Genomic DNA, 68,434 nt, shown 5'->3' on the forward strand with positions numbered 1-68,434 from the left:
GGATGAAAATAATAAGCTCATATTAAAATGAAAGATTATAAAGGCATCTGTGTGTTATATACATGCAAGCCAAGCACAAAGCAATATATCAATAAATGCAAACAACTCTAGCAAAGAACACTTTCAAGGTTCAGTTCCTAGACAGGAAATTATCAGAGGTATATCATACAAACTAAGGCAGGTTTGTCTCTTAGACTTGTCATTCTCACATATAGATTATCCACATGTCTGCTAGTGTGAAAATGAAGAGGAAGCAGGATTAACAGCTGTCCTCTTCTACATGCCTAGCTTCTTACAGCAGGCTGGTAAGTTTCTGCCATCACATGGTTGAAAGTCTCCATGGTATTCAATGAACATTCTTCCATGAAAGGATAGACCATCAAATGTAGCATGACTTCTTACACAATAGAGTTGTGTCGTCACATACCATCAACGTCAAACAGCTTGGCTGACAAGCAGTAATGTCTTGGGCCTTGCAAAATTCCTTGCTAGCTCTCACACACTGAAATAAAGAGAGTGATGAAGGCAGCCTTCATAACTTGATCACAGGAGTGAAGACACTGAATCTCACTTCTACCACATGAGCAGCAGCTGAATACAACCATCTACACCAGGTCAAAAGGTCAGATGTCCAGGTCAAAAGGTCAGATGTCGAGGTCAAATGTCAAAGGACGTCATCCTCTGAAGCATCGAGGGGTTTCTTCCTATAGGTCCCAGGGGCTGGCTTCGTCTCCTGAGGGTAAAATATGATAGAGAACGCTGTGATACTTTTTTTCAAACAGAATCATGGCATTAACACAACCAGATAGCTTCCTCACCACACTAGGCTCTTCTCTCAAAACACAAATCTTCCCATTTTCAAGAGGAACTCTTCGTTCAATACAACACAGACATCTACGAATACACTGTCATAATCCATACTTCTTGACATTTAGAAATAAAGATCCAATTGCTGCATAATATTCAAAGCAAATTAAAAAAATGCAACCAGACTTCTTTTTTCCCACACTGTGACAGCAAATCACATGATTCAGTCACTATCATGCTGTCTCATATAGTACACTTGCAGAAAAAAAAAGTTACTCCAGTGCTACATCACTTCATTGGAACAACTATGCAAGCTGTGACTTAAACCTAACGAGTCAATGACTTTAACACTCACTTCATAGCATCAGTGGTTCAACATACATTGTACTTTTGATTAGGGATTAAATCTACTCATGAAAAACTTCATATCGTACCTTGATAAAATGTGACATCAAATCTATCTTGAATATAAAAACATAATCTTCTCATCATAGCAGAATGTCAAAGTCAAAGACGTCATTCTTTCCTTTGTCGTAAAGTTATCATTGTATCAGACCATACCAGGACAATCGACGGCAATCATCCCTAGCTAAATACTGGTTAGTGATATGGTTAGAGTAAAAATCAGGATTAGGGTTAGGTTTAGGGTTACAGTTTGGGTAAGGGTTAAGATTATGTTCAGGATTAGAATTAAGGTTAGGGTGAGGGGAAGGGTCTGGGGTAATTGCATCAGGGGTACTTGCCCTAGACCTGTATCAGACAGCCCTCAAGCCACAAACAGGATTAACATTGTTTATGATGTAGCAGACCTATACCCAGTCTTCCTTTGTAAGATAATGTTCAACTGATTAGACTGCTGGTTTACCTGGCGTGGGGAGCCATGTTGTAGTACCCACTCTCTGCTAACACACTCTCTATAAAGTTCTGCATCTGTTCGTATGTTATTCCAATGTCTGTGTCGTGAGGGTCAACTGGTAGGTAGACACTTGCTGGAGAGTGAAGAGAAAAAGATGTTGTTGATTAACAAAAAAACCCCCAAAAAACACCTAAATGAAACATTAATCTTTAAGTCTGCCACCTTTTAAATTCACTTTAAGTACAAAACACTTTAAAAAATATGATCTCAAGGTAATACTGCACAACAACATTAAAAGAAAATCTGATTTACATTGTATGATACAAATCAGACTATGGAATTGCACAGAAACTGACTATATTTGACTTAATTCCTCAAGTTCAGATTACTTGATTTTTTCAAATGTAAAATTCACATCCTATTCTTTGAAAAAAGAACAAAACAAAACAAACTTCATGTAAACAGTCACTGGCCAACAATAAACCACTTTGATGTCTCACTGTAGGGACTTTTCACGTCATGTGAAGTTTTCTATGATATATTGCTACAAATCATAGAGCTGAGATTTGTTTTGTGTTTCATGTCACAGACCTGGCTTCTCCCCCGTGACCTGATAGAGGGCCTCCTCTTGTGTGGCTTGTCTCAAGAGATGTGAAGCTTCTCCTACCCCAAGGTTGATATCAATCAGCTCTCTGGAACCTAGAATCACCTGCAAAGATGAAGGCAAAGGTAGGCTACTTCACACTTATGAATGAGTCATATATTTTGTAGATACTGGAAGTGTTTCTCAAAAGCTATCAGCACATATTGTTTTAATTAGTGCATGAATAACAAACAGTAGTGCAGTCAATCATTAACCTACCACAAAATATTTACAACAACACACACCTGCATTCTGATAACCAATGTAGTACAAGAAATATTGTTTCAGAATACAAGAGACCCGCGGGTCTAGCGCTCACCTGAGTATCGCAAGTTCACCTTTCACGCAATCACTAATCTAAATTATTCACAGCTCTACCAAAATTTGACCAGGCATTCTCAAGTAGAAGATGAAAATGTACAATAAGGGCCCAAATTTTTACAGATTCCTTAATTTGGGGGGATTGGAGCCCCCTGGGGCCCTCTGGGTGGGGCATGGTGCTCATTTTGATAAATTGAGATCCTGACCCCCTCGGGATGCTACCTGCCAAGTTTGATGAAAATCCATCACGAGGTGTTCAGGAAGAGAAGATGAAAATGTACAATTCAGGCCCCCATTTGGACCTTCCCAACCACCCCCCCCCTACCCCTGCCCCCAAGAGGGGCACCCCTGGATCTCCTATGAACAAACTTGAAACTACAGTCATTAATGTACTCACTCGTAGTATTATCTTAGCTCTATAACTTCTGATTCTAGAGAAGATTTTAAAAGATTCCTTCATTTTGGGGGTGTGGGCCCCCCTGGGGCCCCCTGGGTGGGGCATGGTGCCCATTTTAACAAATTGAGATCCTAACCCCTTAGGGATGCTACCTGCCAAGTTTGGTGAAAATGGGTCATGGGGTTCTCAAGAAGAAGATAAAAATGTACAATTTAGGCCCCATTAGGACCCCTCCTCACCCCCCTCCCCTGGGTCCCAGGGGGGGGGGGGGGTGCACCCCTGATTCTGCCATAAACAAACTTGAAACTACAGTCATTAATGTACTCACTCATAGTATTAACTTAGCTCTATCACTTCTGGTTCTAGAGAAGAAGATTTTTACAGATTCCTTAATTTTGGGGGGTTTGGGCCCCATGGGGGCCCCCTGGGTGGGGCATGGTGCCCATTTTAAGAAATTTGAGTTCCTAACCCCCTACAGATGCTACCTGCCAAGTTTGGTGAAAATGGGTCATGGGGTTCTTAAGAAGAAGATGAAAATGTACAATTTAGGCCCCATTAGAACCCCTCCCCACCCCCCTCCCCTGGGTCCCAAGGGGGGCACCCCTGATTCTGCCATGAACAAACTTGAAACTACAGTCATCAATGTACTAACCCATAGTATTAACTTAGCTCTATCACTTCTGGTTCTAGAGAAGAAGATTTTTACAGATTCCTTAATTTTGGGGGGTTTGGGCCCCATGGGGGCCCCCTGGGTGGGGCATGGTGCCCATTTTAACAAATTGAGATCCTAACCCCTTAAGGGGGTTTCACACCAAGCTTTGCGTAGAGTTACGTAGTGTTGCGTAGGGTTGCGTAGTGACTACGCAACACTACGCAACTATGCGCTGTGAGCACGCAACTCTGCGTAACAGTACGCCGAGGGACGCAAAATTTGTACGCGAGATGTACGCAGAAAATTAAACATGTTTAATTTTTTCGCGTACCGTCCGCGTACCGCACTGGTACGCAAACTGTACGCAAATGTACGCAACACTACGCAACTCTGCGCCATTTAAACGCAACAGTACGCCACCAAACCGTTTTCACACGAAAGGACTTTTGGGGCTCGCGTATGACATGGCGTAGTGTTGCGTACTGTTACGTAGACATTTGTGTACACTTGCGTAGACCTGTCGTACATTTGCGTAGAGTTGCTTACAGTTGCGTAGCCTTTATTACTGTACATCCAAATTTGGCATTCCCACGCATGATCCGTGTTGGAAAACTGCTTGGTCTCATTCATCCCACTGGACTCTGCACATCGCTGGTGAATGATTCTACCTGTGCTCTTCGAGACTATCCTTCTTGTGTAGGCCTAATAACTGCACAATGCCGAAAAGGAAGAGCAAAGGGTGTAATACGGGCAAGAGTTCTTCTCCTACTCATCAAGATGCAGACAATTCGCCAGCACTATCTGAACCTAGTGATGAATCTGGCAATGAAGATGCCCGGGAAGTTTCAAAACCACTGAAGAAGAGGAGACAAACCAAGCTTCCACCCTTTTCAGTTTCAAGTGACCAACAGAGGGTGGCTATTATGGAGTGGGTGCAACAACACCCGATGCTCTATGATAAGGCTTGTGAAGACTATAGTAATAAGGAGGCAAAGAAGCAGCTGTATCAGGAAAAGGCCTTGGAGATTGGGGTGGAAGGTACAGGTGACCAGCCAGGACAGCGCTTGCAGACATGGGTGAAAACTCAACGAGATAAAGTTGGTAGGCTTATGAAGATCTCTAGAGGAGCATCAGGGAGTGGATCTATCAACATGACAGCAGAAAACAGTCGCTTCCTGAAACGATTTGGTTGGATCCATCAGTACCGAAACGTGAAGAACACTGGAACCCCAAGTGTTGCTGGATTGGTAAGTATAGGTTCCTTACACGACAACCTCCCACTTTTATCAGGGTATCGCTGGTTCTACTCCCTGTTTCATTTAATGTAGAAATAAATGTTTCTTGAATGGAATTGGAATGAATGCCTTTGTCCCAATTGCGCACTATATTCAATTGTATTTCCTGACAAGGCTTATTTATATTCCAAGGTCCTGTGAGACATTTGTTCAAGGAGTCGCACTTCTCGTTAATGCATGTCCATAATTATTCATCAGAAATGAATATATTAACTTCAAGGGACACAAAAATCAACAGTGAACAAGTCAATATTAATGAAAATGTCACGTTTTGCTTTTTTAACTTGGTGTAGAAAGGAACAGTAGGCCTATGTGCATCATCAGAAGGGAAAAGAGAATCCGAGGACGACGATGAGGGGGCTGATGAAGAAGAGAACGATGAAGACGAAACCATAGACCTCAGTGTCAACAGCTCGATAGACAGTAGGCCTCCCAGCCGGGCATCTTCCAGCAAGGCTTCACGAAGCAAAGGAGGGCCATGCAAGAAGAGAGATATCTCCCCTGCATCAGATTTTGCTCAGGTAAAGTGTTTCTAGATTTTATCATGCTTATGGAACGAATGCAGTAAACGCGTCACAGCGGCAATTACAGAGAATTTATAGAAAGAAAGAAAAAAGAGAAGATTAAAAGGGGAATAAACCGAAACAGTAAGATGAAAGGAAGAAAAAAAGAAAGTATATATGTATAAATAATGCAATTGATAATGAAAAAAAAAAGAGGAAACGAGAAAGTGAGAGAAGGATGAAGCAGCTGAGAAAGGCCATACATGTTACAGCAAGGCCAATAGAAGGAGGAAGACAGAAATAATGATCAGAAAAATACACAGAAATGGGAAATGCGTGAGCAAAAGAGAAAAATTAAGAGAGGACAGATTTTGTCTGTATTTCACTCATTATTTCTATTTGTATGTCTTTTTAGCTGTCAAAACAGGTCAGTTCCACCAGGGCTGCCATTATTGAAGCTATGAATGCGGAAAAGGGTTTCGAGAGTCAAAGGATGTTTGCAGAACTGGTGTTTCATGAAACAAGCAAGATGGATGAGGAGACATGGAATGAATATTATATCGATGCGACAAAACAGCTTCATCAATACAGAAGACAGCAAATCCAGAAGAACCGAGAATCACAACAAGCCCAGCAGCCATTTCAGCCTCTTGCACAGCCCTCCAAGGCTCCTCCACAATTCCGACCTCCAATACAAACTTTCCAGTCCCATCCACAACCTTTCCTGTCTCCTGCACAACCCTTTCGGAATCAACAATTTTTTGAGCCTTCGATTTACCATGGTCAGTCACTGGGCCACCAAGACATCTCGCCACAGGGCCACCCGTTCCGAGGTCATCGATACAGTTCGTCACAGAGTCAACAGCCGCATGGCCAGCAGACGACATCGCAAGACTTTCAGGCCCATCATAATCTCCCTGTATGGTCTCCGCCTCAAGAGCGAAGCTCATCATCCGCTGGACCTGCCAAAAAGCCCTTGTCCTACTCTGACCCGGGTGCTAGTACCAGCAGCTATGATACTGCCTCACAGATGTTTACCTTCCAGTGTCCAGATCCCCTGATGAACGCGTCCAGTGAGAACAACACTCAGGAAGAGACCGATAGCGAATAACTGTTGTGTTCACAAGCTGCCAGGATTAAACTGTGTCTGGCAAGTGTTACAGACGGTTGATCTTGACTTTTTATTTTTTTCATTTCTTAGATTTTTTGTTTTCATTTTTGATCTCTTTGATTTTAAAGTATAGGCATTTAGAACTACACCGCGTTTTAGACTTCATCAGGATTTACATGTAAGTTTGGGACAGTGGTCTCCATGGTAATCATTATTTCGTGTTCAAGTTTGTATTTGAAGTTGCTCTCCTCCTGTAAGTTTACAGTTCACATTTTAAAGTGTTAGCAGGGTTTTCATTCTTGTTTTCTGTTGTTTGTTGGTACCGTGGTAATCAGTAGGCCTACTTGATGATCAAGATACAGTCATGTCAGTTGTACTTGTCATGTAACTTTACAAATTACATTTCAGAGTGTATAAACAAGGATTTATGCTTGTTTTATGCTGTTGTTCGTATAAGATTATAGTGATCATAAGGCTAATTATCAAGTTAAAGTTGTGTAAAACTATTGTTGTTTAAGGTCACATAAATTCTGATTGACGTTAATGTTACTCTTCTCGGACGCCATAAAGTTGATTGGTATGGTTATTTGTTGAAGGGAATCTCTTTTGTTGACATTTTCAGAGTAAACAGTAATCAAACACCAATTTTTTGTCTTTAAAAGACCAAATATACAAGTCTCAAAGTCGAAATGGTCTGGAATTAGAATCAAACACATTTTTGCAAAACATTGTGCAGTCTGCAAGACAGGCTTTTATGTCAGCCTTTTATTAAATCAACCGTGGCACCACATCAGACATGTCAGATATGTAATAGTTTGAGCAACGCACGAATACAGAAATGACTACTCTAGTTTGTAGTTTTGAGATGAATTTCATATTTCTCTCCTCCCCCCTCCCCCAACAAAAAATTAAAAATATTCAACGCGTGGACTTTTAAGATACACTATATATAGGATTTCGAAGAGTCAGCATCTGCACGACCGCAAAAATAAAATCATGACACATTTATCAATGACAATTTCTTCCTACATGACTATCATGAGAAAATTCTTGTTTCCGTATAAGAATGAAACTGACCACAATCAAACGGAACCCCTTTGTATGCTGTTGTTGTGTAGTTATCATATCTTCTTCAAGAAAAACTGAAATACTTGTATAACTTGTAAGGTTCTCTGTAACCTGCACAGTTTGTTTGCTTCTTAATAAATTTTGTCTCTTAAACAAACTGAATTCGATCCACATGTATTAATTCATAGTGATACAAATCTACACACTTCAACAGAACTGCAATGACTACTTTGTAAATTTTTCAATGAAGTATCGAATCAAACAAGGTCGGTGAAGACGTATTGTCTCCCAAATGTTATTGTGGCGTCGATGTCCAAGAAAGAGGAATGTCATTCAGTCACAATGATATAATTATTGATGATCAGTATCTCATCTAGCCATTGCACACTGCCTACACGCGATCGAGTTGAAATACTCCACGAGGTTGTTTCTTTACTCCTTTGCCGCTCTTCTATAGAGAAATTATTGCTTCAGTAATAACGAAACTGACTACAATCAAACGAAACCCCTTTGCATGCTGCTATTGTTATCAGTATGTATTTCAAGCAAAGCGAAATATTCATATAACTTGTAAGATTCTCTGTAAGTAGCACAGCTTGTTTGTACAAATTATTGTCTTTGAACAACTGAATTCGATCCGTTTGCATTTATTCACAATGATTGTGCTTTATAAATGTGGAGTGAGCTTTGACTGAAATGCAACAACTTCTCTGTAAATTTTCAAATAAAATGGCGCATCAAACAAGGTTGCTAAAATACATATTGTTTCCAAAATGTTATGGTGGCTTCGATGCCCAAGGTAGAGGAATGTTCAGTCATCGTAACGTAATTATTTATAATCAGCACATGTCATCGTGTAATGGCACACTGCCTACGAGCGAGTTGAAAGACTCGACGAGGTAGTTCATTTCCTCCTTTTCTGTTCCATTATATATCTTGCTTCAGTTATCATGAAACTGTTTACAATCAAACGGACCCCTTTGCATGCTGTTACTTTTTCACATGTACTTCAAGAAAAAGGGAAATAATAATATAACTTGCAAGATTCTCTGTAAGTAGCAGAGTTTGCTACAAAGTAAAGTCGAAACAAACTAAATTCAGTCCTTTTGCATTTATTCACAATGAAGGAAGTGTGCTTTAACGGAAATGCAACAACTACTTTCAGATGAAATAGCACGTACACATCAAACAAGGTCGGTAAAGTCATATTGTCTCCAAATTGTGGCTTCGATGTCAAAGGTAGAGGAAGCTACTGCAATGTCATTCAGTCACACTGATCTAATTATTGATTATCAGGATCTCATCTTGCCATGGTACACTGCCTACTGGCGAGTTGAAATACTCCACGAGGTAGTTCCTTTGCTCCTTTGCTGCTCTGCTTGTGTTGCCACGATACAGTTGTTCCATGTCTGGCAGATGGGCATCCTGTCTCCATGAACCAGGAATTACTTCATGGTTGTGCTGCTGGTCCTCTTGATCAAGTGTAGCTACATCAGCTGTAGGGTTTCTGAACAGAAGAAAGTTGTGCAGGACACAGCATGCATGGGTAATCTTGATGACTCTCTCTGGAGTTAGAGGCAAAGTGACCAGAAGGCAGCGGAACCTTGCTGCCAGCAGACCAAACGCATTCTCTACAACCCGTCTGGCTCGTGAAAGCCTGTAGTTGTAGACTCGCTGCTGGTGAGTCATGTTGCGAAGTGGCAGAGGCTTCATCAGCCAAGTCCTCAGCGCAAAAGCGTCGTCTCCAACAAGGAAGTATTCAAGTGGCTGGTCATCATGGGGCAGAGGGTCTGCTGCAGGCAGGTTCAGCTTCCCGCTCTCAATGGCTGTCTTGAAAGGGCTCTGATTGAACACCCCAGCATCAGAGCCAGAACCTGTCTGTCCAATGTCCACATACATGAACCTGTAGTTAGCGTCTACAATTGCCAGCAGGACAATGGAGAAAAAACCTTTGTAGTTGTAGAACAAACTTCCGGTCTTTGCAGGTTTCTTAATGGCAACATGTTTGCCATCTATTGCTCCAACGCAGTGAGGAAAGTTCCAATGGTTGTAGAAATCTTCAGCCACTTGTTTCCATCCCTCTGGGGTATCTGGGCACATGAGAACTTCATCAGATAATTCTTTAATTATTGCCTGGCACACTTGGGGGATAAACTCACAAATAGTATTATGAGCAACTCGAAATCCATATTGTAGGGTCTTGTAGCTATTGCCAGTGGCTAGAAACCTCAAAGTTATGGCAAGTTTCAAACCAGGTTCCAAAGAATGTCTGAAGTTGGTATCCTGTTTTGTGATTCTCGGTGCAATTCGTGTCAGGAGTTCATTGAATACCTGTGGCTCCATCCGCATGAAATTGGTAAATGAAGAAACATCTTCGGCATGCAGTTCTTTCATCAGTTGTTCATACTGCCCGTGGAGGGGTCGACGCTGGATCCAAGGCTTGACCCACACCCTTCTTCTTATTCTTGCAACAGCCCGTTTTCTTTCCTTTTCTCGTTGAAAACGTTCGCATTCTGTGAATACTGTCTCTAGGGCATCCAAATGGTGAAGAATTGTAGACACTAGCAATGGATTCAACCTCCCCATGACGTTTAGCTACCTGTTCGAACAGCAGACAAGAGTGAACTGAGAAGCACAAAGCTCTGGTGAAGTAGCTCTATGCAGTCTCATTATTTTATGAATACGCCCGCGGAACGCAACTTTACGCAACTGTGAGCAACTCTACGCGGTCTCTACGCTCAACCTACGTATGTGTAAGCAACTCTACGCCCGCTATACGCGAAACACGCTGCATATCTACGCGCTACTACGCAGCCGATTTCGGCGTAGTCGCTACGCAACTCTACGCAACTCTACGCTACTCTACGCAAAGCTTGGTGTGAAACCCCCTTTAGGGATGCTACCTGCCAAGTTTGATGAAAATCGGTCTTGGGGTTTTCAAGAAGAAGATGAAAATGTAAAAAGTTTACGCACGACGGACGACGGACGACGGACGACGCACGACGGACGCCGGACGAAGGGCGATCGCAATAGCTCACTTGAGCCTTTGGCTCAGGTGAGCTAAAAATGGCTATATCCATTGACAAGACAAATATATGCATACAGTTTATCTAAACAGCAAGATGGTAACAGATACAAAGAGATGATTATAGGTATGATATAAATTTCTTGCCATAAAGTGTTGAATTGCATAATATCACCCAGATCAGTATAGCATTCCCAGCAATCTATAAACAATGCTTTCCTCCAGCACATCACGCTTACCTTTTTGAGTTCACTTTTGAGATTGACGGAGCTGCTCTGAGGTGCAAACAACGCCCTCTTGAAGCGTTCAATCACCTTACGGCGAGGGTTTGGTGAAAGAGTTGGTGGCAGCTGACAGATGAAAATCAGTTTGTGTATGAGGTGTAGGATCTTGAGGACTGGGTCACTGATTTGACGCACCTTGCGAGGTGAGATCGTCAGAGTAGCAGCTGCTGATGCTACACAACAGACATAAGAAAAGAGATGTAAGAAAACCAGGGAAAGGAGAAAAAAAAAGAGATGGGGAACACACACACACACACACACACAACTCATGCAGAAAATAACAAATTGCACACAAAAGGAAATACAAAAACTAAGAAATCATATACTTAAAATTAATACCCATACGAAAACATACACATATTTTCTCCCAAACCCCATTACTTCATTCTTTTACTTGTTATAAATCAACTCTTGAAGTATTAGATCATGCTTGTATAACTCACTTTAAAACGTTTTATAATACTATGTGCTTTCTTACATCTGCAAAAGGAGGTCTTAGGTTCTACTCCTGCCCCAGTATGTATGTCCATGATTTCTTTTGTAATGGCTACTACTAAAACACTGATCAATTCAGTGCTTGTTCACATCAAAGTACGACAATTTGTCAATCAATTGCAATAAAAAGAACTCTATGCAAGAATTTTATGAATTTGAACAAGAACTATTGTCTTCTTAACCAGCATCTAGTGATAGAATTGAAGAGCATGCACTTTACACCCCAGGTATTTGGGAATGGTCATCACGAATGGGTAGGAGCTAGTTGTTGATGATGCTACTCACGGGGCCGAATTCTCTGGTTGGCTGAAGTCTGTCTTCGCAGTGTTTCTAAGGATGACCCACTGAAGGCTCGATGTAATGTTGTGGCTGAAGGTCGATGTGTGAGGGCGCCAGACGGAATGTCTGCTGGAGAGAGAAGTCCCTTGGTGGCTGGCACACAAAGGAAGAAGACAGCCATTTGACATCAACACAAACACTCTGGAGCTTAGACCAGTATGAATTAGATTCAGTGTTCTGAAGTTTACATATCATTTCTATCACTGTACATTGATTACATCTACACAAATTATCTTTTGTGAAACCAGGGTGAGAGCCACACACAAATAGCATGCTGTATGTCAATGACAATCACACACACACTTAAATGTTACCATGCAATGGGTGAGATATAATCAGTCACACCACACGTCATATCCTATTTACTTCTGACACAGTAATGGTTCAACACTTTAAAAGCATGCTTCTACTATGTTACAACTATGGTTATAGAAATCTCACAGAGTTTTAGTTAATTTCACTCATTGGTTCATAAAGACTGGGGGCAAAGTAAATGATCATGTTCAGTCTTTTTTCTCCACAATGCACTTTTAATCCTTGTGGTTTGTGACAAATGGATGTCAGAGTTTTCCTGGTTTGCTATGATGAATGTATTCGATATTACATCCACTTAAAACTCGACAACACTAGGCATGCTTGCATTCAACCAGTGCTGTGTCATGTAGAGTGAGTGAGAGGTATAACACACCTGGTGACTCAGCAGTGAAGGGTCTCCTGATTGTGGATTTGGGGCGAGGGGAGTTTGGGGGGCGAGGTACTGTGCGAGTTCCCTCACTGTGACTTGATGTGGAATTCAGACTCGAGCCTAATGGGGGTCGATGGTGGAATAGTGATGAAACACACAACACATACAGGGAGAAAAGGTTGATGTGGGAAAACCCACATTAGAAAAGAAGAGGAAGAGAATGAAAGAAAAGAAAGGTACAGTTTACAATATAAAGAAATGGGAGATGGAGGGAGTACTCTGTTACAAACACTGCAATCATAGTAGACACAGAGTTTTATCTTGAGGAATGATTAATCGCACACTGCACAGCAGGTTAAAACACACAATGCAATACATTCATGAAGACCATGCTGTCTGAGGGATGTTTTGTGTGAATGAGAAACAAATTTTACTGTCCTAAAAATTTTAATCCTCTATTTCTACTATAACATTCCATCTAATCTGTTTCTCTTGCATTTTAATTCCTGGCACTAGTGTTATGGTTGAACAGGGTAATGAGGCCTCTTATACAATGAAATCATTTCAAAATGCAGCGTATGAGTGTACACTTATGTATGAAATTATCAAAATTACATAACCGCTTTCGAAGTATTGTTACAATATCAATTTGACAAACTAGTTTCATTTTCTCTCCCTCTCTATTAAATCACAGGCCAAAGAAGTACATGTACCAGTAAACTTTAACATTCCAGTTATAAGCACTCAGTTTTCAAGAAAATCTTCATACAGTTTAACTTCATATGTGACCGTGCACCTCAAAACGAACATAAAGTCGCACACACTGATTTTGCGGGAGGACTGAAAATAAGTGAAATGGGTCAACCTAGCCGAACTTGATTTTTTCATATTTTCTGAAAGAGCGGGTCTTCTTTTACATTATGCTAAAATTTGGTATCATAAAATGGGCAGGAAAGTGTGTTTTTTTTAAGCAGTTTATCTCAAACATTTTTGGTAGAATAGTGTGATTAGGTGTGTCTTTAGAATCCCTTTTTCATTTCTGAAAAACCTTGTCCACACTCTTCACTTTCAACTCTAATAACTTTTGAAAGGATAGTGCTACTGCTTTGAAAGTTGGCATTAATTATGGACAGAATGTGTTAAAGAGGCATGCTTAATTTCAGTTTAATCTTATAATCCCTTCATTGTTGTTACTCTGGTGGTTTACTACCTGTTTTTTGTCCCATTCATCGCACAGCCAGCACGGTTTGGTAAAGATTAAACGCTTGAATAGACACTGTATTTCAGAGCCTCTTTTCTCAGTTCACACTTTTCCTGAGTTTGTGCTTTCTTTCCAATATTTAGATAGGTTAGGAGAGTCCATTTGATTTGAGTTATACATCATTTTAAAGCTTAAAGTCTGCTCTTTCAGAATATGGTCTTAACTAAAAATTCATGTCTGGCAACTTTTTGTTTGTTTTGAGGTGCAGGGTCACATATGCTCCGTGAGTCCTTGACTAATTTGACTTGCACATTTGTTTTGCCACTGACCAAAATTAGTATTATGATACTTTTCAGAGAGTAAGGCACTTGAGCTGCCGATTTTCATAACATTCAGTCATTTTTTGGATGTGTCTCAATAGTTTTAAGTACTGGTTAACTACTGGTTATCTTATAAACCATCACATGATATGAAGTCACCTGTGGTAGTCATGCTATGATGGGAAAGAGTCTTTGAGTGTACTCACCGAGAGAGGAGCTGCCTGAACTACTATCCAAACTATCACAGCCAGTAGGGTCATCTTCCTCTATACCACTCTCTAAAGGAGATACATACATCGAAAACAAGCCCACAGATATCAACAGAAATATACTGCTGTATGGTATCATAACATTCTTATCATGTTACACAGGTGTTAAAGGGTAATTATAAACTCCAGTGTAGCCAAAATATTTTGGAATAATGAAACTAGATAGAAGCATTGAGGCAATGACAGTGGCACAAGTTTCGAGTGTACCTGGTGTCACACAGGACACTCAACTAACCTGTCAAATTGATTTAGTGTGTAAATATTGGTGTAAATTGTAAATCATAAACATAGAATATGTATCTATGTACAACATAAAACATAGAATATATATCTATGTACAACATATTACAGTCATATACAATATGGTATTTGTGCGCAGTTTTAATAAATAGGGCTAAATCATTTTCAAGTGCAAAACAAGATAAAAGGTAATTTCTATAGAAAGCAATTTTGCTACTTTTGATGCCACAGTACTCACTAAAGACTTCATTCTGCAAAAAGTAAAGAACAGAAAACAAAACAAACACCAAAAGTAGAAGCAAGTATAGAACTTAATTCGATAAAGCAGTAAGAATGACACCAGCCTTGCATCTCTCTCACCTGCACTCTTGTCAGTGTCTACTGCTAAGTGCTTGTTATTTAGAGGACCATCTGACAGTGGTTTGATGTCTGGTTGACTCCCCAGAGTACTGGATAACTCATCAGCTGATTCAAACACATCACTGTCAAGAGAAAACAAAGATAGAGGATTGCTAACAGGGAATCTTGCTCCTAGAAATGTATGACAAAATAGGACAAAAAAAGTGAGATGTTAGAATAAGTTTTAAGATTTTAAAAAAAAATCACTCACTTTACACAAAGTTCTGCTTCAGCAGAGATATAAGCAGATGGGATTTATACTTAATTTAACTAAAACAAACAAACAAACAAACAAATCAAAAAAAGAGAGAAGGAAGCTGCAAAGACAACCTGTTCCCTTGTGGTATATCTCAGCAGTAGCCAATTTGAGAAGTGTTTGCAAAAGTATGTGAATACCACCAATATGGACAATCAAAATGGATCCTTGTGTCGCTATCAACTTTGGTGTTGCACAAGTCAAAATATAGCATCTCAGGTCTATGAACTGAATTGGTTTGTAATAGAAAACTCACAATAATTGGCAGTAAAAGCCCTGGACCAGTCCTAAACTGAAGGTAATGATATGTTTGTGTGATTTGTTTGTAGATGTAGCAGATTAGAGTTAGGGTTAGGGTTGTCCACTTAATGTGTTGATATGTAAGGTTTCTGTGCAATCTGTTTGTGTAGATTGTTATGAGAGGACCCCGGGATGAGATAGTGAGTAGTACACCGATGTGATGAGGTATGGGTTGTTTTCCATACTTGACATCCGAGTCACTCTTGAGGCTGGCTGCACCACCACTCCCTGACAGATTCACCAGTCTGTCAATCTTCTCCTGAGAGGCAAGGAACAGGCGATGGTAGTTCTGCATATTGCGTGTGGCTTCATGGTAATGCCTTTGGAAATAAGCAAAGAATAAAAACAATCAAATATCTTCTTTGTTATCAAGGATAGCTTGGGAAGGGAGAAATATTTTCCATCTTTCCACACTGAGAGATGGTGAGTAGGTGACATAATTTTTACCTCCTACCTTTTCTTTGAAGTTTATGATAACCCCTTCCATATTCTATTTGTTAATTTCATTCCATAAACTCTTGAAGTATTTGCAAGAAATGGTAGAAATAAAGCTATTACAGCTATCCTTATACACTAGGGGGGGGGGGGGGGGGGGACTGATTCTTCTTCTCCCATCTCCTGCACAGATACACTTATATCAACATACATTTACATATTATGACGGAATCTTTCAAAGAAACCCATTAAAAAAATTGGTACATTCACAAAATCATTCAATACTTTTTTTTTCGATGAAATTCTTTCCTTAGGAGGTGGTTATACAATTCTTAGAGTTTCATGACACGTTGCCCAAGAATGCATACTTCTGAGTTCTCTTGCGTTCTCTCTCTAGCCTCTTCTCAAGGCTGATCTGGCTTGCTCTCAGACTGTCCATCTGTAGCATCATCTTGTCTGCAATGTGAGCCGCCACGCCTACAATGTCTGGTCGACCTTCAGGTTTTGGGTTCAAGCACCTTCAAGCAAAGTATGAAAGTCACATGTTATGTATTTTCTCTAACATCTGCAATATAATCTTGTCTGCAATATGAATTGCTACTTCCACAATGTCTTGCTGGCCTTTAGGCTTACACACCTTCAGGCAAAGTACAAGGTCAAATGTCATATTGCCTCTAACTGAATTCTGTCTATGAGCAGTGGTCATTTTTATGTTTAGCTTTATTATGGAAATCTTGAAAAAGAATAAATATATGATCGCATGCTAACTGAAGCAAAGCCTTAACTGTTCTATTATGGTGCATCTAAGCTATTCAATTATCTAGTTACCTCGAAACATTTGAATCATAATATAATCTGTTTTACAATCTTTTTGAAGTGTTGAAATAAATCACATCAAATCAAAATCAAATCAAACTAACAGTGTCAGGATTCTATTACAATTGATGACAGAAGGAAATAGCTGATAAAATCTTGACACACTGGTACTCATAACGATGTTCAGTGTGTTGTAGAAGATGAGGAGTGTACTGAGATTGCATATAACAGCACCTATCTAGTTCTCACCAAAAAGTGTTCAAACTAGTCCAATATGTCAGGCTGAGATGCAGAATGAAAATATAGCACATCAAGGTAGAGAAAGAGTAAAGAAGAGAATGGAGTGTAAATTTCTGATATTTTGTCTGATGAGGCTGAAGAGAGAGTGAGAGACAGAGGTGACTGACCTGTCAATGGTGCTGACCACCAGCTCAGAATATTGACCTTCAGGTATGGGAGCATACTCAGCCTCTACAATCTGTGGTAGAAGGAAACACCATACAACAAAATGATTACTCATACAGCACTATACCCACAAAAGTATTTGAAGTGCTTAAGAGAAGTGAAAATTAAAATAGTACGAATACAGGACAATGCATATCAAACAAACAATATAGAACGCGCGCCGCACCGGCATCACCGGAGGGAGGCGCTGGTGGTGGTAACTCTTGACTTCGTGGCACAGACCTCCTGTCCACGTGTAGCACGTAAAGCGAAGGATGGATCGTGCTGCTCTTTTGAGCTCACGTTTATTGAACCACCGTAAAGTTTAGGCTCGAAAGATGCGTCAAAACACTTCTCAGTTGGTTCCGGATGACCGGCGAAGCAAAATTTCCTCACGAGAAGGAAAATTCCGGCGATGAATTTATGGAAAGAAATCAAACCGCGGAGCTATGCAGGAGAACCTCCTGTCATCTGGAACGAACGCGAACGTATTGCTGGATGCGCGTGCGGGCTCTCCTATTATTACTCTTTATGCATCGTAGTCTCTTTCGAGACTTCCGAAATAAAATATATTAATTTAAATATAATCATGAGACATTGGCTTCTATTCTCATCAACAATTACATCACACTGATAACATGTATACCTTCTTTAAACATTGAAGTTGACAGGAAAAAACATTCAAGTGTGAGAAAACTGGTTTAAAACATCATCAGACAAACCATACAAGTTATCTCACTCAATATCCTATATTAGGCTTTAATATCCATTAAAGATATTGGTGCAATAAAGTTGAGCTGCCTACCTTGCTTGCCAAAGCCAGCATGTTGGAGGAATAGAATGGGGGCTGTAAGGTTGACATCTGGTACAAAATACAACCTGCTGCCCACACATCAGCCTTCTCCCCGTAGGGTAATGATTGCACAATCTCCGGACTGTTGACATAAAGTACAAACACAGCTGAGTTAAGAAGACAGGCGCATACACATCTTAACTAGTTCTGTGGCAAAGTCTGTGACATTCTGATCGCCCAATTGTAAAAATTGTGCCTTAAACATGAAGAGCCTTGAAATCACAGGTGGTAGTTTTGTATTTACCATGAAAACAACTTTGGAGCTAAAAATTGAATGGTTGTTGCCTAGGAGCTGCTCAAGCTACAGAAATGAAGTGCAGTGCCTAATAAAGCCCGTGGGTGAGGTAAGAAGGGAATGTGACACCCATTATTATAGGAGACATTCAAGAAAACCTTGTATCTTGCTATACTTGACATACCTTCCCAACATTTGATAGCTGATGCCCATTTTAAACTCACACAACTTTAGTTCTGTCCATTCCAATGATATAATTACAAGTGGATAAATGGATTGCATAACTGATGAATAACACATACATTGTACATGTAGAAGGTACAATAACACTAGAGCCATGTTATGGGTGGTCGAATAACCATGCTTTAGTACTTGCTGTACAGGGCCTCTTGTTAGGCCCCTCAAACACTCTCATGTTCAAATGCAATCAAACAGTCAAGACGCCTATTCTACTATCTGCCAATCATGTGTATGGTGAAACTTTATTTAATGAGCATCAATTCCAAACTAGAAAAACAAATGTATTGATTCATGTTAGAGAAGTACTGACCAGCTGTAGAGGATAGTTCCAACGACAGATGTCATCTTACTAGCATCAGGCTGCCTCTGTCTAGCCAGCCCAAAGTCGGCTGGAAGGGTTGGAATCAAAATATTTCATTCTGTTTACATCTAATCTCACTAACTATTTCAGGCACACTACCAGGACATTGTTTAACAGGATTTAGTACAAAACTAACATAGAACTTTACTTTTAATAAAACATTATCAGTAATTCACTTTCAATTCACAGCAGAATATCATAATACTTATGACTCAGGTACACATTTTTGACATGCATAAAAAAGAAGGAAAGAAAATTAAATTCAGCTATCATACAGGTTTGAAGTATCATAAACGTGTCAGCTATGATGAAATGACATCAATGAAAAGACAGACAAACTCACTGATGGTTACTATGATGACATCAATAAACAGATTAACAAACTCACTGATGGTTACTATGATGACATCAATAAACGGACTAACAAACTCACTGATGGTTACTCTGTCCTTCTCTCCCAGCATGATGTTATTCGGCGTCAGATCTCTGTGAACTATTTTCTTCTCCTTGTGTAGATATCGCAATGCTAACACAATCTAGAGAGGAGAGAGCACTCATGAAATAAGACACATTCCTCAACATGCCTCTCAAGTTTATTTGCAGGATTTAGCTGATGTTCTTGGAAGGAAGTCACTAGATATTATCTTGTTTGAGACACCTGTGATAGATTTTAAAATGACTGATTTCAATCCACTATGATACCTATTATTATTCTTTCCTTTCTCACATGAAAAAATTACTTTTTAAAATTTGCAATACAAAGAAGTTTTATATTTTTCAGTTTCTGCATATAACAATGCCACAAAATGTCAGGATAATTACAGTAAGAACTCAAGCCTGTAGACTACGTTTAAGACAATGCGTGAAGACATAGCAAACAGTGTAATATTTACTTTCCACTTTATATCTCATACAGCGTATGACGAAAAGAAAATACATCTCAGTCCCATATAGCAATGGATGATTGATAGGCAAACATTACCTGAACAAATATATGCCATATCCTGTCCTCAGAGAAATGCTCTGCCTTCTCTTTCAGTGAGTTGAAGTGTTCATAGAGTGGGGCGCCCTCTATCAGCTCCATGACTATGTACAGTTTCTCAGCTTGTGCTGTATGTGGAGATAAACCAATTTACCTTGGCATGTTATGCACATCACTCATCATACAAAATCACACGAACCTGAAGTGATACCAAATATTAACAATTCTTTGATCATTTTACATGAAATCCATCATAAAAATGTACCATGTAAACTGAAAATAAATTCATGTAAATAACCAAGATTTTTCAAAGGACGGGAATCACTAACAATTGTGCGGAGGGTGTAATGTATAACCCAATTTGCCATGTTTAATTGTTTAGATAGATACAGCGTGTACAATGGTGCAATAGAATGCTGAAAAACAAGGAAAAGTAGAAATTACGCGGTGCGTAATATATGTCCCCGCCGGAAGTAGCATTTAGTAGCAATATGCACAATATAGGTAAAAAGATGAAGGTCAAAGGTCAAAGAAGTCAAAGGTCAAAATTCTATGTAGAAGTTTTGAAGCCCTCACCTAGTGCCATCACATAAAGCAAACGGAATCGAAATCGGGTTAGAAATGGCGAAGGAGTAGCATTTTGTAGGCAATGTGCAATATAGGTCAAAAATCAAGGTCAAAGGTCAAAGAAGTCAAAGGTCAAAATTCTGTGTCGAAGTTTTGAAGCCCTCACCTAGTGCCATCACTTAAAGCAAACGGAATTGAAATCGGGTTACAAATGGCGAAGGAGTAGCATTTTGTAGCAAAATGTACAATATAGGTCAAAAATCAAGGTCAAAGGTCAAAGAAGTCAAAGGTCAAAATTCTGTGTAGAAGTTTTGAAGCCCTCACCTAGTGCCATCACATAAAGCAAACGGAATCGAAATCGGGTTAGAAATGGCGAAGGAGTAGCATTTTGTAGGCAATGTGCAATATAGGTCAAAAATCAAGGTCAAAGGTCAAAGAAGTCAAAGGTCAAAATTCTGTGTCGAAGTTTTGAAGCCCTCACCTAGTGCCATCACTTAAAGCAAACGGAATTGAAATCGGGTTACAAATGGCAAAGGAGTAGCATTTTGTAGCAAAATGTACAATATAGGTCAAAAATCAAGGTCAAAGGTCAAAGAAGTCAAAGGTCAAAATTCTGTGTAGAAGTTTTGAAGCCCTCACCTAGTGCCATCACATAAAGCAAACGGAATCAAAATCGGGTTAGAAATGGCGAAGGAGTAGCATTTTGTAGGCAATGTGCAATATAGGTCAAAAATCAAGGTTAAAGGTCAAAGAAGTCAAAGGTCAAAATTCTGTGTAGAAGTTTTGAAGCCCTCACCTAGTGCCATCACTTAAAGCAAACGGAATTGAAATCGGGTTACAAATGGCGAAGGAGTAGCATTTTGTAACAAAATGTACAATATAGGTCAAAAATCAAGGTCAAAGGTCAAAGAAGTCAAAGGTCAAAATTCTGTGTAGAAGTTTTGAAGCCCTCACCTAGTGCCATCATATAAAGCAAACGGAATCAAAATCGGGTTAGAAATGGCGAAGGAGTAGCATTTTGAAGCAAAATGTACAATATAGGTCAAAGGTCAAGGTCAAAGGTCACAATTGAAATTCTGTATAGAAGTTTCAAAGCTCCCATGTAGTGCTATCATATAAAGCAAACAGAATCAAAATTGGGTTAGAAATGGCGAAGGAGTAGCATTTTGAACGTTTTGATCACACACGGACGCACACACGGACGCACACACGGACGGACGGACGGACGGACACACGGACACACGGACACACGGACACACACACGTACGGAGCCCGTTTCATAGTCCCCTGCTCGAACTCGTTCGGCGGGGACAAAAAAATAATTGTCAATGTGATCATCTGATGGCTTGCACAAGTAACCATGCAAATTCCAACACACTCTCTGTCATACAGAAGGGTGTTGAGGAATTAGGCCTACATGAATATGTACACAAGTATCCTATGTGAGATACAGCTAGTTATTATCATTATTTCTTTTTTCCATCCTATGTTTACCTTGTCAGTATATACTGCTTTAAACATCTTTGTCACTCATACCTACAATCTAAATACATAGTCTTTGGCTATAGAGCAGATCATAAACTGTACGTGTCTGCAATGTACCCAATATGAAAGCAAAAAGAATATTAAGCAGAAGGGTGAAGAAAATTCACACCTCAATGTACCTAGTATGTTGGAAAAAAAAAAGAAAAGAAAAGGGCAAATTGAATATTTAACACATAACACGTAAGAAAATACTACCAAATAACACTTATGCTGATCAAATGAAAATCAAGGTTAAAAAATAATTCTATACTTAAGTAAAGACATTTTGACCCAGACCAAACCAGAACAAGGAAAAGTAGAAATTACGCGGTGCGTAATATATGTCCCCGCCGGAAGTAGCATTTAGTAGCAATATGCACAATATAGGTAAAAAGATGAAGGTCAAAGGTCAAAGAAGTCAAAGGTCAAAATTCTATGTAGAAGTTTTGAAGCCCTCACCTAGTGCCATCACATAAAGCAAACGGAATCGAAATCGGGTTAGAAATGGCGAAGGAGTAGCATTTTGTAGGCAATGTGCAATATAGGTCAAAAATCAAGGTCAAAGGTCAAAGAAGTCAAAGGTCAAAATTCTGTGTCGAAGTTTTGAAGCCCTCACCTAGTGCCATCACTTAAAGCAAACGGAATTGAAATCGGGTTACAAATGGCAAAGGAGTAGCATTTTGTAGCAAAATGTACAATATAGGTCAAAAATCAAGGTCAAAGGTCAAAGAAGTCAAAGGTCAAAATTCTGTGTAGAAGTTTTGAAGCCCTCACCTAGTGCCATCACATAAAGCAAACGGAATCAAAATCGGGTTAGAAATGGCGAAGGAGTAGCATTTTGTAGGCAATGTGCAATATAGGTCAAAAATCAAGGTCAAAGGTCAAAGAAGTCAAAGGTCAAAATCCTGTGTAGAAGTTTTGAAGCCCTCACCTAGTGCCATCACTTAAAGCAAACGGAATTGAAATCAGGTTACAAATGGCGAAGGAGTAGCATTTTGTAGCAAAATGTACAATATAGGTCAAAAATCAAGGTCAAAGGTCAAAGAAGTCAAAGGTCAAAATTCTGTGTAGAAGTTTTGAAGCCCTCACCTAGTGCCATCACATAAAGCAAACGGAATCAAAATCGGGTTAGAAATGGCGAAGGAGTAGCATTTTGAAGCAAAATGTACAATATAGGTCAAAGGTCAAGGTCAAAGGTCACAATTGAAATTCTGTATAGAAGTTTCAAAGCTCCCATGTAGTGCTATCATATAAAGCAAACAGAATCAAAATTGGGTTAGAAATGGCGAAGGAGTAGCATTTTGAACGTTTTGATCACACACGGACGGACGGACGGACACACGGACACACGGACACACACACGTACGGAGCCCGTTTCATAGTCCCCTGCTCGAACTCGTTCGGCGGGGACAATAAAATGGAGATAGCAAAGATGACTCACGTTCTGTGAAGGTGCGGTAGTAGCGGACAACATTAGGATGTCTAAGGTGCTCCTTGACGATGGTTAGTTCACTGATGATACTTTCTATACTCTTCTCTTTCTCCTTGGCAGTCTTGCCTACAGCTGGGTTGTTGTAAGAAATCTCCTTCAGAGCTAGGAAGTTACCACCAGCATTCTTCTTCACCTGAAAACATTAAGTAGTGAGATAGTACAGAGTTTAGGTAACACAAATATTACTAAGATCTATGCTTTGATGTTATATCAATTCAAATCATTTTGGCTTTGTTGTCTTATGAAAAACTAGTGAGAGCAGAAAAACACTAACTAAACATCTTAAATGCTTTATCATTTAGAGTTGATAACATTTTTGGCAAGAATAATTCTGACAACATGCCTGAGCAAACATGAATCTATGATATGCAGCAAATACAACGAGCTCCCTAAAATTAAATGTGTGGCATAAAGGTCTGCGACAACAATGAATTATTTTGTTTATCACCATACTCCACCCAGGTTGACCTATAGTCACCAAACAATAACACACTGCTCTAAGTCCTTCAACCTTACCTTGTAGACACTGCCAAAGGCTCCTGTGCCAAGATGTTCATACACCAGATAGCCTGAGATAGACTGACTTGGTTCTTTGTTCTGATTTGTCTCCTGGAAATTCACCTTGATAGCATCCAGCTGTTCTGACTGAAATGAGCAACAAGTATTCATTTGCATGTTACAATTCACCTAAATTGTTACCATATTAATAGTATCACTATCATTATTACAAATAGAAACTCAGCAGTGACATTCTTTTTTTTTTCACATTGTTTAGTCTGATCATAGTAGAGTACTATGTATGAGGGGCATGGAAGTAGATTGTTCTGATATGGAGAGATTCCTGCACAAATTGAAGATATTACGTTTTAGGATATATCGTCACATGCCACTCTACTGAGCTGAATTAATCAACTAAGCAATGATACTACACACATATGATGTGAACAATAGTTTTATTAAACTCATTCTAAAATACAATATCTCATGGTTTATTGAGAAACCTTACATGTATGGCTTCAGTGCAAAATTTTAATATGGTAATATGTTTTGTGATACAGTTGAACTACTGTAAAACACGGTATATTCGCGGCATGAAATTTTCGCGAATCGGAGCCTACGGCCTTTTCCGCAGCATGGAATTTTTTGCAAATTGCTGCTGGCATTCAATTCATATGGTGTAGGCAAGAACTTTCACTGTATGCATTTTCATTTCGCGAATCTTAGCTCTCGCGAAATTAAAATGCACATATGTACCTAATGTGATAACTCAAACATTTTTTTTTAATCATTATTCCTAATGGTTAACTGTGGATTTAAATCATGTCTATACTCTATATGCCAAAGATGATCATCCACAGGAAGGACTAGGAAGGCAGAACACATACTTACAGGCAAGCCAGAGAGTTTTTCCACAAGAGGCTTGTATGCATTGATATCCCTCTGATAATGGCCAACATCAATGAAGCACTCAAAGAGATCAGGAGGAAAAAGACGCTTAAAGAGTCGTCTATTTCGCTCCATACTGAACAGGAACCTCAGGGTCCGGAAGGAGTTTTTCTGCACAAATACAAACATTGGCAGCAAAATGGACATTCTTAAACCAACTACAATAGCAATCTAAAGAGGGTCAGATTTTGACAATAATAAATTATTACAGCAAGCTGTTACAAATTTCCACATACTGTAACAGTGAGAATTTTACATAAATGATTTTTATTTATTATTTTTTTTTATTCAGTGATCTTGTAAGATGGAGTATGCATGTTTTAATTCCACAGAATCAAAATATGTAGTATTACATAATAGCAAGCAAAAAAACTTTGCATGCTCTTATTGTCACACTAGTTTGACATTGCGAGAAATGTACAATAGTTTCCACACTGCAGATAATTCCACTTTTACAGCAGACCTTTGCTGAGCAGTAATTGTATAAAGACAAAATATCTCTGCAGTCAGGATAGACCTTTGTTGGGCAGTAATGATCCAAAGACAGAATATCTCTCCAGAGAGGACATGGAGACAGGCAGTAGAGAGGGGAGAGAGTCAAATTGTCTCACCTGAAGTGTTTGTGCTGCTTCTTTCTCTGCCTTAGTTGAAGCCTTATGAGGGAAGATCAGCATACCAACAATGTATGTCCCATTGTCCTGCATGAAAACACAAAATTGGATTTATAATATCTTCCCCTTGTGATTGTTTGTCTTCAATCTAATTCCTCTACTCTGAATACACGACATCAAGTTTTGACTTTCTATCAGGGTGTGTCTGCCTTGAAACAAGGCTGTCAAGTCAAACCCTTGCCACACTCATAGAGTAATCATCCCTGTTGGTGAAAGGGTGCGCATTTGCGGGCCATCAGGGGCATTTCATTTGTTGATAAAAACGTGCAACCGGATGCGAGAGTATTCTAACTTCCCAAAACACTTGCAAGTAACTCCCACTTTTGTTTCAGCTGCAATGGGACTAAGCACACTTCACACTCTTTAAATCTTAATGTGCCACGTTCGCACGTCCGACTCAGTCAACGGCGTGCCAACTTCGCATATTCTGCTCAACAAACAAAGCCGCCAAAACCGATCGATAAATCGCTAATCACTGCTAATCCCGCGGCACAATGAAAGCGTTTCTCGTGCTTTTGTTCCTCTCATATACGGCTTGCATTCTATGTGGTGATTGACTATCAAGCGGTGTTCCCAACTAGATTTGCTCAAACATTCTAAGTTTCTGTCACTGTTTTATGTGCAAAAGTCATGTCTTTACAGTAATGTAGCAACTGATCATTCAAAAGAAAAATTGAACATAGATTCGTCATACAATCTATATCGAAACAAAGCTTGGCATTCCTCTTTAACTTTGACTACTATTATGCTCATCTTAACAGAAATTTGTAGTAGTTATACAAATTGGAAAAACAGAATTCTTTCTCAAAGCATGACTACGTTCCTGTCTCAGAATAACGTGGCACACAGGGGGTTTCCACCATGGCACATAAAGAGTTAACTGTTTTGTTGACGAATGAATCTGCCCTTGCTGCAAATAAGCACCCTGTCGCAAACTGGGATTACTCTAGTCATACTGATTTTTATATTGAAGAAAGATATTACATCATAGTGACATGAAAATACAGTCAAACTCGCATAAGTCGACCTCGCACAAGTTGTAAACCCGGCTAAGTCAAGGATAAATTCTACACTGTTTAAATACCCTGCATGGATATAAGCATGTGCTATGTCTAAAATATATTTAAGGTTGAAATTCATGTAAATTGAAGGATTTTCTCTCATCCCTTTGGATTTAACTATGATGAGGATGACTGAATATCACTATCTCCTTGTCTCTATCATAGACTTCATCCATCATTTCATGATGTACAGTCCTCCGGAGGACCATGCCTGCAATGTAAAATACTGGGTGAAAAGGTAGTAGGGGGGTGGTACAGAGGGCGGGCTACTTACTTGCACAATCTGCTGAGCATTGGTGTCATTGTGAACCAGTTCAGTCAAGGCTGCACAACAAGCTGTCAGACAGAATATACAACAATGACAGTTATGCTTAAAGACATGAGACATGCCTATATCACATGACAATACAACATTAATTTCTCCCAGAATGGTGATTCCTCAATAGCTTGCAGATAACTGGGGAGTGCTTAATTTTGTCATGTCGTATTACGTCACTGGTCAAAGAGAAAATTAGCATGTGTATCACGAGGTAACACTCTGAGTCACAATATGAGGAAACCAAAAATATTTCAACTTTTTTTTTTCTGATATACAGAAGCACCACCTTGCCTTCCACACCTCAACTTATAAGCATCTCTTTGCTTAGACATTTGCTTTTCTGTGGCAGAATGAACCTGATCAGTTGTGCACCCAGTGCCCACTGTGCAGCGGGACCCTGACCAGTGCCCACTGTGCAGCGGGACCCTGACCAGTGCCCACTGTGCAGCAGGACCCTGACCAGTGCCCACTGTGCAGCAGGACCCTGACCAGTGCCCACTGTGCAGCGGGACCCTGACCAGTGCCCACTGTGCAGCAGGACCCTGACCAGTGCCCACTGTGCAGCGGGACCCTGACCAGTGCCCACTGTGCAGCGGGACCCTGACCAGTGCCCACTGTGCAGCAGGACCCTGACCAGTGCCCACTGTGCAGCGGGACCCTGACCAGTGCCCACTGTGCAGCAGGACCCTGACCAGTGCCCACTGTGCAGCGGGACCCTGACCAGTGCCCACTGTGCAGCGGGACCCTGACCAGTGCCCACTGTGCAGCGGGACGTTCAAATCGTTAAACTCACCTGACTTCAGAGAGAGGACATGTTCTAACTGCACATCACTCTGCAAGAATAAACAAAGAAAAGTCACAGTACCAGTATCTCTGCATATGAAATAAGTTTCCCCATTGAGTTGTACAATTGACCAAAACACTCCAACTAATATACAACATACGTACATATATTTGCTAAGACTGATCAAGATGTCAGGTGAACTAGCATCAAATATTAACATCCATTTCAGTCAGAGAGCACAGAGACAATGGGAGCACCATGCTAAGATACATGTCTGTGATCGACGACCAACAATTCATGGACAAACAACAACTTAACCTGTTGAGGATGGACTGATTTTGCTACAACATGCATTTCCCATAGACACCTGTCCAAGTATACTCCGGACTTGTCCTCAACAGGTTAACACTAGTCTATAGATAACAGCTGTAAACTAGAAAAGCATTCAGACAGCACAGACCTCTGTAAATTCAGGCGTAAAATATATGATATCTGCCCATACTAATACCCAAATCTAATAAAGAAATGAACGAATAAAGTGGACATCCGTTACCGGCAGTTTTCTTTCATTACATTGAAATTTGTTATAAACCAACAAATTAACAATAGAAAAGCACAGAGTGAATAACGTTGCAGCCCAAATTTTTACTTTGTTGTAAGCGGAATTTTGTTATAACCATGTTCGTTTTAACAGGAGTTCACTGTATACCTACATGACAGATTACTACATACAGCACTGGATAAAAAGCACAAACCCACATACACTCAATGAGATAAACTCACACTGTCTTGGACTGGAAGGGACAGGGAATGATGACGTCCAGATGACCCTGCACTGGCCAAAGCCTGGGATGAACTTTGATCTGCACTTAACTCACGGTCACTGCAAGTCATAATAGGAAGAGAACAGGAAATGATACAGGTGCACACTTGGTAGTACTAGCTGCCTCTAGGAGCAGTAAAATAAAGTATACATGTCAGTATTTCTAACGAAAATGCAACAATCTTGTGAATATCGAATACATATTCACACTGTTAAAAAAAATAAGATACAATTCTCATTGTGTAAAAAGTCTTTATCTTTTTTTTTTTAATATTATGAAAGCGTGGACTGTTAACTGAATAACACTCTTTTACAGAATCACATTAACTCTTGATGTACATGTATATGTGACTACAAAACAACTTGTTGAACAGACTAAGTGAATAAGATGAACAGGTTCAATGACTAATTCCGTATCTTGTCCCCTATCTGAAAGCATGAATTCTTTTCATTCTTACTGTGTGCCAAATGATAAGATCAACTACACTCAATGACACCAAAAATGACAATGTGAAAGAGTCTGATAAGAAGACTTACTGAAGGAGAGCTAGTAGAGGGGGAATTCCCCCCATCATTCTGACATCATTACTGGCATCCAGGTCTTGGGAAAGCTGTACTATGCACCACACCTACAAGACAACCATACAGTAGCAAAGGGTGTGGGAGCTTTGGACTGTGGTATGCAGTCTCAATAAAAGAGTGTGTCTGTTCACATGATTGAAATCTGAGACTAATTACAACTCTTTCAATTATGCACCATGGACAAACACTTTCAATTACTTCTAATGAGTGCTATTAGGACATTTATACCACTTACATGTACACCTATCATTTCCTAATTTACACAAGGTGCAATGTAAACACATCATCAATACGGTGCACCCTATAATACTACCATCACTGAAGGAAATGTGATCAAAGTTCCTTTCCAATGATATAATAAAAAAAAACACAAATAAACTCAAATTTTCCCTAAGTTCTGGTGTCACCTCCCACTGTATTTTCAAGAACAGTTTGAAACATATTTGTCATAAAATGTCGCAAGACTTGAACTGTGCCTGATAATTGTAAATTCTTTTCATAAAGACCCTAACCCTAACCTTCTTGCTAATTCATGTCTCATAGCATTAAATGTCAAGACCTCCATGATGTGTCTTCAGCACTGAGACATACAAAGTGCTAACCCTAACCCTAACCTCCTTGCTAATTCATGTCTCATAGCATCAAATGTCAAGACCTCCATGATGTGTCTTCAGCAGTGAGACATACAAAGTGCTAACCCTAACCCTAACCTCCTTGCTAATTCATGTCTCATAGCATCAAATGTCAAGACCTCCATGATGTGTCTTCAGCAGTGAGACATACAAAGTGCAGGAGCGTGCAATCATTTACTCTGATTCATATCACATCTATAATTTGAGGTTTCATTTGCACATTCCCAGTGGAACCATTCTTCCATTGTTACAAGTTAAAGACAACTTCCTCATATCTAATCTGAATAAATCAGCATACTGTGTATAACAGAACATAACCAAATAAGCAATACAGATAATACCAATCAATCACGAGCAGAAACAAACTTTGATCATACAAGTGAGCAGATATAGAACAGGATTTTCTAAACCGCACATCCTTGAACGGTGATTTCTTGTTACAGATGATTGCCTGACACTATCTTAAAACAACAGGATACAGATAAGAAAGAGATTTGCTAATCTGTCTAATCAGGAGACACAGATAAGGACTTCCCCCTTTGGTGAAGGGAGTTTCCCCCTATAGAGGATAAGTACTAACCACATTCCATAGGAGGTTGATGTTGTCTGAGTGTAGCAGGCTGAGGAGGATGGGCATTCCATCGAAGATTTTCACCTGTTCTCTAACTTGCTCCTCCTGACATAACACCTTCATGAGACTAGCAGCAAGTCTAGCATAAGATGGGAGTCACATGAAAATAAATCTTTCGATTGATGAATGTCTAAAAGAGAGTATGAAACATAAATCAGTATGAACTGTTCATCTGCAAAGAGTGCGATTCCACATCACATTCAAAATGAGAAAAGCAAAAATGGAAAGGGTTTATTCCAAGTCCCCTTTTGATCTTCACAATGTTTCATCACATGTACGAAACATAATAAGCATTAACTGTTCATCTGCAAAGAGTGTGACTTCACACCATACTCTAAATCAGACAAGAAAAGGGTTTATTCCAAGTCCCCCTTTGATCAACACAATGTTTCATCACAAGTCCCTCTTTGAATTAAACACAATGTTTAACTTCTCATTACCCTTTATGACATGATAACAAGCCACATAGGAAAACATATCAAATTTTTATAACCTTAAAACAACACTTACTTTTTTGACTCTACATCATAGTCTTGAAGAATTCTGAGTAGGACCTCAACACAGTATAGCTCTCCTATCACTGCTCTTGGCTGTACACTGAAAGGGGGAAAAAAGACATGCAGGCAAACAGAATGTGATTAACAAACAATATTACATAAAGGTAGTGATATTGTGATCAAACGCTTAAAGTGATGTTGATCTCTTCAAGAAAACAAAGATACCATTGGGACATCCTACATATTTATGGCATTGAAGATTTAAAGACATAGCTGCAGGTGTAGTTCACTTTGAGGACTGGGAGACCAACGTACCTTTGAGCTAGGCCAATGAGTGCATAGAGGGAGCAGTGTAGTACCATGACATCAGAAGCTGATAGGAGCATGACAAGGGGCTGCAATCAAACAGACAAGACAACAATGTAACCATGTACCATTACTTCATTTTCACACTTTGAGGATTGCCCATACTACCATGGTGTTTGTGATTAAAGTGAGAAACATTTCTGATCTTCTACAGCAGTGTTATGTTCAAAAGTAACACTGTCACTTCAGCAACTTTACAGAAATGGCTGACAAGCTAATCTAAATTTGATTAATCAAGATGTTAATGTTGTGGTTTTTTTTTGTTTATCAAAAAGCAGAAATATTACATGCACAGTTGTTCAGTTGAGTGAAATGCTTTATCATATACGTTCATCATAATTGCTGTTGAAGTACAAACAATAGTGCTTTATACATGGAGAGACATGAAAAAATACTAGCTCTAATACCCTTGCTACACAGACTGGCATAAAAAGAAGTCTTTGTAAGAGCTTGAGCTTTTCACTATCAAAGAGAACTGAGGAAAGGAAAGCTACAATATAGCTTGCTAACCTTGTGTGCTCCACAGGCTATTAACCAGTCCCGCTGTTTGACATCTCCTGCCAGCTTCTGGAAGATATCTGGTCATTCGATGAATAATACAGAAGATAATGAACAGCGTCAAAGACATTGATATTCAGGGCAATAAACAATATCAGTAAACATATACAAACAAAAGAAAATGTACTTAAAACATCAATATTAGCCAAATTAGGTACGGATATTTTGCAGTACGTTCATGTCCATGACAGTACTAATATCCATGGTCTGCTGCACTTTTTTCGGCAGTAGTTTGATGACATCCTTTGCAAAAATAAAAAATAAAAATAAAAATAAAAAAATTGACTGTACAGCTGTAGTAAGTTGTTTCAACCCGACACACCATGACCAGACTAACAGTACTGTTACCTAATTTGTTGATACACATGTGACTTGTAGACAAATGTCACACAAACCAAAGTTAAAAAAAGGTCATGACTTCAACCAGTCACAACATGTAGGCACCCAGAACCTGATTGTATAGAATACAACTTATCACTCACTTGACATTTCCTTCAGAATGTCAACGATGAATGGCTCTTCATCAGTTCGGCTTTGCACATAGCTCTCTGTGGCTGTTTGTAATTTCTAAGAGACATGGAGGAAGAAAAGAATATTTTTTTTAGTTTTATTTCAAGTAAAAACTAATTCTAAAATGTAACTTTACTGAGTCCATATCATGTACACAAAAGTTAATATTCTACACCCATGATTGTATGCTGGCAGCTCATGCCTGTAACATTTTGAGAAACGGATTACTAGTGTACATCTACACATAAGACACATAATATACCACCATACCGATACACTAGTCTTTCGTAGGTGATATTTTGAAGGTGGCTACTTATGACTTTATACATGTCTGCCTAAAATTGTATACTTACAGGCACATGAACTTTTTTTGACCAACACATAGGATTTATCATAAACCCATATTCTGTGGATATTCTCAGTGGCCATAATAAATGAAGCCCTATTAGAAAGATACCATTAGACAAGCAGCTTCCTGTCCCTTGTGAGGGAATAGACAATGGGTGGCAGTGTTGACTACTAAAGGGCAAACCTGCCACTGCCAGGGGACTTGACTCTGGGACCTCACTACTGAGAATCAGGTTTGTATATCAATGCAGCCAGCAAGTCTTAAGACAACTGTCTTTATTCATTTCCATAAAATTGTATATGTCATAGATGGTAGTCTGTCACTGTGCAAATGAGATACAAAATCACCTTCTCAAAGAAATCAAGTATATGCCATGGACAGGTTCATATAACTCTGACCAAAATTTAGTTTTTTGTTTAACTTTTTAAGAGGCTATATACAAATCACACACAAAAAAATAATAATTCTTTATATCTGTAAAATTTTGCTGGGCAGTGAAAGATATATTGATAGCATATTGTTTAACTAAAAGTGAAATATTAACAATAGAATTTTCCAAGAGCAACACAACAGCCCAATCAATGTTTGTCAACTACCGTTTCGCGATTTTCCATTCTAGTTTTGCAAATCCTTTTACCTGAGAGAGAATCTTCACCCCTCCGAGGTCAAACAGCATCTTCTGGTAGACAGGGTCCCTCAGAAACAATCGCAGACATATCAAGACTCGTAGGATATTTTCAGTGGGAACTCTCTCCACCCAGTCTCTGAAGAAAGCAAAGAGTGTGCCAGAACACAGATTTAGTTCATATAGCACCAGCAGATCTTGGAATACAATTTTACTTTTTATCATATCAAACACTGACACAGAATTTAACTTGGAAAAAAAAAGAAAAAAAAAAGAAGAAAATAGCTCCCATGAATATAAGCCCGTCATAAGAAAATGACATTCTCCTGTACTACTTCATAAAGCTTCGAACCTTAGTGCATAGGATAGCATGTTTTTGCTTTTGCACCTAATTTGTGTTTGAATTCTTTACAAAACAGCTGAAATACAATGTATGAGCCAAAATCTCTTCACTGATATAAAGTGGTACTGCCAGACCCCCCCCCCCAAAAAAAAATGCAAACAAATATCAACACAAACAAACAAACAAACAAACAAACCAAAATATACAACAAAACCATATAATCATTTACACTTAAAATAATTTCACACATACTGTTTAAGCAATCATTTTCGCGTACAGATATTTTCGCGAATAAGGTCAAGGAGATTTTCACAAGACATTATTTTTGCAATTTGACAATGAGGCTATCATAGAGGCATTATCATCCTAGCGTACGGTGACATTTACGTGTGTTGTTAAATTCACAGTCCACAAGTGATTTGCAAAATTCCCGAAAATCAAATCCTCGCAAAAATACGAACTTACACAGTAATAGCCAAGACACAGAAAGAAACACATAATCAAAGACAAGCCTGAAACAAACAAACTAAAACAAAACATCAACAGACATTCTACTTTGCTCTTTCTTACTATCACTGACATAACACTGGCATACTTACAATGAACATAATCTGTTCTTCACAATGGCTGCAAAGATCTGTATAGGAAATAACAAACCATTTGAAAGATGTATGGCATGCACAGTACTAGAGCAATGTCCAAATGAAAACTTACATGCCAATCTAAAAATTGCAGTTTTAAAAAAGATAAATACTTTGAAAAGAAATAATGAAAAAATAGGAATTGTGAGTGGTAACCCTGCTACATGTTCAGAGGGTGAAAAGGTGAATTTTTAAGTACATGTGACACTATTTTGACGGTGGTAAACATGAGGAAAAGTTATGCCTTGACTGCGTGCAATCATGTCTTGCATTTGACTGCATAAATCTATGAGATGATAGAAGCCACATACTGGCAAGTGATGTATTAGCTGATGATAAAGGTAATCATAACCCACTAAAGGACAGCAAATTATTTCATAGCTCTATTTGTGACAATAGAATTTCTTTCTTGGTCTTGCTGGCTCTGAACCCAACGCCTCCTGATACAAGACTTTTATAGGTAGAAATTGATATCATCAAACCAACCATCCCCATATTCCATTCTGAAATATTGTATAGAACTTACCTGGTCAAACTGTTTGTGAAAAGAGTGTGTACTGAAATGTCTCTCAGCCTGGTACTTGGAGCCAAAGTTTTCCAGTGCAGTGGCTTCTGATGTCTTCTGAAAGCTCTGACCATTGGGAGGTGAAACTCGGCCATGGGTCTGCCCTATGGACTTCATACATGGGCTGTTATTGTTGTTATTGTTGTTACCTGGGTCATCTACATCTATGGGTGGTAACTGTGTGAAGAAAACATACACATAACAATTGGAATTACGGCACATTGCATACATTGTTACATAGTACACACTTCTGTTCTACTTTAACTGCAGTGCAAATCAAAAGGAATAAATCTTAGAAAACATATGTCTGTGAATGTTCTCAGTCATCCAGGTAAAGTATCACATGAACTATAAACAGTAAATCAATAGTCAAATGGATTTACTTGTAGTTTGGAGTAGCAACATTTCACATCCTCTCCGGGACGCTTCATCAGGCTGACTGATCTTTGGACAACTTGTTTTGTGAGCAGCAAAATGTCAAAACATTTTGCTGCTCAACTCATTAGCTGTAAGATGCATAAGTAACTAGATATATCGCTACGGCGACTGATATGCCTCCGCCATAATGCATGGTTCTCCTAATAGGTCTATAGTACAATGTCTTGACAATGTGTAATGACCGTTTCACACAATTGGCAAAATATTAAAATGACAGGTTTGACACAAATGTGCTGAATTTTCGCTTTCCTAGAACTAGGTTCAATTGGATGAATGATTAAAATGTCAGAGTGCAGGTACTATATTGGGGGAACTGATAATTTTTACTTGACTTGTGACCCTTTTATAAGTTTATGCATTGATTATTTTCAAGGTATTGAGAAAAAGTATAATTTCAGTATCAAATGGGAAAATAGCATTATCTAAACCTGGCCTTTGACCTTTGACCTCACAGTTCCAAAGAGAATCACTGTTAGGTTGAACATGCATAAATATGTAAGTTTTATGATGATACCTTGAGTTACTTTTGAGATATTGAGGAAAAAGTGCAATTCAACACTTTCACTTGACCTTTGACCTTTTGGCAAGAAACTTCCCACAGAATATATATTGGGTAATACATGTATACATCAAGTTAAAAAAAAAAAAAAACCTTCAGGCATTGCATAAATATGAGGAAAGTAGTGATATTTTGAGGAGTTGACCTTGACCTTTGACCCCCTGACCTTTGAACCATGACCCCCCCCAACTTCCCTAGATAATCACTGCCCATTGGAACAAGCATATATGTGACAATGCACCTCAAAACAAACAAAAAGTCGCCAGACATGAATTTCTAGTTAAGAGCATATTCTGAAAGAGCAAACTTTAAGCTTTAAAATGATGTATAACTCTAATCAAATGGACTCTCCTAACCTATCTAAATATTGGAAAGAAAGCACAAACTCAGGAAAAGTGTGAACTGAGAAAAGAGGCTCTGAAGTACAGTGTCTATTCAAGCGCTTAATCTTTACGAAACCGTGCTGGCTGTGCGATGAATGGGACAAAAAAACAGAAGTAAACCACCAGAGTAACAACAATGAAGGGATTATCAGATTAAACTGAAATCAAGCATGCCTCATTAAAACATTCTGTTCATAATTAATGCCAACTTTCAAAGCAGTAGCACTATCCTTTCAAAAGTTATTAGAGTTGAAAGTGAAGAGTGTGGGCATGGTTTTTCAGAAATGAAAAAGGGATTCTGAAGACACACCTAATCACACTATTCTACCAAAAATGTTTGAGATAAACTGCTAAAAACTTACACTTTCCTGCCCGTTTTATGGTACCAAATTTTAGCATAATGTAAAAGAAGACCCGCTCTTTCAGAATATATAAAAAAGTCAAGTTCGGCTAGGTTGACCCATTTCACTTATTTTCAGTCCTCACGCAAAATCAGTGTGTGCGACTTTATGTTCGTTTTGAGGTGCACGGTCACATATACTAAGTTCCATGAAGATACCTTGAACCATTTGCAAGATATGGAGAAAAACATAAATTTTCAACCTTTTTTTCACAAAATAACCTGTGACCTTTGACCTTTGACCCCGCGACCCTAAAATCCAAACAAAGTATTATCCCCCCAGGATATACCCTTATACCAAGTTTGATGTAAAACCACCACACAATTCTTGAGATATCGACAAAAACAGAACGGGACGGACGTACGTGCGGACGGACGTACGTACGAACGGACGGACGGACGGACTAACGGACGGACGGACGACCCGAAAACATAATGCCTCCAGCCACTTCGTTGGCAGAGGCATAAAAATTTGATGATTAGCAAATATGCTTAACACATGATAATAATCAATATGCATTCATTGCTGTAATTTCCTTTATTGCATTTTACAGAAATTAACCAAAAGACAGTGCATATCAATGCAAGCCCTCTCCTTTTTGTAAGAAAAAGCAAGCAAACCAGTACATCTGGGATCCATGAACAAAACAAATTTATAAAAAGAAGTTCAGTACCTGTTGTTTATTGGCAGGAGTACTCAGGAGATGCAGAAGCTTGTCTAGGTCCTTGTCCCTGATAAAGGAAAAAGAAAGAGCAAATAACTTTACTTTTATCAGTCAAGTTGCATTTGGGTCATCTCTCTATTATATGAAAGAAAACATTTTACAACAATACTTAAAAAGGAAATAATATCATTACTTCTCCACCCATATAGATATACTGAGAGAGAATTCAATTTAACAACTTACTTCTTGTTTGGTAGTTTTATATTTTTTTAATGCAATATTTTGAACACTGACCTGCTGTTTACTATTTACTGCTGGTTTGATAGATACTTTGTATATCGAAACAATCACTCTCCAAAAACTTAATTTTTAAAACTGAGTACTTTTTTTTAAAAATCATAGCCATACAAGATATCTTCTAAAAATAGTAAAATACAAAAATGTGATGAAATATGACCAAACAGACAATGCATGACAAACATTTTGATTTTTCTTTCTGTTCATTCCAATGTGTCCAGAAAATCTGGTTCATCGTTAGAGCTGCAGTGGCGGATCGTTAAATTTCGTAAAGACGCCCCCTCTTTATTGAATTTTTGGCTCCGCCCCTGTAGCTGTGTTTATTGCTTGTCATAACACTACCCAGTATATCAGTCTAAAAGGTTCAGAACTCAGTAATACATTACCACTGATATACATGTATTACACATCACTAAACAGGGCTGGGTGTCTAGAATTCTGCAAATCTCTTGACAATAAAGTCGATACTGTTGTCATGGCAACAGGATGCATTCTGCATTTGCCATTTGGCTGCTGTAAATTGAAGGGGAGGATTCATCAAATTGATAAATTGGATTAGCAATTTCAGTGATGTGGTTGGCAGGCGGGGCAGGTTATCACAAACCTTTGATACACAGGAGTAACACGGAGCAAGCTATGAGCTGCTATTGCCCCTCACTGTTCATGTATCAATTTGCAAGCAGTGATGAGAGAGAGGCATAGCTGGAGGATTTCTGACTCAGTGTACAGCTGTGTGTGAATTATATTTAACAGCAAGCAGTATCTAACAGCTAGCAGAATTCCATTTAAGACTCACTGCATACTTAATTTGGCATGCATTAAAAAAAAAAATCCAAGGGAAAGATCACTACAGGCTCACTATATCAGGTTCTCCATAATAGCAAAAACTAATGAACATAATAAAGGCAAAACTCTGAAGATGTTCTGTAGTCTTTCCTTCTTTGATTGTGTGTACATCAATCTAAAGCATGATCATCTGCCTGTCAAGCAACCTAGTGAAAGAAGTTGGCATGAGACAGTGAAAGTATGAAAATGTAGCCTGTATTAAGAGGTACTACATGTACTTCTCGATTCATTATGATGAGGTACAATAAACATGGACAGGTGTCCAATCTTGATTGAGGTGATAAACATGTAGCTTGTATTTACTTAGAGATGTACTAACTCTGGATGATGAGGTCATAAACATTTAGCCAGTACAGAGATGTACTACATGTACCTTACAGTCTCTCTTCTCAGACTGAAGCTTCAAAATAGCACACTATTTTGTGGTTATGATATTAGCCCAATATCAAATTAACCCAATATTTGTGGAAAGAAGATATGAAAAGCGCAATTTTTGATAGGGAAAATTTCTCCCAAAATCTTGGTTTAATTTGTGAATTAGCACATTATCTGGGTCGCGTCACCATCAGCCTGAGATTTTCTTGATCTTATCAAACCAATGGCACTCTGAGCCCAGGAATGATGCAAAGTAAGCATGCATCAATTTCAGGCAGATTTCCCAAAGGGGCTGTTTTCAAGTTAATGAAGATGCACATTCTTTTTTGGGCTATTTCCCCAAACTGTAATATAGTCCACTAGTTCAAACTTCAGTCTGTGAAGACACCCTTTCTTGGTGTTAAGGTGATAAAACATAGCATGTATCAAAAGACAGATATTACCTCGTTATGTTGATGTGATATACATGTAGTCTGTACAGAGAAAACTTTGAACACCTTCCAGTTATTAATTAGAAGGTGTTCAAAGAAAGCCTGTACTACCTCTTTAATCATACTGATGAGGTATGCCATTGACATACAATTTAGCCTCTAGAGTGGTATTACCTCTTGACCTCGGCCAGTCTGCTCTGCTTCTTGTCTCCACTTGGCATGGTGACCAAATGACATGTCAGAAGTGTGGGGAGGTAGGGAGTATCTTTACATCACAGTCAGAAGTGAGGAGAGGTAGGCCAGTATCCTTACATCACAGTCAGCTGTCAGCTACCAGTCTCTCTCCTTGTATTCCACTTTGTTAAATACCCCCAAGCTGCTTGCTACGGGACTGCAAGCTTACTCACTTACTCCCGTCTTCTCAGACCATCCACACAAGCAGAGCAGATGAGGAAGGCTGCTGAAGTGACATCATCTGGAACGAAAGGGAGACAAAATTCAATGAACATCGTTAATGTTATTGAAGACTTAAATCATCTAAAGGGATGCCAACATTCACATACAATTCAAGGTTATAAACACAGAGATATCAGTAAAATTTTAGTAGGTCAAATTCATCTCTGTTGGTGTATAGAATGAGCAGTTCCACATTCTTTTGTCAGAAAATGATGAGATCACAGGGCAGAATTTTCAGGAATGCTTACTGTAGAATCAGGGAGTCTGCCAGCTCTACATCCACTGACAAAAGTAATTTGTTTCTCAACACTCTTTGCCATTTAACTCATAAAATTAAACTTACCTGTGACATGGAAGTATCATGGAACATATTCAAGATTGAAGACATAAATCACAGAGCCTAAGTAGTTGATTCAAAACAAAAACTTCAAACATGAATTCTGTAGTATGATAACACTAATCTGACTATGACAACACTTAGTTGAAAGGCTTTACAAGTATTAAGTACAAATATGGTATATTGCTACACAACCCTAATAGGAGCTAAAATAGCATCACATTCCAAAAACATCTTACAGAAAAAAAAAAATCTTTCATTAATTTGCTGATACTGACTTTGTACAGAGATACTTTTCTATCAGTCATATGGGGAAGTAAAAATGGTCATCTTATTTTGTAAAACTGGTTAGAAACATTCATAGTAAGAAATCTGTCATTTAATGTCAACTGGAATGCTTGAAATGAATTGTGTATCTAGACAAAAAACTTTCAAATGCATTCTACAAGTACTTTCACAAATCTTCATTCCTCACAAAAGTCCTGCACATTTCATGCACATGAAAACTTCTGGCTTTGCCATACATCTTATCTTAAGAAGAGTTACATCTTTGACAAAGTACCATGCAGTAGGGCCAATGGGTCGACCTAGTATAGTGAGCATACATATGTATTGATTGGAAGGGAAATCTAAAACCTGCCACATGATCTCTATTGACATTCCCTGGAGTTCCCAAAGGCTAAGTAAACCACAGTCATTGATTTCTTGCCTGTAGTGGTTTATAAATTCTCCATCAAGTAATTTTCACAGGGTGGAGAGCTAGCACAGCGTGTGTCCACCCAGTAATGTGAAAACACACAAAGACACAAGATTAATGCCATGCAATGTAACCCAGCAGCAGGACTCCTGTGATGTCTGTATACAGATTATACTAATGTTGCCTACACAATAATGTATGACACATACACGTAACCCTACCAAAACAGCAAAACCATGGATCACACAATCAGCCTGACAAAGAATTGGGAATAGTGATGGAATTATACATCACATGTTGTAACACATTCCTTCACTACAATGAAGATCAACCTTGAAGGAAAAGGTATCACTCTTGCCTCCAAGATGAAGTCACGTACAAAGGAGTAATCCATTTGACGAGTCTTTAGAAATTAAAAGGAACTGGAGCGTGTCACTCGATAGTCAGGGTGTGGATAGAACCAGAGGCATTGTCACTGTCAATGACAGGATTAGCACCCACCCCTATCCTCTCAACCAATCAATAGCCATTCACATGGCTAGAGGCAAGGACTATCAACTGACCACAGCTGAAAGGGTGGGGCTTTTTTTTTTCAGGTCATAAGTGGACAATGACCATGACCTACTACTTGAACCTTTCTCACTGAGTTTGCTCCATTCAACTATGGTAAGTCTAGTTAAAGGGATAAAGTAGAGGTAGCCAACGGGCATCACAGAAAAGGCTTCAGTTGTGACTAACTCAGTCCTGCTTTGACACAGGTCAAGGTTTTAACGAGCATTTAATACCGGTACTCTCAACAACAATGCCCCCCCCCCCCCACAAAAAGAACTGACAGGTCAGTTCAAGGATGATTTGTTTTCTATCTGGTACAGTACTTTGTTAGTTGCCAGACTGTCAAATACAATTTCATTTTCACTTCTCTGTTGACTTGTTGAAATACCCTTAGGATAGGCAATTAAATTCACGGTTTTGTTTGCTTTCTTTTTCCTGTAAAGTATTTAGTACTTTCCAATTCTTTAGATCTCTTGTTTTCATACAACTTGGCTGTACCAATTGGTGCTTTCCTTTTTGTAAAGCAAACTACCTTTCTGGGTAACTAATTAAGGCAACATTGTATTTCCAGCAAAGTTGTTGTAGTTCTTATATCCCCTAAGATTTCTGACAAAGTTTGCACGTACTGATGTCACCATGTTCACTTGTATTTAAATAAAGATACCAAACAACAAGTACTCTTTAAGGGTCTGCCCATAATATAGCAAACACCACACTCTCTAGTACATCAAAAACAGGATGTAGAATAAATCCTGTCTTTCAAATAATTTCCTTTTTAAAAATAATTTTGTGAAAATGACAGTGAAGAAAACACTGTATCAAAATTTAACAGTTGACCTGGATTAAAAGGACAGACTAGCTTTCAAGTATGTATACAGTGTATTAATAGATGGGCAGTCATGCATTGGCTGAATTGTGAAGCTTTAAAGGCAGAATTTACAATTTGCAGATGAAATAAAAACCCTGCACCAGAGCTTCAAAATAGCTCTAAAATGTGCATTAGGGATAGAAACAACCAATGATGTAAAAATTTGAATTTATTATAAGTATAATTAATGTGAAGTAATGTTGAATATCGCATATACAAAATGTGAACAATAGTTTAATAATAAAAATGTTAAATAGACTAAACCATCTACTCTCCTTATATTCTAGGCTTTACTGCAAAACTCTTACACGGAAGGACGTTTTGTGATACAACTGACTTCCACTATATGTATCAAAATGTGACATAGATTTCTATCATTTTTTTTACATCAGTGCTCCCAAAGGTAAACTGTACCTTTAAACATACAAATTGCATACACATATCGTAAAACGAGGAATATTCGCGTGCATTTTAATTTCGTGAATTTAGCGAGCGCCAACATTCGCGCGATAGTTCCTTTCTACACAATATATGCATTGCATGCAGGTGGCAATTTGCGAAAATTTCTTGCTGTGAGAAAGGCCGTCGGCTCCAATTCGCAAAATTTTCATGCCGCGAATACATTGTGTTTCACAGTAATCACCCTTTGGAGGATACCTCCACTCTTTGGGGTAGCATCGCTCCAATAAATGGTTGAATACCAACCATGCATGAAGGTGGAGGGAACTTGGCAGACAATGATCTCTTCATGACAAATGAAGGGAGGAGACTGAGAGATCCAGGTAAGATGCAATGTTTTAAATTCCCACCATTCTCCCTCTTGTCACTGCTTTCATTGTTACTCAACCATGAGGATCACATCCACTGCAGGTGGCCGATGATAATGGTTCCATTGTATTTGAAATAAGACAGAGCACACACTATGCAGCCTGTAGGGGCAGCAGTCTGTGACTTACACCATATACAGTCTAAAGCTTGATTATGGACCGGGCATGTCAAGATATCAAATCAGAAATATTCTCTAATCCAGTAACTCTGATCAGCTTGTACGCACACAGTCATCCATAAAACATGCCATCAATTCAAAGCATTACCCATAGTTATCTCCATCTAACCGGGCTCATTAATGCCTGCATTGTACACGATGTAATTAGGTGTTCACACAGTTTTCTCTTAATGCACAGTGTATGTACTATCACCTTTTTTACATTTTTGTTCAATCATTTCTCAACATAAAAAAAAATGCTTTGCTTTGAACAGTAATGGAAGATCTGAATCTTTTAAAGATAATCTACACTACAATGTACCTTAACATGAATGCAAATCATGTATAACAGTTTAAATTAGCCTGTTTTTTAAACAGAAAATTCTATCACACATGGTTCTGTACTTCCACATCTGCAGTGACTTTCACAGACAGGCTGGTTCTCAAGTTCATGACAATTTTATCAGAACTTCCTTCAGTCTACATTGTGAAACTTCCACTGTTTGATTCATGTTTTCTTTATTTCAATTATTGAGTCTGTTTGAACAAAGAGTCACTCCAAACTTGATATTTCATCAAGTGATATTCTACACTGAATGAGTTTTATTGCCAGCCATTCTTGTATTAAAGCATGAGACACTCATATCACATCACAGACATTATAATTTTCTAACCATTCCTCACCTGTTATTCAAATAGAAAAGAGAACAAACATGCTTTTAACTAAGCTTGATAATACCACATTTTTTCCCGATCTATGAATATTCTGTTTAAATGCACAAATATCACATCATGCAGAAGAAAAGCAGAGTACATGCAACCAAAACGACTGGCAAATTATTCAAGCCATCAAATGTACTGTATACGCTATATACAATGTATTTCGCGGGGGGTTTATTTTCGCGAATTTCGCGAGTCGGGAGCTATTCGCGAAATTAACAACACGCGAAAATATTACCTTCCATACTGAATCCCTTGCCTTGATGATACGAACATTTCAGTACTAGTATACCATGTCACGGCTTACCGAACAGACCATACTGGCTAAGCTTGTTTACGCACGTCCACGTCTACTTACAAATACTGTAGAGAGCCAATCCATTATCGCAAGGGGACCACTCGTCAGAAATCTAGGGGACCACTCGTCAGAAATCTAGCACGATGGACTTAACCACTTCAAAAATGTTGAATTCTAACTTACTAGTTCGCAGAGTTTGGCAAGTCTTTTTCATGCAGTGTATAACTAGTATCATTCTTATTTGCTAGTAAGTTGAAAATTCACACTTTCTTTGCCACTTCATATTTTCTCTGGTCCCCCAATCGCGAATTTAACCACTCGCGAAAATGTGTGACAGCGGCAATTCGCGAAAATATATGTACGCGAAAATTATAGCGTATACACTAGTTTGGTCAGAAAATTGATCTATAAGATAAATCATAATCTTGTATTAACTGAAAGAGAGCAAGAAGTACATTAATTTTCACTTCAAATGAAGAGTTCTGGGCCCTGTTTCATAAAGCTGTTCGTAAAGTTACGAACAGCTTACGAGCAACTGGTGATCAGTTCTGATGTTGCTATACACTATTGTACTTATCTCAGAATTTTCATAACTCAGCACAAGAACTGATCACCAGTCGCTCGTAAGTTGTTCGTAACTTTACGAGCAGCTTTATGAAACACCCTCCTGGGATGTTTTACACGATTCATACACCTTGCCTTCCTAAAGCAGTAGGAAAAATTTGTACTGGAGGTTCACAAGTAGTGAGGAGTGGCCATGGATAGGCCAAGATGCCAGTATGGCATTATAGTAGGTATGGCACAACATGTCTGAGAGCCAGTGTGACTTCTATCATAGCCCATCTAACGATGACACTTACTGTCAGCATGTGTGTCTAGTCTCAGTTCAAACATTCCTCCGTTCAGCCGGAGGAGGCATCCTACAGAGATTGATAGCAGACCCATCAGTCTGTCTTCCTCCATAGTAAATATTAACCTAGGATCATCAATACTCACATAGTCTACTGTGGTGCCAAGGAGACTCATGCATAGGTCACAAGTGAGGACACAAGATCTACAGTGTACACTGAATGCAGCCAACACATTGCAGATGACCTTTTGTGTAGGTCTGCATTGCAACTGCAATATCATCTCTCAAAATTAATGCTAAAATAACCATCTAACTTTCTAACCACCTAACCCCACAATAAAATACATCTTATTTTGCATGAAAATTTAATGGTAGAAGTGTTGTGCCGGGATGGAATGTTGTGGAGCATCATATTCCATCGCCTCTCCCAAACTACATAAAAACAATTAACATAAAATCGAATGCACTGATTTGGTCATTTATGCTCCTTGCTTCCCTTGACAACTTTAGTACTGTAGCAGATAATTACGAAAGAGTTACATTAGGACAGGATCATTGAAATGTTTGCATTTCTGAGAGAACATTGAACATACTTGAATTAGTTAGGATACGATATCACAATTTAGTTAATAAACTACTTGATGATGTAAACTTTTTTTCTTTGGTCGCCTGTTTGAGCAAACAAAATCTTTGAATTTGACATTTTGGTGACCTGGAAAAAGTATGGCGGTCCAAAATAAAATGAATAGAAATTCATTTTGATTTTTAGCTGCACAATCATATAATACAATATATAATATATATACATATATATATATATATATATATATATATATATATATATTTTTTTTTTTTTTTTTTTAGTGGCCTGACTTAACTTTTAAGTGCCCGTCACTAAGAATGTCAAGCTGTGATACTTCTAGAGCACCATGGTTGCATGCAAGCCCTTTTCAAACCTATGATTTCCCTATAACAGTAGATCTGGAGCTTGGCAATGAGTGCACAATCTGGTACCGTAATATGACAGTGAAGGTATATCAAGGGTGCATGATTACGAATCGGATACAATAAAGACAGAGATTCAAACAAATGCATAAAATTACTTCTAGAGATGGACCACACAAAGTAAAATGGATATTATCCATACACACTGCAGGAAATAAATGCACACAATGGGTAGATGATACACTATGCTGATTACATATTAAGATGATACACTGTAATAAAGAAGAGAGAAAATAAATACTGCACAGAGATAGGGGAAAGGGGCAAAACAGTGTGTTGCAGAGATATCATGGTAATGTAGTCAGAGAGAATGGGGGGGGGGGGGGGGAGCAGATACAAGGAATGGAGTGAGGTCCATAGTCACATCATAGCAGATGTACGGCTACATGGTGGGTGAACCTACCATTCTCTACATGCAAAGCTTACAACAGAAGAGAGAATAAGAAATGAAGGAGTAATAGGTAAAATAGATGGTCTTAGTCACAAGCCACAACAAGGCCAGCTGTATTATCAGTGTTTGTAAGCACTGCTCTGACAATAGCAGTATACCACGGTGAAAAGTTGATCCCCCTTTATACAGACACAGGCCCTGTAGTTGGCCAGTCTATTGTGTGCCATCTTGTATTGTTGAATAGGATCAATACATCACACAGGATGTAGTACAGGAGAGAATCCTCTCAACAGGCATAAGACATAGCAGGTACAATGTATACACCCATGTCTACATGACACTCCACAGGATTCGGCTTCACTGTGACTATTAGCTTTCGATGCACTTTGTAATTGTGAGGAAGTAGGCCTATTCAATTTTCTTCAGAATACAAAATCCCATATTGCCTTTTAATAATTGTATTTGAGACAAACCTAAATTCAGTTGGACCTTTTTTTTTTTTTAACTATCTTGCATGTTGTACATACATTTTATCATCAGCAAAAAATGTTTTCATACAATGCCAATTACATTGTCCAAGTTACCTTTTTTTTTTTGAGTTCTAATGCTATTTCCTGACTGTTGAAGTAATTGTGAATCATGGACTGTCTACTGTACACAAGTGCCTTTCTTTACATTCTGTCAACAATGTAACAAAATAATTGATAAATATCAGTATTACATGGCATAAACTAAACTTCAATTGTTATAATATACTCATGAATTGCAGCCATACAGCATGAATAGCATGTACATGATCACCACCATATATGAAGAGAAATACCCATTTTTCCCCCATGCCAAACAAGTACATGTACTATGTACTACTCCAATGGCCTTGCTGACAATCACATTAATACAAACTGCACTCAGCAGCAATCCCTCCTCATTCTAATCTACCCCAGCAATAAACTGGGTTGAATACCACAGCACTGAGCTGATAAACCTTGCCCAGGTGGAATTGCGTTCATTGCCATAGCAACAGCCATTGATTGTCATGGTTGCAGGGAAGCCACTGCCAGTTATTGATATTTACACTAGCGTGCACTGCCTGCCCACCTACCGTACAGTGAGCTGCTATAGAAGCCTACAGACTGGTCTCTCTGTGTGTAACACCCAGCCCGGTACTAGCATCTGCCCACTCAAGTGTGCATGTATTAACTACAAAGCAGGGCAAAGTGCATCTCAATTATCTCATGTAATTAAATTATCAGAGAGGCCAGTATCAGGAGCATCTTGTCATCTTGGCAGAATTACAGACAAGTAGCATTTCTGTTAATCAACAGGATGTTTCATAATTCATGCAAGAACTGGAGTCAGAAGTTGTCTAATTTTTTAAATGAGAGCAAGGCATGATAGTAATGTACATATTGTACCTGGGTCACCATGTTTTTCAAAATGTGCTTTTTCTTCTCCTTCATGAAAGCACAAATTTTGTACTTTTAGCCAGTCTGGCCTGTTCACTGCTTCTGCAATAAAAGTGAGAAGTAAACACAAAAACAATTGATGTGTTTTCTGTAAATTCCTATTATTCTATAGTGCTGCAGATATGAATTACATTATTCATTGTTAGAGTGCAGAGCTACTGTATGTGTAATTACCTCCTTACCTACAATGTAGCTCAAAATTATCAATTTTTCAATTGAAAATAAAAGGGTCCTCAAGATACAAACAAGGGATGACGAAAATACTAATGCTGCCATTTATCTTGATTGAAGATCAAAATTTCGCAGGTCATTCTGGCTTACTAACGTCACTCTCTGCAGCTTTTTTCAGACTGTGATACAGTTGTAGCTTTGATAAATGTGAGTGAAGAGAGCCATAGCTGAGCCAATGCAGCATGAGGGCCTTTTGAGTATATAGGCAAAATAATGTGATTTTCATTCCATGACCAGAAGAAAGAATATTAGTGTGTATTACTCTATTCAGTCAATGAATAGTTTGTCACTTCAAACGATGGAGCCGCTAAAATGAGACTTTTGCTACCAAATGCTGGATAGGAAAATTTGGTTGAATTAAAAAACATGAGCTTCATCACTGACCTTTACTATGTACAGTACACACACCGCCAAAGAATCTTGATCTTGGAGTCAAAATACTACCAATAAGCAAACAATTTGATGATATTTGCTGATGGGCAATTCTATTCTATAAACAATTGCAGGCCTGCGCTTGTTCATGGCATTTCAAATGAACCCTAGTAAGCAGCAAATAAAGATTCTTCTCTTCCATCGCTGCTACTGAGTCTTGCAAAACAACCTTCTTTCATTAATTACTCTTTTTATTCTTAAGCAAGGTGGACCTTGAACCCACTAAATTGTTTGTATGGAAAAAAAAAAACAGAGTGCTTCAGAATAGTTCTGTTAGGGATAAAAACAACCAATGTAAAAATGCTAATCAGTTAATCAATGCAAATTGTTGAATATATAATACAAAATATGAAAAATAGTTTTATAAAAATTGTTTCTAGAATATTGCAGTGTACAGTTACAGTTTACTGAGAAAATTAGCTATATATCTCATTATATTTGTGGTTTTATCACCAAGTTTTCATATGGTAAGGTGTCTTGAAATACAACTGAATTAGATGCATCAAATTCAATCTTTTTTAAAAATCCCTGCTGCTAGTGATAAACAGTGGCTTTAACAGAGGCTACACTCTCTGTGGCTTACTCAGCATGGGGTAGGCTGCAGTCTTTGGTCCCAGCAAGCCTACAGTCATGATAGCACAGGTCTCATACATAGTCTACCACCTAGTCTCTTTCTTCAATTACAAGCTACTTATTACTTTCAAAAGGAATCTCATCTTGACAAATTGCAGACGAACAAAAATACAATACTTAAGTATCTTCATCTGAAATAAGCATATAACTTTTAAATCAAACACTACAACATGTGCAGGTTGCAATAAACATGGTGGAATTGTTCAGCTTTACAAGCACCCCCCCCCCCCACCCCACCCTCACCCCACCCCCACCCCATCCCCAACAAAACACACACACACATGCACACACATGAATGATGGCTTTTGAGCTTGGAAAATTAAACAAGATCACACAAGTTTAAACTATTCTATAAGTACAATGAATTCTCTAAAAGGATCAAATCATGAATGTAAACAAATATTATTGGTCACTTTATCATATTGTATGTAATGTACACTAAAAAGATCACTGAGCTCTCTATCTTAAAAATGTGATTATTTTGCTACAACACGAACACTGTATAATTTGCCATAAACACTTGCCGGAGTATACTCAGAACTCATCCTAAATGGCCGCCCCTACAGGGCATCAGGCTACAGGATTATTTACTCTCTGTGTTCATTCCCTTCATTTCACCTAATCTTACATTCTAAGTCTTTATTTGAAGCCTGTCTAGATGCAGGGGAATACGAAATGTCTGATTGTCACCATACAGAGAAATCATGGCAATGAATTGGAAAGCACAAACATCCTGGTGACAATCAGGGCTAAATAAATATTTCTTATCAAACCGATTTCAGGGTCTGGAAGGACTATATGTCTGGAATCAAATTGTATTTTATGTGCATTGTACATTTCATACAAGTTCAGACTTGTATCATGTGCTGTTATAACAGAACACACCGTATGTACACTTTTAACCAATGTTATCATCTTCTGAGCTTGAACTGTTTCATGTGCCAAATCTAACACTCGCCTGTGACCACTTTGCTGTTTAGTACTGCATATTTCACACTTGAACCTCACACATCAGAACATCAAGATAACAGCAAAGTTAACAATGAGTCAAATAAACTTAGATCTTTCCTGAAGTACAAAGCTTGGGAACAGAAGATTTAAACAAACAAAAAATAATCCGACTTTAAAAAGATTATGATCAGTATCCTAATAAAAAAAAAAGACATGACAAATGACTCATTCAAATTATAAATAAGTACTGACATAAAGTCACCAAAACCAGGAAAAGTTCCCTTAGATCAAAAAACAGGAGAAAAGATATCAATTTCAGCAACTTCATAAACTGAGCAGTTGGACTGTTTACTCAGACTACATGTATGTGTAGTAAAAACTAATGAAAATTAGAAACCTGATGGAAAATTATAGTATAGGCCTTTTAATTCATGACAAGCACTTAAAAAAATATAACAATCAACAAAAACAAAAAAATCAGTTTTGGTAGTAGAGTGATGAACAATCACCAACATGTTTGTGACTTTCAGCCTAAGATCAAGTGTTCATCAAGCTTGCCTTGGGCTGTTAAACTCAGACGTCACATTGACCCCCTCGGAGTCATACACAAAGAACCTCAACTCACAAAAGTCTGCATACATGTATTATGCTTGAGTAGCTCTGAACGAACCCACCACAAACAGTCTATCAAAAGAGGCAGCTGAAAAGAGATTCAAAGAAGACCTGTGACTAACAAGGAAGCCGGATACCACACACAGAGAACTGTGAGCACAAACAGATCCATTAATCTGAAATCAGAATGATACAGGTCATGCCCTTTATTACCTATCAATATGATATCAAATAGTGAACCAAATGGCACATGTTAGTGACACAGTTATTACTGATAAAATTCTCAAGTTTTAGGGCATTATCATTATGTGACATGTCCTCATTGGATCTCTGTATCTGAGCTACGGTGTATCATGTTCCATGTAGGGCATCTTTGAAACTGATCTGATCCGAAGGGAATATCATTTGAATTTGAAATCTAAAATTTGAGTTTAGCTAGCATGATAGAATTATAGGGAGCATCAATGAAAGCCCTGCATATTTACAAAGAAATGACCTCAAATTAATAACTTTCTCATCTCACATGACAGCATACAAAAAAAAAAAAAAATGTTTAGTTGTATGAGGCTGTAAGAAGTTTTCATGTCTTTTCATATGTCTCAAAAGAAAATGTTCTGACTGAAATTTTGTTTAAATCATTAATGGGAAGATACTGGAACACTTCAGTTTATGTGTGTGTGTGTGTGTGTGTGTGTGTGTGACTAATACTGTGTGTGTGTGCCTGAAAACACTATTAGAATGGACTGTTTCAACAACAAAAAAGTTTAAGCTTTGCTTTTAAGATATTTACATTTTCTCTATACACACAATAAAAAAGACAAAAAATATAAAATAAAACAATTCTTTTGCAAATAGAAAAAAAGACCAAAATTAATGGTACATTGGTAATAGACATATTAATTGACAGAAATAAAGAAAATGAAATAGAACCTATATTGTAACTCAAACTATAAAATGATAAACCTGTGGAAGCTCAAAGGTCTTTTTCTACTATGTAAACATTAATATTGGTAATGATCAACAATTTCATTTTATAATGTGAATGTAGCAGAAAAAAAATGCTAGTGTACTGAAAATTTTAAAATGCAATAGTGGTAAGCCAGTGGAGTAGAATACAGTCAGAGCATGCCAGATGAGCTTTGAATCAAAGCAAAATCTTCGACTTTCAACTACAATTTAAGCTACAATTTTGACCTCATACTGTAACTCTAAAATCAGTCTAGCAAATGGTCAATAATGAATTTTAAGTAACTGCAACCTTATACACTGCAAGATTAGTTTGTTGCAAAGAAAAATACTGCAAAAAGATATCAGGTGAGGACATGAATACCTACACATTTGTAACTTGGAGAACTACATTGTATGTGCACAAAATTCAATTATGCTGTGGATTGTACAAATTGCAATGTTCAAATCATATATTCAACAGATTTACCACACCTGTTTGAGTAACGTCATAGCTTCAAAAGATATGAGTTTCTATTCATGAGTTGTGTGTGCAGCTCTAAACTTTATGACCAGGTGCCACAAGTAACAACATGGACACTTGGTCTATGTTCGATAAATTTTATGCAATTCACATCTCTGAGCTCTAACAGATCATTGCCACAGGTCTTCACTCTAACATGTCTCACAGACACCCAAGATGAATGACACTACAATGTATGCTTGCCTGTAATGTCAACATTTACACACTACTTCCCATTTCAAGCCTGTGAAATAATTCTACTCAAAGCTTTACAGTAAATGTTACTATTTCTGACAAAATTGTTTTGAAGTTCTGAGTAAAACTGTCTGAAATCATGGTGCTATTTACTTGTGTGTTTAGTGTCAAGCCACCAAAAGTTGGTCACTGAAGCATTTCCTGCCACAAATGAAAGGTCAACTTCATGGACAAGGAAATGCGTAGTACTTGTTAAGACTACAATCTGTTGACGTTACAGACATTATGTGACTATCGATGGCACAGATTACGACCAGACGCCGTGCCACTGGGCAGTGTATAATAGTTAAGATTACTCTCACTTTACACATCTGCATTGCACTAGTTTCAATCTTTATTCACAAAATTTTGCAGTTGCATCACCAATTTACAGACACCCACAATCATACAAAACAGATCATTGACATTGTTTCTTTGGACAGGAAAGACTGAATTCCATGATGTTATGTTGATGATAGTTCTGTTGAAGTGATTTGATAGTGATACCTGGCTAGATACCCTACTGGTACGTAGTAGTACTACTGTACTAGATCTACTAGTACTACTACTAGATACCCTAGTAAAAGTGGTTTCTTTCGCGTACAGAAACTTTCGCGGTTTCCATCGGTGTGGACTTTTTCGCGAGTGTTTAAATTCGCGGTCGGTAATGATAGCGTTGTACAAGCGACAAATTCAAAACATTTTCGCGTGATGTTAAATTCGCGGTTCAACCTCAAAGCGCGAAAATAAAACCACCGCGAAAGAAACCACTTTTACAGTAGTAGTACAGTAGAGCTCTAGAACTACAATGTACCAATTAGTGTAGCTCACTTATCATGCTATTGATAGTGTAACGTTAGCGTTTTGTCTTAGTTATACCACAAACCAACACACACATCCCCTCTTCGCAAGAGGCTCTTCTTGTCATGTCCCGTTACATGCAAGTCAGCTTTCAACAGTCTAGTGTAAAATAGTATTTTAATGACATTTACACACAGTGCAAAACAGGCCTACACCACAAAGTAGCCGATTGTCCACATACCTATGCCTATAAATAATGTAAACTTACTTGGCCTTTAGTTTTGGTGGCTGGCCTGTAGTTCGTCCAAAGTCCGTTATGTAAACAGAAGGCTGGAATACAAAAGAATGACCGATGACTGGATGATGTCTCGTACGACCATAAGCATAGCTGGCTAGCCAGCCAGCGCTTACTGCCCTGCTGCTAATTACACTGATTTACAGTACTTATCCGGGAACACTGTTCATCGTTTACTAGTGCACTGTTAATGACAGATAAAAGAAAGGAAAATATATATATATTTAGCCTCGGCGCGGCGTGCTTGATGGTGTCACCTTCCTCTACCACCCCCGGACGTTCCGGCTGGTCGCAGAAGCCCAGTTTCTACGACTATAACGACAACGTTACGCAGGCTCTCTATTCTCGGCTAATTACACGCGAAACAGTTGAGCATTGGGTGTGTAATTAATAAAGCTAAGCCAACTGGAATATCAATCGATCATATGTCTGGCTGTAATAAGGCTCACTCTGCGTGATACAAGGAGGTAGATTCCCGGTAATACGGAGTTCGAAAAAAAAAGTAGAACGAAACGAGACTTACAATAGATGTCAAGGAAACGTTTGCCGTAACCATACATACCGTAAACAGCTTCGCTCCAAAGTCCATTCACAACTGGCTGACGATGCCGGGTGCATAGCAGTCTGCGAGCACAATCCTCCAGTCCGGTTCACTGACACTAGACTGACCAGGTACGATTTGCTAAAATAGATAGCAAATTTTACATCGAAAGCTACTGTAGGGGAACTGGTGCTATGATTTTAATGTCACACACGGTTTTATTCGGCCACTTGTTGTTCGCTATACACCAACTAAGGTGGTAAACTTGGTTTTGTTTTGTTTTTGTTTTTCCTTCAACCCAAGAACGCGCAGGGCCTGCATCTTTCATCGACGTCCAAAGAGCTGGAGAGCGGAGCATGCATGCAAGCATTGGGCATGCATATGCGTCCAATTGATCAGCCTGCGGCCGCGCGCAACAGCTCTCTAGCTCTATTCTAGCCTACACTAGCTAGGTAGCCAGCGCCGTGCCGCCGCGATGACGAGCGGACGGACGGACGTTCAAAGAGAACCTCCATGAATACAATTACTAACTTGTTAGTAAGTTTGGGGGTCAGGCGCGCAAGGAGAGAATTGGTTTTCTGTAAATAAAATTCGTCTCTGACTCTTGCAACATTTGTCATCTCTCCCTCCCTCTCTCTCTCTCACACACAAAAGAATGTTGGAAATCTGAAGTTAGGTCTCAACCAAAACTACTACTGTACGGATAGCTGGATACTTGGACATGTGCCATCATCTGTCAGTCATTCTTACAGGGTTAGATCACTAATGTAACATTTTTGAAATTGTCATTGATTAATTTGTAACTTCTTTTGAATAAAATGTTATTTTGCTTTGCTTTTACAGCCATATTTTTTTTTTTTTGGGGGGGGGGGGGTATTAGCTGTAGACAGTAGAAAGTGGATGAAAACAAAATGCATTTTTAATATCTATTAATTTACTTCAAAATTTCAAACAATCCCCGCCGCTCTCAATTATACAGCAGTGCTTCCATCTAGTTTCTTACATAACAGAGACATGATAGTTTACATGTTTAACATCCTTTGAAAGGATGTTACCTTTATGATATAGCTGCAAACATTTTTTTTTTCAAATCTGAATAAAATGTAACAATGCCGTATAAAATTCAATGTTCCACGTTGTGGATACCTCTACGGTTTCTCAATTTAAGTCAATAAATGTTGAAAGCAATCAAAGCGAGATTTAATAAGGCATCAATGCTGATAGTAGAGTGTGTTTTTTTTTCAAACGTAATTTACTTTTGAGTCAATAGCTTCCTTTTTCCACTACTGAATTAACCTTTTAAAGTCGGTATTTATCATGCATTTTTATGAAGAAATCTCCATGTTGGAGATATAATTTCTTTGCTGTATTCTGTTACAAATTTCGGGGTTATTTTTTTTTTCACATGGTGTTTTCAAGATTGATTTACAAAAAGAAAGTTTCCTTTAAATCAGTTAGGAGATTTGTGATTGATGAAACTATTGAAAGCACAGATTTTCCAGTTTTTCGTCTATGCTTTTTGTCATCGTAACAGCTTTGACATGAGAATTTTTTTTTTTGGTTCCTAAACAATCTTCATGATCCAAGTGTGGTCTGAATATGTGCATATGGGGTAAAATATATGTGTATAAACACACCAACTGGTTACAATAGGTACATTGGCAGTTACCATGTACAATGTATTTTGATCTTCTTCAGCACATGGGCAATTCTGCGAAAAATGTTGTACTTTTCATAAAACTCCTAAATCTGCAAAGATTCGAAAAATATACGAGGGGACAGATTTAGAATGAAATGCTAGAACTTTTCAAGTTCTTTCATTTGAGTGGTATCTTGATACAATTGAAGTGCATTTAGACATTCATTTCTTCAAAAAAAAATAACCCCATTTTGGGGGCATGTTTTTTGATAATTTGTGTGAAAACACACAATCTTTGACTTTCACTATTCCATATTCAGCATCACTTCAACACTTGTTTCAAAGTGGTTTATGGTTAAGAATGAACCAAAAAGCACTAATATTAGCCCTGTCTGAGATAAGAATTGGGTTAAAATATGAATATCTGGACTTTAAAAAGTGGACAAAGTTGTAATGTCCGTAACGCTAAAAAAGGAATGTCCGGAATGCTACATTTGTGAACCTGTATAGAGTAAATGATGAATATGTTGTACACAATTATCGATCTACAACTTAAACAGGACCTGATCATTCATTTCAAAAGAAATTTCCTTTTACTTGATGCTCTGATTCAAAAACTTCTCAACATATCCACATGGAGGTAAATAATCGTGTCCAAAAAATGTAATGTCCGCAACGGCAAGCATTTTGTGTAATATCTACTAAATGATTTATAGTTAACTGTTACTGATTAACACTTGGACTGTTAACATTTCAGGATGACTGGGTTAGAATAAACTGTGAATGGATTAAGAATGATTATGCTGAGTTGTTGAAATAAGCCCACAAAGTCACAAAAAGAAATCTCTAAATGTAATGTCCGTAACGCTGGAATTGCCCACATTTTTTTTTCAGCATGTATGGTCTATCCGAATATCGAGATTTATAAGTGTTCAGACTTCCAAAGAGATTTTTTCTCACTTTTTTGAAAAGTTCTTTTCATGGATTATTTTTTTTTTTGGTCATTAAGAGTTAGTCATTCATTTTTTGATAAGAACTTTCCTGCATAGTTTCACTCAGCTGCATTTACCATCGGATAGGACATGAAATGGAGGTCCCGTGTATAAGAGAGTAACAACTCATGCACGTAAAAGATCCCGCTTCATTCATTCATCGCAATGAGCAGGGTGTTTAACCCGGTGAAGTGGTCCCACCTCACATCCAACTGGACCCCATGGAAGACCAGCTTAACGTATAACTGAATATGGGCTATCCAGCCATCTCTCAGATGGAAATGAACAAACAAACAAAAACAAAAGGAGGGGGATTCATTGAGGCATGTACATGATACAACACTATTCTTTTTTTTTTTTTAAATCGTCGTCATACAAAGAAGGATTGTAGAGGACTATTAGTGATATTGATACCCTAAACAAGAAAACCAATCTACCTACCAAGGCCCTAATGTCTTCTTTATGGTATTTTACTCCCTTTATCAAAAGACATAATAATCTCTGGAATAATGTTAGGACCACTTTACTTACAATTTTTTTTCTCTCTCTCTGATGTAGATACTATAGATTTAAAATACGTTATATACATAATGTATGCTGAAGACGGGACCCCTTCCCTGCTTTTAGGTACACAGAAGATGTAAAATCCTCAATGAGACACCCCCCCCCCCTCACGACAGATTATATTACTCGTATGACACTGAATGCTGTGTCTTTTAACTTGAATTGTTGAAATATTGTTCAATATCCATATTTCAAAATGCCTTTAAGCGTACATGATTGATTCGTGTGCGCGTCTGAAATATAATTATGCAAAGTCATAATTTACACAGATTATACAATACAGACGGTCAAAAACAAGTATATCTTGTTTTAATTTCGCGTCACAAAAGAGGGAAACACAAACCTTACATTAATTTTCTATTTTGAGCGAAGAGATATTGATATTTTGTGAGTTTTCATAGAATAAAGAATATTTGTATACATCATTAATTTGGCTGCAATAAAGTGCTAAGCCACAAATTCGAAATGTGACTTGAAATTTCCTCTTGAATCCACCAAAATATCAACATAGTAAGTTTCTCCAAGAAACTATTCAATGTTGAGTATGTAAAGGTTCATTCATAATAAAATACGAAAAAATTGGCCTTCTCGAGTAATTAACCTGATTTATGTATTTTTTTTCAAACTTTCAAAAGCGATTATCTCAAAATGAACATTGTGTGGGTTAGCACTATATGGCACCGACCCCTTCAATTATTACTTTCTGATGGCATCTTATAAGTGGATAATTAAAAATTCCAATTTTTCCTTTACATTATTAAATAATCATTAACATTGGCAGATCAATATCACGCACGTGAGCCATGAAACTTAAAAAAAAATGTGACACAATAATTATACGAAGAACAGAAGTCTTTGTAGCGTCAATGCATTTCGTTGTTTTTGTGTTGTTCGAAGCATACAACGCTCATTTTTTTTGGCTTACTAATGTAATGATAAATTATTACTTTTTGTAACAAAATTTGCTAAAGATTCACTCATATTTTACTAAATGTAAAAGATTATCATAGGAAGTTTGACTTCATTTGGCACCACAAAAAAAGATGAAATTTTTGCCCTTTATGATCTATACAAAACTGCCGTACACACACAGTCACACACACACACACACACACACACACACACCTACAAATACACACACCTACACACACACACACACGCACACACAAACCGTAAAGCGAACAAATGGTTGTCACTAAACGTGCACCCCCCCCCCCCCGGCTTCCTTCACTATATGCCTCTAGTTTCAGGCGCAAGATCAGACAGTATAGGCCTTATAGGTTGTCCTATGCCAGAAATACATCTCCTAGATGAAATAACACTAACAGCCAAAGTTTAACTTTCAATGTCAGCTGACGCACTAAAAGATAGCTATGGAATTTTCAAATCAAGAATGTCTTCCGGAAACAACGATCTTAGTCACAGTCATGATATGGCTGGAACATCGTTGTTTCCAAAAGACATTATTCGCACAACTCCAGACAGCATCGACCACAACACAATAATTGAAAATATCGGGTTTGAATGAACGAGTTTATTTCTCTTCTGAAAGACTTGCACTGGATTCCGATTCGTAAACGAATATTGTTTAAGATTTTATTGATTGTATATAAGTAACTTATCAATCAAGCCCCCAGTTACATATCCGAATTATTAGTGTTTAAATCTCATCGACATACTCATAATTTGCGCAGTTCCAAGGACACTCTTCTTTTACAAATTCCAACATGACGTGTAAAACAAAAGTAACATTGGGAGAGAGAGCATTTGCCTGTGCAGCTCCCAAACTCTGGAATGATCTACCATTAGAAGTCCGGAAATTCCCAACAGTAGCAGTCTTTAAAACACGACTCACAATACATCTTTTCATTTCACTGTTCGTTATTATCAAGCACATCAGAAGCTTTTGCAGCGCAGAATATATTATGTCTATAGGTTTTGCGATTTATAAATTGATTACTATTATTATTATTATGTTCATTTTGTTCAGAAACAAAACTCGAAGTGTGAATATAATAAAACCTGCCTGCAACTGAATTTTCAATATAAGCTAGAATGAGTTGTTCTGGCTGTTCGTTCATATATCTATCGAGATTAAAACCGTGGATTAAAACACAGATTTTGTTGGCGATTGTATACCAAAATTCCAGATGCGACTGTTCAGGTATGACTGGACGATAGAGGGCGTTCGATGCGTGTAGAAAGTAAAACGCATCACACGATCAGTTCATGAAAGGTTACAGTTATGATACTATACCTACAAACATTACTATTGGAAAAATTATTCAATGTTTCCTGGCAAACATTACATCTTTGACCTTTACTGATGTAAATGATATGTCTCCAAATCCGTCTTATTACTGATATATTCGCATGCAAGATTTGTATAGTACACTTTTTTTTCCTACTCACCAATTAAGCTGAATTGCCTTTCGTAATGTCATCAACAGTAAAGTCAGGACAAATTCATAAACATCACAATGCCCTTACTTTGACTAATGCCAGACATATTTTATAGAATAACATCTTGTAAGCGTTTATGATGATTTATGATTTATAATGGATCATTGGTATGTAGAAAATCTTCCTGAAATGAGACAATGGCATGTACTGGTTTGGAAGTATGGGTAGGTATACCTGTATAGCTATTGTGAGGTTGTACATCTGGTTGTGTCACAATACTCACAAGTTTATATTCAGCGTACCTTCGACGAACCCGATCAAAAATACACAATTATACCATTATGTGCATTGTAATCCTAATAGCTAACCAGTTACTGCACTTTTGATGGCGTCACGAATGGCACGAAAGTTAGGAAGATTTTGAGTTGTAGAAGAGCTCAGTGGGTGCAAAACAAATAAATTCCCCTTCAGATATGTTTGGAATTTTATTAATGAGTTTTCTCGTTGAATGTAGCGAAATTAGATATTCAAAATATTGAATATCTTGATAGTACGATGAAATGTAATGATAACCGAATTAATTCAAGAAAAAATGCTTTCATTGAAGTAGAGCTCTGTACAGATAGTATATATTAGTGCCTACATCCCCTTCCACACCCATAGGACAATAAAGTGAGACACTGTAATCGTCATTCATCCTTTGCAAATAAGAACACATAAACATAGACCATAATAGACAGACGTCTAACACAACTCGGCCTACTCAAAAAAAAAAGTGCCTTGATACAGACAAAGTTTCCCAGCAGTGCCGAGCGATTTTAATGGAACGTTAGCTCTTGGTTTCACCAAAAAAAAAATGATATTATTTCAAATTTTTATACATCATTCAAATTACTAAAATCTAATTAGCAACTTATTTTTGATGAGTTCTTTTAAAAGAACTTCTTACATTGTATAATGCGCTTATTTCACTGTAGCTGCAGTTCTAATTTTCTTTTTTCATGTAATATTGAATTAGATTAAGAAAATAATTTTCTCATTAATGTATTGTGTAATTCCCCTCCCTCGAAAAAACAAACAAACAAACAGGCGAAGAAGACTAAAATTCACAGTTTGTGAGAGAGAAAAAGCTAAGGGTAGAATTGACAGGTCGATTGTAAGTCAGGATACCAAGATGACAGGGACCCCTTTCACATTCCATTCGATTCAACTGCGGATCTCAGCGGTAATCTGTTGGAAAGAAAATCAGATATAAATGAACCAACAAATAAATCTGAAATATACCAATCAAGTGATGCTACAGAAGAATAATACATTCACGAACGAGCAATAATGATGTCACAGTACGAAGGATGACGGACAAGACTTACAGAATGATAACCTAGTCTGCTATTTAGGCTATATAGGCTCTTTCGCCAGTTCATAAAATGAAACAATTTTCATGCAGTGCCTTTAGTGATGATTCCATTAATTTCTTTATCCACCCAAGGTAACAGTTTTTTCCTTCAATGTTAATTCTAGTAGACTTTGAAATCAGAGTGCCATTTTGATTCCAATGAAATGCCTCATGAGGGGTGGCCTATAATAGTGAATTCAAAACGTTAACTTCAAAAAGATAAGTGTATCGCTTAAGATTTCTAGCGTTCCATCACCGCGTGCACACACATTTCAAAAGAACTCCAGGAAAAGAATTTGGTGTTGATATGCCTCAAAGCTAAGTCTTTTTTCTTCATTCAAGCTTTAATTCAATGTTTACAATTGCGAGATTTGTAACGGAGGATATTGTTATATGTTTGCAATTCTATCGACATCTCCAGTAAAGTTACGTATCATTACTAATTTTTACCAGTCTTTGCATGTGACAACATTATTTGATAGACACAGGTATCACGCTTTTAAAAGTCTTTCTTTCTTTCTTTGGCTGTTTTTCTCAATACCCATACGTCATTACGTTGTACACCATTATTGATCACTTCATATACTAAAACAGTATATTACATTACATTACTAGAAACACTATATGCACAGTATGTTCAAACCAGACGAAAACAGGTTTTTTTTTTTTTCAAACACCCTATGCAATAAGCCACACCGAAAACTTCGACGGGTCTCGACTTGCTATTACACTAGTAAAACTCGCCGTTTCTGAACATCACGTAGCTGCATCAAACTAAGTTCGTGGTTAGCCATTATTTCAAGTGTTTGTTTGTGTGAGGTTTTTTTGTACTGAAGTAATTAAACACCTTTGCATTACGTCCGTACATGTTTAATTGTTGCTTTGTAATCCCTGTAATACCTATAAATCGTGTTTCATAGGACAATTACTCCAGTATCTTTTGGATGAAATTCATCAACTAATGATATTTTAGTGGGTTTCATAACGTGAGTCTTAACTTGAGTCTTTGAGTGCAGTTGTGACTTGGCATTATTGTTCCATTTATAAGGCACTGTGCTGCATGTGTGCGTATCAAGTCGAGGTTTATGGAAAAGCAATATTTCTTAGCAAGTGGAATAGAAAGGGATGGTGGCGTTAGAAGAGAAAGATTAGCAGAGGGGATAGAATCAGAAGACATGATATGGAATGAGCGGGACATTAAAGAAAGCGGTTCTAAAATCGAAATGTGGTAAGAGAATACGATTCTGCGCAGTCTTTACTGAAATTACTGTGATTAATCTTACCTCCTGCAAGTGAAAAGGAAATGTTGTTATCAATTCATTTTGATTTAGTATATGATTTCCAGGTAGATGTCAATTTCTCTCGAGTCAACAGTTTTGAGGAATTCATGTTGTAGATTACTTACTCACGAGCATACGTATAAGCACTAAACGGACAACTGGTAATCACTTGAAGCAATCAATAGTTTTTGGACTGTCCTTAAATTTTCAGGATGTCATTGAAATATCTGAAAGTTTTTGGAGCGGGGCCAGGAAGAAGTCGTTAAGAAGTTTGTTGTTTTCAAAAAATGTAGGGGAGAGCGGGGTGAGTTGGGACGCGGGTCAAGTGGGACACGTTCTCTAAATCAAAAACTGTTCAACAGATCAGCGATTGGCTTATATCTACAATAAGCCCCTAGCAACCGTACATCACACTAAGAAAGCCATGCAGTTCAGCAAATTCTAAGTATGTATAAATTGCTATTGAAAATTTTCCCCAAAACATAATATTTTCTTAAAATCAAGTTAATTAACCTGTTGTCTTTGTATTCATGATTTCAAGGGCACAATTGAAGCTGGTGGTGAGCCTTATTAATATGCAACTAATATAGCTTGTTTTTGACAAAATGCCTGCATGGTTACTGAGCAGTCCTACATATTTATGTATATGTCATGTGAGGGACAGTTGGGACAACGTGTCCCATTTGTCCCTCATAATAGCATCACATGTAAAGCAGTTCAGATTTTCAAACATGTTGTTCAAACTTGTTTTGTTGAAATAAAGATCATTTAAAAACATGTTTAACTGTTTTCATTACCAATGTTTCATTACGCCTTCCAACTTTGACATTTCTATAGACCATCTAGGATGTCACACTTTACCCCCACAGTCCCATTTCTTCCTTGCCGTTGTCCCACTTTGCCCACGGGTGGGTCAACTTCTCCCCCAAAATAAGTTTTTTTCTTTTCATTAACTGCAGAAAATTGAGAACGGTGCCACCCCAGCTTATAGCTCTTTATATAACCTACCATATGAACCTTCGTGCAAGCCCGAAAGGAAATGTAATCATCTCTTCTATAAAAAGATATAAGAAGAAAATCGGCGAATTTGAAATAATGTCCCACTTCTCCCCGCTCTCCCCTAGAGGTATAATGGAAACAATTCTTTTTTTCGAATTGTAAAGTGTAATTAACACAGAGAAGTAATTCACTGTTTTAATAATCGCAAAATAATTTCCAATTTTGAATTATCTTACTGTTGCCTCCTTTCTTGGACGAACCGCCTCTGTTCCTTCCTGAATATAGGAAGAAAATGAGCGAATATACATGCATATCAGATTCTATGTAAGTAACATTTTGAGTCAAATATGAAGTGCCCTAGTCATTGCGACGGTTAATTTGTTGGGGTATGGTGGTGAAATATTTACTTTGGTTTCAGGAGTAAGATTATTGGTTGGTAATCTACTCCTTAATAATGTTAATTCAAATCCTGTTGCAGTCTTTATATGAATTTTCTTCTCTTTTTCCGTTCTGGCCGTTCGACGTGGAAGATACGGATTTTCACATTCAAAGTGATTATGTTGTCATGATGCAGTGGTATTGGTAAACCTATTTGACACATCTTTATAGGCGGCATTGGGGGGAGAGGGTGGCGCCCCTTCAAGTTCAAGTTCAAGTTCAAGTTCAAGCTCAAATTTATTCGTTTTTTCCACAATATACAAACATAAATCTCACTTTCTTTAGTGAAAGAAACAATGCATACAATTGTACAGAGAAAACAACAATAATAGAAAAAAACTAACAGTAGCGATACATTACAATAGTTGCTGAGGTAACGAAAGTGAAGTAGTTGTCAATATGTTATGCACTGTGTGAAAAAAACGGAGGGACCCACTAAAAAGACAAAGCTTGTAGAGTGGGGGCCCCTATTGTATTAGAAGCCCGATGCAAAAATTGAATTGAAGACAACAACAAATCGGCACAAAAACTTTGTCACTAAAAAGTTTGGCAGCCCACTATTAAGAGACAGACGGACAGACAGTTATACAAAAAAAAACCAACAACAAACAGAGTAATGAGCATAAAACAGGACTGAGACAGCAACAAGACTATGATAGGAAAAAAAACTGACTTGACGCCACAAGAGGAAACAAGACTATAGCGTGATAAAGAGGTAACAGAATGGACAGGAATATGCAACAAAGACAAAGACAAAGACAACGATCCTCGGAGGTTTGAGGAAGAAAGAGAAGAAAAAGAAGAAGAAAAAAAGAATATAGAACAAACCCTTCAACTGCGAAGTATAGATTAAAAAAGATCTTATAGTCAAGGCTTAGGTAATAGTAACAATAATAAAAAGAACGGCAATGCAGATATAGCGGACGGGTAACAAAGTAAGCCTATAAACTAATCTGATTCTGGGAGTCGTCATTATGGGATTGTAAAAGAAAAAACTTTAATCTCCTTTTAAATGAGTATATAGAAGGAGCAGTTTTTAAATCATGATTCAGGGAATTCCAATAATTTGGTCCAATGTAAATAAGTGTATTCTTTGCTAGAATCGTTCGAAGAAGTGGTTATAAATGAAACTCGTTAGAGCGTCGGGTGGGGTAATTATGGAATGATTGATTTTTTTTTAAACATAGAACCAAAGATAGGTGGGAGTAAACTATTATCATACATATACATAAATTGACCTAAGTTAAATAAAGATAATTCGTTGATTTTCAATAGCTTATAACAGTCAAACAATGCATTTGTATGGGATTCTTGATTCTTAGGATTTAATATTTCTTATTTTTCTAATTTGTTGACATTTTGATGGATTTTGTATCTGCCGACATATTCCAAAGGTTAAAGGAATGGAAATATTTGGAAATGAAAAGTTTTCAAATGCTCCATGCATCGAAAGTGTGATTTATATTGCTGAATTTCAATTTAATAATGCGAAAGTATATCCTCATGTAGAAGTGGGTAACCTCCCCATCCCCAATCTTCATAGAGTTAGCGCACTGTGCAGACGCACAAGCGAAAGAAGAAGTGACAGATACCACGATTAACCATTGACCAGTGTTGACATTGACCTTGAATATCCGTTCTGATTTGTTTGGAATAAAATATTTTCAAACTCGGCCCCATCCCTCCCCCCCCCCCCCAAAAAAAAGAAGAAAGAAAATAAGTTCTCTCATGTGGCATGGTATACTCTCTCTCAAACCCTCCCCAATCGTCGCTGCATTCCACCCCTTTCGTGCCCCACTCCCTCCAAAAATTGAACCTTTATGTTCCTTTACCCCCCCCCCCCCCACCCCCGGAAAATTCCTACGCATGCCATGCATATAACGTTTGGTATATTGATTATACATCATCCTAACGGCAGCTCAAGTTCAAACATTTCGACTGTATCAGAATAGAAAATGAAAGGGGGGAGTTAAGCGAAAAATTACGTAAAGAAGGCCCTAGCAATGTAATGTCTCATACTTGTGTAATATAAAAGGGCAATTCCGCGGTTAGTAACGTTACATTTGAACAAATTCAGATATTTGTTTTTACTACTAAATTACCATTTATTCATTTCAAGTCAAAATTATGTCAAAAACATGTTCATCCTTCCCAGGTTTATGATACAGAAAAGAATGAATACAATCCATGAAATATTAGAATTGCTATGGCAACTTAAAGGGCTGGTTAGTAACGTTACGAAAAAAGGACATGACAAAAAAATCAATGTCTTGTAACAAACAGTGTGCAAAAATTCAAGTTACTTCAAACAAAGTGTTGCATTAATTTTAATTATTGCATCATGACAAATGTTCACACACATTTTTTGAGCAGTTCGACCAATTATTTTTTAGCTAGACCCCCAAAAGCATGGTTAGTAACGTTACGGTTAGTAACGTTACATTTGTCCGGAGTAATTCCGCAGGTCATTTCACCCTTTTGTAATTGACAAAATGTCACATGACTTCTGGAGTATTTAAATGTATTCATCTTTTACCCATTAGCAAAACTTTGAGGAAAAAATTTCAAAGGAACCCACTGTAATTTGCATTTAAGTGAATTTCAGCATCCCCAGTCCCACATGTACATTTTAAATGATGGTTTTAGATCTCGCGAAAACAATAAATACGAAAAATAAAATCTACTGAATTTGAAAGACCTTAATGATTGGTGAACATCCATGGCATTAGTTGGTACCTAAATTGAAGAGTAAGATAAAGAGGCACATTTCTTTTATCCATGTCATGTCCACCTAACTGCGGAATTGCCCAAAAGCTCTTGACCCGAGAAGTGCATGGTGAGCATGATTGTAATTACGCCGTTATAAGGTTTTAACGAGTTACCACGCTTCTCTTCGGAAGAGAACATGTTAAGCAATACATGCTTTCCATACGATGTGTGAATGGAAAAGGCAGGGATTTTGAAAGTGTGATATATACAATGAGGATCAAATGTGCCAGAATTTCATGTTTAATTGATTACTTGAATGAGTATAATATAACGTAGCACTAAACGGTTAACTAGTAATCACCTCAAGCAATCAATATAGTTTGACTCACTGTCCTGTAATTTTTAGGATGCCACTGAAATGTCTGGAAGTATGTTTTTTATTTTTGTGTTTTAGCGGGACAAGTGATAAGATTTGTTTTCTAAGACTGCAAACATGATAGAAATGATTCTACATTTAGCACTATAAAGTGGATATTACAGTGTATTAAACACAGTTTTTCATTCGAAGTCGTTTTTAGCATTTCCGCATAAGGAAAACATCGCAATATTATTTCGAAATATCTCACTGTTAGCTTTTCCGTTGGAAGGACCACCTCTGTTCTTGTTACCTGAATATAGGGAGAAAAAGAACGATTGGCAGTATATTTCAAAACACAGTTAAAAAGTGATATTTTGAGTCAAATATCTTACAGGATTTTTTTCCTTTTTGCGGGGGGGGGGGGGCAGAATGAGGCTGATAAGTACATTTACGTGTACAGTCTGTATATACTTTTAATGTTTTAAGTAATATATGTGTATATACTGATAATGTTTTAAGTAATATATGTGTATATACTGATAATGCTTTAAGGAATATTCTTTTATAGTTATGTTTGTACACTATGCCGTCTTTTATCAACATTGATTTTGGAGTAAGTACTGGTATGGAAATTATGTGGCAATTGTTAATCATGTTGTATGTATCACTGATAGGTCTGTATATTTTGGATTTTTATAACGAGTTTATCAATATTCATTTGATTTTGAAATGAGTAAATGGATATACAGTGTAGCAATAGCAGAATTATATTTCTCATTCCATTTGCAGTTAAGAATTTTATGTGTTATATATAACATCTTTTATAATTGGTGTATTCTTGATATATTTTAAATGAGTTTTTTTTATCTCTTATAATGAAATTTGTTATTTATTACACTCTTGAGCTAATGTCTGCTCCGTGAAACTGTGAAGACATTTTAAGGCAAAACTAATGGCGGTTAGTCTTAAGATTTTTTGGTCTTTTTGCATGTTTCTTTTTTCGTTTTGTTTACAATGCAAAAATTATTTTAGTAATTCCCTGCAGATTATATTTTGAACATTTTAGATAGGTGATTGGATACACTGTATGAGGAATATTCTATGATGCTTAATGTTGCATTATTATATAGCATTTTTTTTAACTTGGTTTATTATTACAACTTGTATGTTTTCATATCAGGATTGCCGAGTTTATTCAGTTTTAATTTCGTGACGCACTCATATCATTTAAAATTACAGGTACGATGATATTTTGCAATAATTTTATGATTTCATTAGAATTCATATTTGAAACAAAGTATTTGAAAAGTATAATCCATGTTTTACATGTTGTGTTTTAATTGATGAAATTATGTTATTTTTATGTCATTTTACTATGTATACACAATTATCGCAATTCAGCTACTCAGCTGCGAAGATGATTGAATAAACCATGATTGATTAATTTATTTATATTTTGGTTTACACCGAAGTTTACGTGAGCGATAAATACTTAGGAGCTCTCCAGAGACGTAACCAGGAACGTAGATATCAGATTTCTTAGTACTCGATCACATCATTTTAATCACAGAATTTGAAGTTAAAGAGAAAAAAAAAGGAGCTGGGTTAAGGATTGGTAAAG

At 37.8% G+C, this 68,434-nt stretch overlaps 1 protein-coding gene and 1 pseudogene across 1 annotated transcript; both read right to left on the reverse strand.

The window, feature by feature from the left end:
• Positions 1-480: 480 nt before the first annotated feature.
• Positions 481-39,433, reverse strand: LOC139717704 (serine/threonine-protein kinase Nek10-like). The gene is made up of 33 exons (XM_071629205.1): positions 39,387-39,433; positions 37,273-37,330; positions 34,780-34,995; positions 34,212-34,249; positions 33,282-33,408; positions 32,268-32,352; positions 31,738-31,805; positions 31,177-31,256; positions 30,875-30,961; positions 30,314-30,443; positions 29,057-29,148; positions 28,480-28,579; positions 27,706-27,745; positions 26,868-26,929; positions 25,473-25,559; positions 24,805-24,972; positions 23,932-24,060; positions 23,365-23,548; positions 19,833-19,960; positions 19,284-19,386; positions 18,800-18,878; positions 17,967-18,096; positions 17,125-17,195; positions 16,270-16,419; positions 15,652-15,786; positions 14,872-14,993; positions 14,209-14,280; positions 12,485-12,601; positions 11,743-11,889; positions 10,918-11,135; positions 2,255-2,372; positions 1,673-1,796; positions 481-730 (listed from the first exon to the last, which is right to left on the reverse strand). The coding sequence occupies exons 1-33, from the start codon at positions 39,431-39,433 to the stop codon at positions 658-660; spliced, it is 3,585 nt and encodes a 1,194-aa protein (XP_071485306.1). The 3' UTR covers positions 481-657.
• LOC139717687 (uncharacterized) lies at positions 9,563-10,239 on the reverse strand (annotated as a pseudogene).
• Positions 39,434-68,434: the final 29,001 nt, after the last annotated feature.

This window comes from Diadema antillarum, unplaced genomic scaffold (assembly GCF_040938485.1).
Source record: "Diadema antillarum isolate AM-2024a unplaced genomic scaffold, OU_Dant_1.0 scf00000081, whole genome shotgun sequence".
Taxonomy (NCBI): Eukaryota; Metazoa; Echinodermata; class Echinoidea; order Diadematoida; family Diadematidae; genus Diadema; species Diadema antillarum.

Excerpts from the sequence above, each read along its gene's own strand:
- LOC139717704 (XM_071629205.1), bottom strand. The coding sequence starts at position 39,433 with ATGCCAAGTGGAGACAAGAAGCAGAGCAGACTGGCCGAGGTCAAGAG. Across the intron at positions 25,560-26,867 it reads ATGCTCAGCAGATTGTGCAA|GACAATGGGACATACATTGT; the intron begins GTAAGTAGCCCG and ends GTTTTCATGCAG. Across the intron at positions 12,602-14,208 it reads TTCAGGCAGCTCCTCTCTCG|GCTCGAGTCTGAATTCCACA; the intron begins GTGAGTACACTC and ends GACCCCCATTAG.